At 39.4% G+C, this 72089-nt stretch overlaps 1 protein-coding gene and 2 non-coding genes across 3 annotated transcripts; 2 read left to right on the top strand and 1 right to left on the bottom strand.

Annotated features, from left to right (window-relative positions):
* Positions 1–15461: 15461 nt before the first annotated feature.
* On the bottom strand, positions 15462–62635 carry SLC6A15 (solute carrier family 6 member 15). The gene is made up of 12 exons (XM_075552743.1): positions 62386–62635; positions 50754–51224; positions 44639–44796; positions 43949–44075; positions 40742–40923; positions 36763–36873; positions 33100–33341; positions 32809–33001; positions 31558–31750; positions 25944–26103; positions 22771–22933; positions 15462–16771 (listed from the first exon to the last, which is right to left on the bottom strand). Exons 2-12 carry the CDS (start codon positions 51040–51042, stop codon positions 16400–16402), a joined length of 2190 nt encoding a protein of 729 aa, XP_075408858.1. The 5' UTR covers positions 51043–51224; positions 62386–62635; the 3' UTR covers positions 15462–16399.
* On the top strand, positions 17585–17687 carry LOC142452038 (U6 spliceosomal RNA). The gene has a single exon (XR_012785103.1). It is a non-coding gene; the product is annotated as a U6 spliceosomal RNA (small nuclear RNA).
* Positions 25771–25900, top strand: LOC142452176 (small nucleolar RNA SNORA20). The gene has a single exon (XR_012785209.1). It is a non-coding gene; the product is annotated as a small nucleolar RNA SNORA20 (small nucleolar RNA).
* Positions 62636–72089: the final 9454 nt, after the last annotated feature.

Here is a 72089-nt window from a genome sequence, read left to right as displayed (position 1 = left end):
GAGAGTTGCTTAGAGGGAAATTCAACACAACTTGAACGCAGAAGGGGCATCATAAAGATAAGTAGGTACAGACTCGGGGTTTTGAGGGGCTGGGGCTTTTGGCTTACCTCATTGGAAGCCGGCTGGGGCTTGACCTTGGTCCTGCCACTGTGTCTGCCAGTGCAAGGACCATTTGGAGCCTGTAGGGGGACTTGGTCTCAACACAGCCACAGTTTGCTCAAGCCTGCCTCAGGGCAGGGACAGGACCCTTGCAGCTCCACTGACAGGGATCAGGGTTCAGCTACATTGTTGCTTCTGTTTACATCTCAGCTCTCTGTCCCTTACCCCCCACCCCTAGTCTTTCAGGGCTGCACAGAGACTTTTTCTTGGCTCAGTCACTGTTTGCCTTGCCTCCGGCCAGGGACTAAACCCTTGTAGCTCCAGGGGTGGGGATCGAGATTCAGCTACATTGTTCATTTTGTTTTCCTCTCTTCTCTATATTCCAGCACACTCTAAGGGGTCTTACTTAAAAATATGTTTTCTCCTCTTGTCTCTTTCCTGTTCTCTCACACTCCACTGCTGACCTCCAGACCACTACCCTTAGCCTAAGGTATTTACTCCTGCACCACACCCAGCTGAGTGAGCTCCACTCTGTGTAGCTAGCCCCAGGTTAGGGAAAGCCCTGCTTTCCCTCCAGGGGATACTCTGCCCAACTTCTTACCGGGGAAATCCTGCCTGTATATCTGGGGGCATAAGGCAGCTCAGCCAACACTTGTCAACATTCCAAGCTGTTGCAGGAATCTCTGCCCAACATCCGCAACACTGAGAGGGAAGCCACAGGAGGATAAAGTGATAGGTTAATTCCATAGTGAAATTATCTGTAGGCAGTTCAAAGCATTCCTACAAGTCTTCCAGAGATAGCCAGTGCTCTTCAACTCCCTGGATAATGGTACTTGGTTCATCTAAAACAACACAACACCAACAGCCATCAGCCCCAATGACCTCAATGAAAAAAACAGGAGGAAAAAAAGGCAAAGGCAGAAGATGTCCCAAACATAGCAACATGCAGAGAAGAAGCAGACATTGAGCTGCCACAGAAAGGAATTTTCAGAGAGCTGCTTGGAGTCATACAGGATATGAGGGAAACAATACAGAAAAAGAATGAAATGATTGAGGAGATAAAGGCCATACACCAAAGGGAATACAGGACCTTAGGGAGGAGATAACAAAAGCCAGTAGCAGAAACACAGACCTCCAGAATCTTCTGGAGGAAGCAGAGAACCACATCAGTGACTTGGAGGACAGCCAAGCAGACTTTCACAAACGGGAACAAAAATCTAATAAAATCATCAGAGAAGCTGAAGAAAACCTATGAGTTATGGCTGATGTTATGAAGCAGAACGACATTAGAATTATTGGCTTACCGGAGGAAGACAAAACCAAGAAGTCATCTGCAACAATAGTGAGAGAATTCTTGGAGGAAAACCTTCCCAGCTTAATGAATTCAGGAGGCTGAAGAACACCAGCTAGACTGAATCCCAAGAAGTCACCAGGGCACATAATAGTTAAACTATCCAACTTTGAGGAAAACAAGAAAATCATGAGAACAGCTAGAGAAAAACAAGCAAGCACATATAAAAGTTCCCAAATAAGAATATGCTCAGACGTATCACCAGTAACTATGAAGAAAATGAGAGAGTGGAGAGTCAAATTCCAAAAATTGAAGGAAAACAATGCAAACCCAAGAATACTCTACACAGCCAAATAATAAATCAAGATAGATGGAGAAGTAAGAGTCTTCCAAGACAAGGAAAAACTCAAAGAATACATTAGAAGAAACCCAGCCTACAAAAGATCTTTGCCGACCCAGTATGGGCAGAAAAACAACACTCACCAAGCATATATAAGAGACTGCCACATAGAACAACCTCACCCAGAGGGTAACAAAGAGAGACCAGACCCAAAGATAGCATTGGCTTAAGAATGGAAAGACCTCAAGAATGATACACACCGCCGTGCGTCGGGACCGGGGTCCGGTGCAGAGTGCCCATCTTCCCGGGAAATGGGGCGTGGCCAGAAAGGCGGACGCCCCCTCACCCGTCATGCACCGTATATTCATGGGGAGCCTGGTGCTAACCATTCGTAGACGTCCTGCTTCTGGGTCGGGGTTTCAAACGTAGCAGAGCAGCTCCCTCGCTGCGATCTATTGAAAGTCAGCTCTCGACACAAGGGTTTGTAAAAGAAAAACAAAGAATGATACACATGCACAACAGGCTAACACATACACATGCACAACAGGCTAATGAGAAAGGAAAGTAGGAAAACACTCAACACAAAAAGTATAAAATGACATCACAGAGTCCACAGATGGAGATAATAACACTGAATATCAATGGCCTGAACTCAGGCATTAAAAAACTGAAACTAGCAGACTGGCTTAGAAAACATAGCCCATCAATCTTCTGCCTACAGGAGACACATCTCAAGGCTACACGCAAAAATAAGCTTAGAATCAAAGGCTGGAGAAAGTCATACCAAACAATTTTTTAAAAGCAGGAGTTGCAATACTAATCTCAGATAAAATCGACCTCAAAGTGCAAACTATTAAAAGAGATAAGGAGGGACACTATATAATGCTCAAGGGAGTGGTAGACAAAGAACCACTAAGCATTGTAAATATATTCCATGAATGAGAGACACACTGAACCAAACACTCCAAAAGGTTAAAAAAGAAATCACAGCCTCAACAATTATAGTGGATGACTTCAACACATCACTGCCTGAAAAAGATACATCACAGGGAAAGAAACTCAACAAGGAGGCTAGAAATCTAAACACTACAATTAGACAAATTGACCTGATAGATATTTGCAGAGCTTTTCATACAAATACAAAGAAAATTCACATTCTTCTCAAGTCCACATGGCACATATTCGAAGCGAGACCAAATGCTGGAGCATAAGGCAAATCTATATAAATTTAAGCACATTAATATCATCAGTCTTCTCTCTCTGACCAATGTAACATAAGGCTGGAAATCAACAAAAGGAAGACAAGGAAAACAAGAGTAAACAATTAGAGGATGAATAACTCTCTACTACAAAAGGAGTGCATACTGGCACAGATCAGAGATGAAATGAGGACATTTCTAGAAACCAATGAGAATTAGCACATGACGTACCAAAACCTGTGGGACACAGCAAAGGCTGTTATCAGAGGAAGTTTCATAGCAATATATCACACTTGAGAAAGGAAGAGAGACTCATGATTGATATGCTGGCACAAAATTTACAACAACTAGAGCAGAGTCAGCAGGACAATCCTATGAATAGCAAAATAAAAGAAATGATAAAAACCAGGGCTCAGATTTATGAGAGGGAAATTAAGAAAACTATGGGAAAAAATGAATGCTACTAAAAGTTCGTTCTTTGCAAGAATAAACAGAATGCATACCTAACCAAAGAAAGGAGGGAACAAATTTCAATAGCAAGAGTAAGGGATGAAAGAGGGGAGGGGACATTACAACAGACCCTAATGAAATGAAAAGGATAATTACACAGTACTATGAAGGATTTTACTCCAATGAATTCAACAATTTGGAAGACATGGACAATTTCTTGGAAAAACAATCCCTCGATGGATCTCGATGGATCTCAAGAATCTCAACAGACCCATAGCAATAGAAGAAATAAATAAGGTTATCAAGCAATTACCAACCAAAAAATTCCCTGGACGAGATGGCTTCACTGGAGAATTCTACCAAACATTTAGGGAAAAACTTACACCAATCCTACAAAAACTCTTCCAGAACATAGAAAAAGACAGAAAACTCCCGAACTCTTTCTATGAAACTAGTATAACTCTGATACCTGAACCTGGCAAGGATCCCACAAGAATCAAGATACAGACCAATATCCCTAATGAACATCGATGCAAAAATCCTTAGCAAAATAGTAGCCAACAGAATACAAAAGTACATAAAACAAATAATTCACCATGACCAAGTGGGATTCATACCAGGGATGCAGGAAAGACCTTTAGTATTATTTATTACATTACCATGTAAAACTATAAGAACCACATAATAATAATGATAGGTGCAGAAAAAGCATTGGACAAGATGCAACACCAATCTTGTTCAAGACATTTGAGAACATAGGAATGGAAGGAAAATTCCTCAAGACAATACAAGCTATATATGAAAAACCAACAGCCAACGTGGCAGTCAATGGAGAAAAGACTAACACAATCCCACTGAAAAAGGGGACCAGACAAGGATGCCCCTTGTCCCCACTCTTATTTAATATTGTGCTGGAGGTTTTAGTTAACAGCAAAAGGCAAAGAAAAGACATCAAAGGTACTCGTCTAGAGAAGGAAGAGGTGAAACTATTGTTATTTGAAGATGGTATGATTTTATATATTGAAAATCCCAAAAGTTCCACAGGGGCAGTATTGGGAGCAATAGAGGAGTTTGGCAGAGTGGCAGGATACAAGATCAACAAACAGAAGTCCATCGGACTGTTATATACATCAGATAAGATCACAGAAGAAGAGATCAAAAAGGTGGTACCCTTCACAATAGCCAAACACAAATTGAAATAAATAGATATACCTGACTAAAAGAACAAAAGATCCATATGGGGAAAACTACAGAACACTATTACAAGATACCAAGAGTGGCCTCAACAAATCAAAGGATATCCTATGCTCATGGATTGGAAGACTCAAGATAGCAAGATGTCAATTCTGCCAAAGCTGCTCTATAAGTGTGATGTGATCCTAATACAATTACCCTCATCTTTCTTCAAAGACATGAAAAAACTGGTTACCAACTTCATATGGAGAGGTAAGAAGCCCATAATTAGTAGAGAACTCCTCAAGAAGAAGGACAGAGTGGGGGGGCTTGCTTTATTTGCCTTTAGTACATACTATACAGCCACAGATGTCAAAACTGCCTGGTATTGATACAATGACAGATACTCAGACCAATGGAAAAGAACTGAAAACCCAGAAATAAAACCATCAATATACAGACAACTGATCTTTGATAAGGGCCCCAAAAATGACAAATGGGAACCAGGTGCCCCCTTTAACAAGTGGCGCTGGAAAAATGGATATTTACCTGCAGAAAAATGAAGCAAGAACCTTATCTCATTCCATGAACAAGAATAAACTCAAGGTGGATCACAGACCTTGAAGTTAAACCCCAAATATTACGGCCATCAATGAGGAAATTGGCACCAACTTGAGAACTTTGGCACAGGGAATACATAGACTATCAGAAATAGGGAAGGGCACAATCACAGAGGAGGCACAAATTAACAAATGGGATATACTGAAGATAAAGTAACTCTATACATCAAAAGAATTCACCAAGAGAGAAATAAGAGAGTCCATGGACTGGGAAAACATCTTTAGCAATGATACATCAGACAAAGGCCTTATTACTAAGACCTAAAATAGTCTGCTAGCTTCCAAAAAAACCACTAACTGCCCACTTGAGAGGTGGGCAAAGGACTTGAACAGAAGTTTCACAGGGGCAGAAACCTGAATGGAAAATGCATGAGAAAATGTTCCTGATCTTTAGCCATAAGAGAAATGCAAATTAAAACAACAATGAGGTACCACCTAACACCTTCAAAGATAGCCCAATTCAAAAAATCAGAAATCAACAGGTGTTGGAGGGGTTGTAGGGAGACAGGAACTGTCATCCACTGCTGGTGGACTTATAAGTATGTACGACCACTATGGAAATCGATTTGGCGATATCTAAAACAGATGGAAATCGAGTTACCATTCGACCCAGAAATCCCCCTACTACTTGGCATATACTCAGAAGAGGCAAGAAACAAACCAAGGCCAATCATCTGTGCTCCAATGTTCATTGTGTCACAGTTCACAATTGCAAGGAGTTGGAAGCAACCCAAATTTTCATCAACTGACGATTGGATTAAATAATTGTGGTTTATACATACAATGGAGTACTACATATCTCTAAAAAGCAGAGATGAACGTAGGAAACACATTTCTGCATGGGAAGAACTGGACGAAATCATGCTAAGTGAAGGAAGTCAATTACAAAAGGACAAGTACAACATGAGTCCGCTGAGGTAAGCTTTAAAAAAAATGCAAAAGGGGCATAGGGAAAAAGTTACTATATACAAACATTCCTGGGGTGAGGACCAGGTAATATGGGAGGAACCAGATCAAATACAGGGATACACATGGTAGACAACTAAAAAGGATGTGGGGAAAGGGGAAAAAATAAATAATAAAAAAGAAATGGGTAGCAAGGTACAGGGCACTAACCCACCCAAGGGGAGAGTATTTTTTATATCTCCACAGGAAAAGAGGGACCAGACTTCAACCCAGATTTCAACCCAGTGCTCCAAGATGTGAATGCAACATGCCGGCATGGAGTAGGGAACCAGTGGAGAAGTCTTGGGGGCCGGCCCCAATCCCAACTACTAAGTGGACACCTGCCACTCCCCCTAGAAGAATTTATTTCAAAAGACGGCATTGAATCTGCAGCTCAGGGAGAGGGACATATCTCAACAGAGCACATGGATGCAATGAAGGGGGAGGAAGGGAGAGTGGAGCACATCCTGGCCCACCAGGCCTTGGGGATGATGACCCCAATTAGTGAAGCCAGTCCAGAGAGGACCATATGGCCAGCCACACTATGAGACATGACCCCCCTCGCTGACTCATATCTCTACAGAGGACAACACCGGAGACACAGTAGGGGAATTGCACCCGATCTGATCCCTCCACACCGAGGCAAAACACCGAGGGGGGGGGTGCAACAGAACAGCAAGGGAATGGAGCAGTGAGGTTCCCAGGGAATGCTGAAGGTGGACTTTGGGTCCAGGGCATGGTGCCCCAACAGACTGGATGGGAAAACACTCCTAAAGGCCAACAAATGATCCTTGAACTAAATACAAGCTTTTCTTTCTTGTGTTTTGTTTTGTACTTCGTCAGTGGTTTGTTGTTGTTGTGTCTTGCTTTTGTGCATGTTATTATCTCTGCAGGTCTGTCTAAATAAGATAGGCTGGATGAACAATCTGGAGGAGAAAACAATGGGACAGACAGTTCTGGGGGTCATGGGAGAGAGGGAGGTGGGGAGAATGGAAGTGGTGTTAACAAACCAAGGGACAAGGGAACAACAAGTGATCCAAATTGGTGGTGAGGAAGGTGTGAGAGGCCTGGTAGGGCATGAGTAAGGGTGATGTAACAAAGAGGAATTGCTAAAACCCTGGCTGGGACTGAGCATGATAGTGGGACAGGAGGAAATTCAAGGGAAATAGAGCAAAGAGCTGGGATGCAACGAGCATTTATAGAGGTCTAGATAAAGACATGTGTATATACAAATATATTTATATTTGAGGATGGGTAAATAGATCTTTGTGCATATATTTATAGGTTTAGTATTAAGGTAGCAGAAGGACATTGGAACTCCAATCAATTACTCCTTCACTATAAGAATACTTTCTTCTATTAAATTGGCGTTCTATGATGTTCATCTTCCCAACATAACTGCTGAAGACAAAGCAGGTATATAAGCAAATGTGGTGAAGAAAGCTGATGGTGCCCGGCTATCAAAAGATATACATCTGGGGTCTTAAAGACTTGAAGGTGAACAAGCGACCATCTATCTCAGAAACAACAAAGCACACATGGAGAAAGCACACCAGCCTGTGCGATCACGAGGTGTCAAAGGAATTAGATATTAGGGAGGAGATGAGCCAGACAAGGTGCCATGTAGCAATAATGAAAAATCCAACTCTTCTCTAGTTCCTAAATACTTTTTCCCTTCCCCTCCCCCTACTCTCATGATCCCAATTTTACCTTGAAAGTCTGCTAGAGCAGAGGATGTACACTGGTACAGATAGGAATTGGAAACAGGGAATCCAAGGCAGATGATACCTTCAGGATCACTGGTGTGAGTGGCGATACTGGGAACGTAGAGGGAGGGTGATTGGAAAGGGGGAACAGATTACAAGGATCTACATGTGACCTCCTCCCTGGGGGAGGGACAACAGAAAAGTGGGTGAAGGGAGACGTTGGACAGGGCAGGATGTGACAAAATAATAATTTATAAATTATCAAGGGGCCATGAGGGAGGGTAGTGGGGAGGGAGGGGAAAAATGAGGACCTAATGCCTGCAGTTTAAGTGGAGAGCAAATATTTTGAGAATGATAAGGGCAATGAATGTACAAATGGTCTTACACAATTGATATATATATGGATTGTGATGAGTAGTATCACAATAATACTAATAAAACAATTAGAAAAAAAGAAATTGTATTCTTGGAACCCGAAGAATCTATAGACTTTACTAAGGCTCCCTATCCTGTCTTTTCATTGGCAAGACGCTACAACCACTTTTTGCAAAATCGCTTGGTTCAGACTTTCCTTCTTCCTGCTGTTAATATTACCCCAACTGAGGACTTTCTTGCCCCACATTAACATTGGGAATTCTGACTTTAGTTCCCTCTAAATTGAAATGTGAGTAGTGAAGTGAAAGAATGTTGACATAAATCTCAAAAATCCAAATCCACTGTTATAGAGTCATTTCTGCCTCCTGTGTTAACATCTCCTTGTCATCAACTAAGACTCATAATGAATGACCCTGTAGGACACTCTAGAACTGCCTCTGTGAATTTTCAAAATTGTAACCCCTTGCAGGAGTAGAAAACCCAGTCTTTCTCCCTAGAAGTGTCGGGTGGTTTTGAACTGCTGACCTTACACTTAACAGCCCAATGCATAAACATAATGGCACTATTTCTTATCTATGGGCATGGGACACAGAAAATATGTATCCCATTTTTACCACTCATGTTAATGAATCTTTTTTAGCCTTAGTTCTTTCATGTACAAATTAAGATTCGTGACGTAGCTCAGATTTTGTGAAAGATTAACATAATGCTTATATAATGGATGCCACAAGATAGGACTTAATATTAAATACTTTTCTCTTTGTGATCTACCCCAATATCACAATCAGACTTTGATCTTGCCTCACCTCTGTTCAAGAATGCTGAACAAATCCTCCCATATCTCCTAGCAGTTAACTTCGGCTTTTAAGCTTATCATAGCCTCATTCAAATATATATATCTTCACATATCTCTTTTCTTTTTTTAAAAATTTATTTTAACAATTTATTGGGGCTCATACAATTCTTTTCACAGTTCATACATATACATACATCAATTGTATAAAGCACATCTGTACAGTCTTTGCCCTAATCATTTTTTTCTCTTTTCTTCTTTTACATTTTATTAGGGACTCATACAACTCTTACCACAATCCATATATATACATACATCAATTGTATAAAGCACATCCATACATTCCCTGCCCCAATCATTCTCAAGGCATTTGCTCTCCACTTAAGCCCCTTGCATCAGGTCCTCTTTTTTTTCCCCCTCCCTCCCCATTCCCCCTTCCCTCATATGCCCTTGGTAATTTATACATCGTTATTTTGTCATATCTTGCCCTATCTGGAGTCTCCCTTCCCCCCCTTCTCTGCTGTCCCTCTCCCAGGGAAGAGGTCACATGTGGATCCTTGTAATCAGTTCCCCCTTTCCAACCCACTCACCCTCCACTCTCCCAGCATCGTCCCTCACACCCTTGGTCCTGAAGGTATCATCCACCCTGGATTCCCTGTACCTCCAACCCTCATATGCACCAGTGTACAGCCTCTGTCCTATCCAGCCCTGCAAGGTAGAATTCGGATCATGGTAGTTGGGGGGAGTTAGCATCCAGGATCTGGGGGAAAGCTGTGTTCTTCATCGATACTACCTCACACCCTAATTAACCCATCTCCTCTCCTAAACCCCTCTATGAGGGGATCTCCATTGGTCGACACTTGGGCCTTGGGTCTCCACTCTGCACTTCCCCCTTCATTTAATATGATATATATATACCTATATATACATACGTATATACATATACACATATATACACATACATACACACACTTATATCTTTTTTTTTTTGCATGTCTCTTTTCAAGCATGTTTTTATATACAATTGGGTTGAGGTTCAGTCATGTCTGCCGAAACACTTTCTCATTGTCTTTTCCATTCCACATAGAGAAGTCTTACTAATCCACCAAGAGTTTATTTCTGAAATGACAAAACAATGCTATCTCATGCACTACAACTCTTAATGACTTGGAATTAATCCGTAAAAATGCAATTGTTCCTTTTAAATCTCCATGGTCATTAGCTTTGTGCATCTTTGCTCCTGTTGCAGTGTGGTCAGTACTAACTCATTGTAACTGCATGCACCACGGAATGGAAGTCAGCCTGATCCAAGGTCATGGTTGTTGCTGCACATGAGTTCATTGTTGCAGCCACAAGTCCATTTGACGTCTAGGTCCTCCCCTTTTGCGCTGACCGTCTACTGTAGCAGGCATGTGGGAGCGGCTGTCTTAAGATGGACTCAAGGAAAGAATACGTGCCAGTCTCTGAACACAGAGATATTGGTGCTAAATTCTCTGAAAGCAGAGAACCTGGAGCAGAACGCTGTCCCAGACTTCAGAGTAACAGTGTGCATTTACAGGACAGTCAAAACCTCATTTCCTTCTCCCAGAGGGACAGAACCATCACTTCCCATGGTTTTGGAATGGCCATATGAGAAGCTGCTGAAGGCTCAACCTGGGGCGCTGATGCACCGGATGGTGTGACCTTCACCCAAGAGAAAGGGGACACTTTCCCTCGTGTTCCCTGGGAGGCTGCTGAATCATGGCATTCTGCAAAATATCAGCTACTCCCTGTTCCTGCCTTGTCTTCCTCTCTGGACCATAGACAAATAGATGGAAATGCTATTGCTTCCTGTTGTATCTTCAGCTAATTGTCCACAAGCCCTTTGTGTGAGAATTTGTCACAGGAGCAGTGTTCGTGACAAGTCCTATATACAAGACTACCTCAAAAAACGATCTGGACCTGGGCGTCTCTCATCTTTGAGACCTCTCCCCCTGACTTTCTCTCCAGTCTCTTATTGGCTTATTTCTCAATTGCGACCTGGGTTAGATTTGTGAGAGATGGCATCTCACACAAGCATGCTCTGTTTTTACAGGAGCACATCCCACCTGATCATATGTCCAAAGCATGTGTGATTAAGAAACAAGAATTTTTCTCTTTTAAGATGGATTTGCTCATGCTTATGGTGGCCCCTGGTATATTCACTATTCTTCACTACACCGTGAATCAAGTGAATGAAGTGTACCATATTCATTGTCCAGCTTTTGCATGAGTATGTGGGGTTGAAAATACCATGACTTGGGTCAGTTGCACCTCAGTCCTCAAAGGGATAGCTTTGTCTCTAACAGTTTATGATACGTCACATGATTTCTTGCCTACTGTTTCCATTGGGGTTTATTGTGAATCAAAGTGAAATGAAATATTTGATATTTTCATTACTTATGATGATGTCTTTGGTTCAGTTGTGAGCACTTTGGTTTTTACATTGCGATGTAATACATACTGAAAACTTTAATAATCTTCATCAGTAAGTGCTTCAAGTCTTCTTACCATTCAGCAAGCACAGTTGTGTTATCTTTCCATGTCTGAGATTATTCATGAGTCTTCCTCCAATCCTTATGCTGAATTCTTCTTCATAGAATGCAGTTTCTCAAATTAATTCTTCAACATACAGATGGAATGTGCATGGTGAGAGGATAGAAAAGATCAACGCATATATTTCTTGATTTTAAATTTTTATACAGCTGTCTCGAAATTCTGTGAGAAAATTTAAGCATTCTAGCATTTCAATTTTTAGCATATTATTAATAATTTATTATGATCCACAACATTGAATGCCATCGCACAGGTTAGAGAAAAACCACAAATCACTTATTCTTCTGTAATTTGCTGCTTTCAGGCTAGATCTGTTTTGCAATGATGCATCCCTGTTCTCACCTCCTCCCCTGAATCTGACTTGCCTTTATGGCATTCCCCTGTGCATGTAACTGCTGCAATCATTTTTATTCTCAATCTAATTTTACTTCAGTGTAATAATAGTATTGCTTGATAACTTTGATATTCTGTTGGATTCCTTTTATTTGGATGGGGCAAAAATACAGATCTGTCCCAGAGGGTTAGTCAAATTTCTTGGCATAGCCCGTCAACACTTCCAGAGTTGAATGCATTTGGTGACATCTCTCAATCGGTGTTCCATCTGTTCCCGGGATGCTGCTTTTTGCCAATGTCTTCAGCATAGTAGGAACCTCTTTGGACAGCATCAATACTTGATCATACACTACCTTCTGAAATGGTTCAATGTCAACTTATTCTTAAGCAACTCTGTATTCCTTCCAGTGCTGCTTATTAGTTGTTCAATTGTTTGCCCACAAAATCCTTAAATATTGCAAATCAAGGATTGTTTTTTTACCCAGTTCATTCAGTTTGAAAAATAATGAGCCTATTGTTCCCTTTTGATCTTCTAAATAGAGGTTTTTACATGTTTCATTATATTTTGTCTTCTGGAGTTGCTCTCTGAAACCTTGGGCTCAGTTTCCTAATGCAATCAGTTCTTCCATTTATTCCAGCTAACCTACATTCAAGTGTCAGGTGCAGAGACTCAGCTGGCGTTCATTTGGCTCGCTTCCTTTTATGTCTTTCTAATGGTCTTCTGCTTTCTTCAGGCACAGTCCCTTCTTGTAGTCTCACAACCCACCTGCTCTTCATTCATGTTCAGTGTCAAATCGATCCATGTGATGTTCTATAAATTCAAGTGGGATATATTCACGATTGTACTTTCACTCATATGAACTTTTAAATTTTCTTTAACTTCATCTTAATGCATGCCCTTCACTTATTCACAAATACTGTCAATCTTAGTGCATGATCTTGGTGTGGGCAATCATCAGTGGTACCAAAGACCTCACTGAACCAAGATAAGTAACTCTTTCATTATGATTCCAATGTTTAACAATGCATCAGTTTTCACTTTCGTCCTTTCTATCCTAAACATTCTATAGGCATTGCTGTGACATCTCTCATCCAGCCTCTCTGCCACTTGAAAATACACCTACAGATAGACAATACTTAGATATGTCACATCTATGTTCAAGTTTAGGGCAGAGATGACAGGATATGTGAAAAGTAATCAAATTTAAATCACCTCATACATTGAGGAATAAAGATTGACTATTATTTATTGACTAATACTACATTTTTTAAAGAAGAACAGGTAAGTGATCTTAGTTTCCTAGTTACTATAACTACCTAATGCGGTTATAACAGAAATATCACAAATGGATGGCCTTAACAAAAAACACATTTATTTTCTAACAGTTGAGGAGGCTAAAGATCATTGCTGTCACGTTTACGACAACACATAGCAACCTCATAGGCATGGGATAGAATTGTCCCATAGGGTCGTCAAGGCTGCAAACTTTATAGAAGCAGACTTCCACATTTTTCTACTTTTATTGAGTGCGGGTGGGGAAGTGGTTCAAGTCACCAACCTTTTGGTTGGCAGCAAAGCACTAGACTACGGCCCACCAGGGTCCCTAGGTTGGAATGCTCGGAATCCCTGCTCAGGATCCCCACTCTGGGAAAGGCTTTCTTTCTGTTGACGCGAAGGTGAGGTCTCTACCTCATTTTAGCATCTCTAACCTCAGCCTTCCTTGACTCCTTGGTGAACTTCATGTACCATCTACCTCCCCCAACTGTGTTTTTTAATACCTCAAGAGATTGGCTTAAGACTCCCTCAAACATTAATACTGTCTCATTAATATAGCAGCAATAACCTTTTCTCAAATGGGATTATAACCATAGCTATAGGAGTTAGGATTTACAATATTTTTGTAAGAATGACATAATCCATTCCATAAAATGATCTCACTACCAAAAGGGAAACCATGGAGAAAAGTTGAACAGCTATTATTATCTACAAGCGTGCTTTAGCTAGCTCAGTACTATGTATATGCTTAGGTGTAGTACTAAGAATGAAGAAATTCTGGAGGAAAAGGTGAATCAATGAATGAATGAAACTCTTGACACATTGAAAGAAGCAAAAAGGAGAAAATCTTCTTCCTTTTACTCCTACCCCTTAATTTCCTCAGCTACCAAATAAAGGTATTAGAAGGTGTTTAAATTTTCTTCCATCTCAAACATGTGATTCATGCTTTTTTTCCTATTACTCTGTAACTAGACAGGTAGAGACCTTTCCCCAAATGGAACACATATAGTACATCTTCAGGTAAGAGTGAGAGGAAGAAAAGAGGGTAGTGGTATTTGGAGATGCATTATCATGGTAAATTTAAGACCGACAAGGTTACAAACTTCATGATATTCAAATTGCTTTCCAAAATATATAACATCAATATTTTGGTTATATATCTAACTTTAATTGATTAGTCAGGCAATAGACACATATCTTAGTGTCTGTCATATGAAACACAGCCCAAGATGTCATTTATTGAAGCTACAAAAGAGAGGAGAGAATACAGAATGTTGTCATAAAAATTATACATAGAGCATCGCCATAAAGATATATAAGATACGTGTAACTGCTCCCCTTTAAAGATAGAAACTGATGATGTGATCATTTTTCAGTTTAGTATAATATTCATATATTTCAAAATAATAAAACACGTGAAAATATTAGTGGGCATAAAACTGAAAAACTTAAACTTTGTCAGCAGTAAAATTATATTTACAATACTGAGATGCAGTGTGTTCACATATATTTATATTAGAGCAAGACTATTTGGTCAGTGCTAACTAACATATAAGCTGAGTACATTTTATTGTCAGTTTCCCTGGAGTAGGCTTGGACTCAGGGCAACTTCATATACAATGATGAACAGAACAAAGCCCTGTCCTAAACCGTTTCACCATTACTGGTGCGTCCAAGTCCGTTATTGCCGCCACTGTTTAATGGAAGTGCTTCCCAACTCGGGGACTCGTTTTCAATGCATCTCAGACTCCATTCCATCGTGCACCACAGGGTTTTCATTCACTAATTTTCAGTCTCTACACCTTGCTCGTGCATCCATCATTATTTTAAAGTGTAACTGCTAACATAGGGTCACTAAAATAAAAGCTTTTAAACTAGGTACATGTCAATGAAATTCCTCTGTTTCTTTCTAATGCCACAAACACAAGAATTTCATTTAAAAACACTCATACTATTTTTAGACACAGCAAGTAAAACTGATCCAGCAAGCAGTTAACTGTGCGTGTGGTTTTCTTAGAGATTATGAGTATTTTTAAAAGAATCATGAAACTATATTAGAACACCATTTACCCAAACTACTACCATGTATTCCTGTTTTCTCTAAAGTGATGGTAAATCTATGACTCAATCTATGGACCATGCTTGTGATTTGATGGTTAATTACTAGGCAGTACCTAAGTGCTGATTAAAGCAAAAGATCATTTATTCAAAGGATAAAAGAAAGAACAGTGTAAAAAGAAACCATAATTTTAAATGTTGTTTATTCATAGATTAAAATGTAATGCCATACAATTTTAACAATCACTTTTTAAAAAGGATTTATATTTGCATAAAACAGAAAGAAAGAAAATGCCATCTTGCTTCAAGTTTTCAAATCAGTACTTAGCGTACTAGTATACATCTATGTACATCGCCAAGTACATTATATAAATATACTCTAAGTAATCTCAGAATCACAATAAATATCAAGTAGATTTTTAGGCACATGGCATAGAAAAATGCAAAATTTGCATAATTCTTGAGAGTGCTGAGTAACTTATTCTACGGTCATTTTCACACATATTTTACACAAAATCTACAGCCCCAGCCCCGATGGTCCCTAGCCATCTCTGGATCGAGCCTTTCATTCCAGCAAACGTGCCTTCTTACTCTTTGATACTATTGCTCTATACAGCTATTACATAAGAAAATATTTTGTAGATGCCTTCACTAATCACCTAAGAAGGTATCAATGCCTAAGAAGGTAACAAAATAAGTACAGCCTATCTACAGGATATATTCATGAAAATGTGCTGAGAGGCACAAACTTATAAAACTGCTCATTTTAATACTGGGAGTTAACCTGAAGGCAAACTTATAAATTTTTAAGGTATACCATGTTTGAAATTCCAATACGCTTAAATCCAGCAATTATTAGAAACGGAGGTAACACCTATTTTTGCAGATAGAAATACTTGAAAATACACCAGAAGTACTTTAAAAAAATCCTGGCAAACATAGACCTCAGTCATTGTAAGCTGTTTGTAATCCTTTCAGCAGAAATGTAAACCAAAGAATCCAAACCAAAGAATGCTCTAGTTGAATGTACCTACGCTGTTAGGATTCAAGATCACAGCCATGGACACCTGAGATTGTCCGCTGATAAGCGAAACCTAACACTTCTCTTAGGAGAGCCAATGCTCGGTGATAAAAATGAACTAAACAAAATGCCGATTTCCCCCCTAGCTACAAGTCGGATTCTGGCATATCTGGCATATCTGCCATCAAGTACCCTATTCCATATCGTCCATTGGGAGCAGTATCCAAAGTTGGTGATCCACTCTGTTTTCGATAAATATTTTTCCCAAAATTTGGAGATGACATTTCACTTGGTATCTTTCCGTGAATAAGGCTAGCATCATCTCCTTCAAAATTAACTGGTTCTTTCAGAACCCTTCCTCTCTTATAGGTCACAGATGCCAAATTACCAGAACTATCATCTATGAGATTACAGCGACGAATGATGAACACCACCGGAACAGGGAAGATCGCCAGAACAATCAACAAGATACACAAAGCCATTCCCCATACTGGATAGCTCAGAAATTCTTCGGAAGCCTGTTGGAGGAAAAAAACAAATTAATGTATCTTTCTCTGCGTATACACAAAAACATTTCTATTTATCTCAGGCTTCTAAGCAAAGAATTTTGGTCTGCCTTGTGGTTTGTTTTGTCCAATATGAATACAGTGGAAGTAATATTAAGAGACTTTCCAGGTTAGGCCAATTTCTGTTTCTGTTCTCTTAGGATGCTACCCTGAATCCAGGAGGTTATGATGCCACCAAGAATAAAAGACCACCTGTAGAGAGAGGTCAGCCTCTGCTAGCTCTCCCAGCTGAATACAAATTCATGAGTTTAGCCCAAGTGAGGCTGTAAATGATTGCCCGGCCCACTCATGGATCTGTGAGACTAATAAACCACTGCTATTTCAGTAGTTTCTCCCCATCCACCCGTGGCATAGTGGGCTTCACGCTGGCTGCTAAGCCACATAGTCGGAAATTTTAACACATTAGAGGCTCCTTGGGGAAAAGATGAGGCTGTCTACCTCTGTAGATTTAAAATCTCAAAAACCGGAAGAGAACGTTCTACCCAGCCCAAAGGGGTTGCTATGAGTCAGAATCAACTCAATGGCACTGAGTTTGAGTGAGTTTTCAAGCACTATGTTTGGGGATGCTTGGTTACTAAGCAAGAGAAAACTGCTACCCGTGTCAGATTATCTTTCTAAGTCTAAGAACTCTAAATTTAGAAGTATTCTTTTGTTCAAGCATTCTTGTAAAAGACAAATTTATTTATGCTTAAATTATTGTTACTGAATGACTGACCAAAGGATAGTAAAAGATTAGGGGTGTCTATGAAATATCATCACTGGTGCTTGCTTCAGCAGCAGATATACTAAAATTGGAACGATACAGAGAAGATTAGCATGGCCCCTGTGCAAGGTTGACATGCAAATTCATGAAGCGTTCCATATTTTTTAAAAAAGAAAAATCATCACTCTGATAATTTCTAGTAATTCTTGTGATCATATTTATTGTTTTATAGCTAATGTGGCTTAAATACAAAATTAAAATATTGATATTCTAAAGGAGTTATAATAGTGTTATATCAACATTTGCTCTAAATGACATCAGCATGACTAGTGCACATTTTCCTTGTGATATAGCATCTAGCACATAAGATATTAGCATAGGAAAACATTTCTGGAGATATAATTAATATGTTCTCTGGATTCAAAGGCCTACTAATTGTTAAATAGCCTATGGCAAGATGATTCCCAACTACTTGAATGTGGCTACGACCCTTGATCTGTCTGTTTATTATGCCTTGTGTATCGCTGGAAGCTACGACACCGCTATTTAAAGTACCAGAATGGTCACCCAGAGTGGACAAGCTTTAGCAGAACTCCAGACTAAGGAACATTAGGAAGGAGGAACAGGAGATCCAATTCTCGAATAAGTGGCCAGGGAAAACCTTATGATAACTGCAAAATCTTGCCTGATATTGTGCCTAAAGAGAAGTCCCTCAGATCCCACGACACTCAAAATGCCACGAGGGAGCGCTTCCTCCTCGAAGATCAAGCTAAATGATTGGATGGAGCAGACCATTCGAGGCTTTTATTTGCTGATGTGGCACAACTCAGAATGATAACAAACATTTTCGAACTTCTAATAACAAACTGAATGTGAAAATGTACAATGTACAAAACACGAAGCTAGGAAAATTGGAAGTAATCAATCGGAAGAAATGGAACAGCTATAGATCAGTCCAGGTAGCCACGAGCTAAAATGAACTGGTATTGTCCTTTTCAATCTGGAAACCATGTGGTATATTTTTATCTGAATGATAAAAAGAAGTCACATCACAATCATTACTAAAATGAACATTTCAAGATCCACCCTAAAGTACAATGATGTCAGTGACTGAATAATAGGCATACCCACAAAGAAGACCAGCTAAGATGACTATTATTCAAATTTACATGGCAACCTCTAATTCAAAAATGAATAAATTACAGATTTTAAACTATTTCCACATTCTGAAATGGACCAACCAGCTAATTGAGATGTACAGGTGATCGCTGATGCCTGGAATGTAAAGATGGAAACAAGAAAACAATCCGCAGGTGGAAAATATGGCCCTAGTGATACTTATTACACTAGGATCACAGGGTAGAAGTTTGAAAAACCAATGACCTATTAATAACTTTTTTCAGTAACATAAATGTTAACACATGGCCCGCAAAGTATGAAAAAAAAATCAAATTCACTACATCTGTGGAAAGAGAGAAGGGAGAAGATCAATATCACCAGTCTAAACAAAATCAGGAATTGACTGTGGACAGATCATCAATTGCTCATATCCAAGTTCAAGGTGAAGCTAAAGAAAGCTAAAACAGGTTCACGAGAGCCCAAATATGACCTTGATTATATTCCACCAAAATTTAGGAGCCATATGAAAGATAGATTTGACACACTGAACATAAAAGAACAAAGACCAGAATTATGGAATGACATCAAGGGCGTCATTACGCATGGAGAAACCAAAAGGTCATGTATAAGACAGGAAAGAAAGAGTAGACCAAAATACATCTCAGAAGAGGCTAAAACTTGCTGTTGGGTGTGAATAGCTAAAGCAAACAGAAGAAAAGGTGAAGTCCAAGAGCTGAACAGAAAGTTTCAAAGGGCCACTCAAAACAAAGCAAAACAGAACAAAAACAATCCCAAAATATACAATGAAATGTGTTAAACTGACAAAACTAGAAATAAAAATCAAAGAGAACTAGTTTTTGCACAATATTGAAGGATTCTGTGGGCAAATATAGTGGAGTCTAGTGACATGGTGGTTATGCGTTGGGCTGAGATCTGACAGGTAGGCAGCTGGAAATCACCAGCTACCCCTCGGAAAGACACTGAGCTTTCTACTCCTGTGATCAGGCACAGTCTCGGACACTGGGCTTTCTACTCCTGTGACCAAGCACAGTCTCAGACACTGGGCTTTCTACTCCTGTGACCAGGCACAGTCTCAGACACTGGGCTTTCTACTGTGACCAGGCACATTCTCAGACACTGGGCTTTCTACTCCTGTGATCAGGCACAGTCTCAGACACTGGGCTCTCTACTCCTGTGACCAAGCACTGTCTCAGACACTGGGCATTCTATTCCTGTGACCAGGCACAGTCTCAGACACTGGGCTTTCTACTCCTGTGACCAGGCACAGTCTTGGACACTGGGCTCTCTACTCCTGTGACCAGGCACAGTCTCAGACACTGGGCTTTCTACTCCTATGACCAAGCACAGTCTCAGACACTGGGCTTTCTGCTCCTGTGACCAAGCACAGTCTCAGACATTGGGCATTCTACTCCTGTGACCAGGCACAGTCTCACACACTGGGCTTTCTACTCCTGTGACCAGGCACAGTCTCGGATATTGGGATTACTACTCCTGTGACCACGCACAGTCTCGGACACTGGGCTCTCTACTCCTGTGACCAGGCACAGTCTCAGATATTGGGATTTCTACTCCTGTGACGAGTTACAGTCTCGGAAACACATCGAAGCAGTTCTACCCTGTTCTCTAGATTCACTATGAGTCGGCATTGATCTGATGGCATTGCATGGGAAAATATGGAACAATATAGGAAACATGAAATGAACATGGTAAGAATACATAAAATCATTATACCTAAAATAGTAAACATTCAACCCTTTAAAGAGGTATATTATCAAGAACCAAAGGTATTCAAAAGGTACAGAATCTGGGGTCCTATAGGCTGGAAGATAAACAAGGGGCCATCTAAGTGAGAAACAACAAAGCTCACATGGAAGAAGCACACTAGCCTGTGAGATGACAAGGCGTCGGAGGGATCAGGTATCAGGCATCAAAGACAAAAAAAAGAAAAATCATAGCATTGTGAATGAGGGGGAGTGCAGAGTGGGGACCCAGGGCCCATCTGTGGGAAACTGGACATCCCCTTGTAGAATGGCCTCAGGGAGCAGATGAGCCAGTCAGGGTACAGTGGAGCAATGATGAAACATACAATTTTCCTCTAGTTCTTGAATGCTTCCTCCCCACCACTATCATGATCCCAATTCTACCTTAAAAATCCAGCTGGTCTGGAGGATGGATGTACATTGACACAGGTAGGAAGTGGAAACACAGAGAATACAGGACAGATGAACCCCTCAGGACTAGTGGTGGGAGTGGTGATACCGGGAGGGTGGAGGGAAGGTGAGGGAGAAAGGGGGAACATATTACTAGGATCTACATATAACCTCCTCCATAGGGGACAGACAGTGAAGAAGTGGGTGAAGGGAGACATCGGATGGTTTAAGATATGATAAAATATTAATAATTTATAAATTATCAAAGGTTCATGGAGGAGAGGAGAACAGGGAGGGAGGGGAAAATGAGGAACTAAGACCAAGGATTCAAGTAGAAAGCAAATGTTTTGAGAATGATCATGACAACTTATGTACAAATGTGCTTGACATAATGGATGGATGGATTGTGATAAGAGTTGTATGAGCCCCCAATAAAATGATTAAAAAAACAAAAAAGAACCAAAGGTATTGAAGGAAGTCCATTTTGTAATTAAAATATTGGCTAAACAAAACAAAGCTCCAAGAATTAATGGAATGCCTGTTGATATGTCTGTTGATAGGTATCAAAAATGGATGCAGTGCTAGTAGGGCTCACTCATCTACACCAAGAAATATGTACAACAACCTGGGAAGCCAATTATATTTATGCTCATTACAAAGAAGCATGATCCAAAGAATGCAGAAATTAATGAGCAATATAATTAATGTTTCCCACAAGGAAAATTTTCTGATGGCAAATGAAAAATGGTTGCAACAAATCTACAGGGAACTGTCAGAGATTGAGACTAGATTCATATGTGGGTGTGGAAGAAGGCAACGTTTGCTTATGGCAGATGGACCTTGGCTGCAAGCAGAATTCTCTTTCATCCTGTAAGGAGTTGGCATGCCAGAAACCAACAGGGGTAGTTCTGCTGTGCCCTACGAGGTTCCCCTGGTGGAATCAATGCAGTGGGAGCAAGTTTGGGGTGTCTATGCAGAAGACAAAGACACAAATGTGTTTGCATAAAGCAAAGAAGACTTTAAAAACTTACTGATGAAAATCAAAGACTATAGCCTTCAGTATAGATTACACTTCAAGACTCATACACACAATCAACATCCTCACATCTGGACCAATAAGCAACATCACGATAAATAGAGAAAAGTTTGAAGTTGTCAGGAATGTCGTTTTTTTGTATACACAGTGAAAGCCTATAGAAGCAGCAATCAAGAAATCAAACAGCGAATAGCATTGGGAAAAGGTGATGCCAAACAGTTCTTTAAAGGCTCAGAAAGCCCAGTCGTCACTTTGAGGACTAGGGCATGCCGGATCCCAGTCACAGTACTTTCAACCCTTCATACGCGGGCAAAAACTGGACACTGAATAAGGAAGCCCAAAGACGAATGGACGCCTTTGATTAAGATGTTGGTAAAGAATGTTAAATATTCCAGGGAGTTTAAGAAGAATGAACAAATCCATGTAGGACAAAGTATGGCCAGACAGGTCTTCAGAAGTAAGGACGGTGAGATTTCATGCCAGGTACTTTGGACATGTGTCCGAGAGAGACCACTTCCTGTCAAAGAATGCCAGGCTTGATAAAGAAAATGGTCAATGTAAACAAGAATGCCCTCACTGAAATGGCTGGACACGGGACTCCAATAAGTGCCACAAACCAAGGAACCATTGTGAGGACAGCTAAAGAACAGGCCATGTTCATGATGTTGTACGTATTGTCACCATGAATTAGGAGCCAAATCTGTGGCACTTAAACAACGAGGTCATGGCCAATGAATTAAAGAAACCCACAATGCATACAGAAAATCCTCTGTTTGGGCACAACACGTAAGTTTCACAATCATTGACTAAGAACAATACTATTAATTAAACATAAAGAAAAAAGTTTATTGAAAAAAACAGACAATAGTCTCCAAAATAATATTTTATACTATTTATCTAACATCTTTATTTTGTATTTTACCTTATCTTCAATCCATGCATTATAGCCAGGAGGGCTTAGTACCATATTCACAATGCTAGCTATCAGCAATGAGAATAGCACTAGAGGAGAAATATATTTCCAAATATAATAGTAATATCTGCTGGGTGCAAAGCCCAACATATCCTTTAGGTCTTCCATAAACCTAAAGAAGAAGAAAATATTACATTATTTCTCTGGTTAATGTTATCAACATTTACAAATGTGCCTAATTTCAATGGTTTGACAAGGTTTTAGCCATGAAAACCCTTATATATATTTGCATTGAATCAAAGAGTCTAGTTAAAGACAAAATTATACACAAAGTCCTTTGATAAAATAAAAGGAAATAGGAAAAGACTGTCATTTTCACATGTGAAATCACTCATAAGCCAATTATTGAAAAACTTCTTTCTGCCGACCATCTAATTAGTCTATGAACTTACCATTTACAAAATACAAAAAATTTCTTGCCTCGTTTTTTTTTCTTAGCAACAATTCCTAGTAGCACCAAGTATTCAAGCAGTGTTTTTACTTCCAAACTCTCAGTCCTGTTTAGAGTTTGTGAACTGTAAAAAAGATCCGCACACTGCAACTGATTGAGAAGAAAACCTCAGCTATTTTTCCTCTTCATCTCGTTTTTAATTTTTTGATTAGGTTTTTGTCCCCTAACTGGGTTTTTGTCCCCTAACTTTTTACAGGATGTAGTTTGTTGACTTAATCCCCACAGTGTTGCATAACAGATATTTCTAATCCTCCTGTTTCTTGTAAATTATTAGTACCTAAAGGCTTGAGTAAATTTATATTTTATTTTCTAAGACATATGTTATTTATATAAAATAAAATACACCCTTTATCGTTGTGTAGTGCTAACATAAAGAGCTCTGGTGGCACAGTGGGTTAGCATTGGGCTGGTAATTGCCAGGATGACAAATCAAACCCACCAGCTCTCTCTGGCAGAAAGATGGAGCTATTTGCTCCCATGCAGATTTGCCGGGCTGGAAGCCCTAAGGAGCAGTTTCCCTCTACCCTCGAGGGTCTGACCATTCAGAAGTGACTTGCTGGCACTGTGTTTAATTTTATTTTGTCTTAACATTATCTATCTACCTTTATATTTATATTTGGGGCAATGCCTACCACCAGTTTTTGATAAAACAGTTTTATTAGTATATAATTTATATATCATACAGTTCATTAATCCAATCACATTAAATAAAGGTTGAATTATCACATCAATCAATTTTATAACATTTTCTTCTTTCTTATATATTTCTACCCAAGCTCCCCTGCCACAACTGTAAGAATAATCAATCTAGTGACTGAATCTATAGATTTACCTATCTTGAATGTCATATATAAAAAACATAACAAAACAACAACCGAGAAACTAACAACAATAACAAGATAAAACAGAGAAAACCCTCAATCAAAAAGAAAGCAGAAACTATTTAAACTAGAACAAATTTAAAAATAGGTCAAAGGAGAGAACAAATGATTAGGTGATACATTTTATCCTTACTCCATTTGCCTTAGTTGACTTTTTAATGCCCCTGTTTGAGAGCCTGGCTAATTACATCCCAAGACTGTGGAGGAGTCACCAGACATTTAAGCCACACGAGACCCTTATAAATGGATTGGGGCTTTCACTGTTATCCGTAGTCTTCTACAAACCAGGCGTACAGAATTTAGATTTCAGACTGTCCCTCCTTCGGATATGGGTTTATTATTCACAATCTTGGATCCCAGAGGCTGCTGTGCTTCTTCCATGTGGTCTTAGCCTCACTTAGCTGGCTGCTTGTTTGAAGACAGGCCTTTAACACAGTGGAGTCCATTCTTTCTGGTAGCTGGGTACCATCTGAGGTCTTCCCCACACTTTGCTATCGCACCCATATGTTCCGTGTGAGAGCCAGCATTGAGCAAGGCTACGTCATAGAACTATTTATTCGTATACTAGGTCTATGAGAAAGTGTGAGTCCAAAATCCATTCATAGACCTGCAGTTTATAAATCTCTCTGGTTCTCTTTAGGGACATCAATGTCATTTTATACTGCAGTACATTACAAATCACTGCCATGGGATATAAGGTAATTCTCTTGATAGTACATTACTTTAGCCAATGGTATACAATTTACAACTGTTGAGAAAAGGAAATGAGGTTGGCTTTTCAGACTATAAGTATGAATTTTGACATGTACAGATTAAAAGCTTAAGTGAGTGGATATTATTTACACAAACAATGGGGATTTGGTGATAGGGAAAACTTTCAGTAACAGTAATTCACAAAAGTAGAATCATGCCTATCAGACTAACACATGGAATAAAAAAACCACATAGAGATTTGGTCATCTGGGGCCACCATTCATGGTACTTCTTCTCACTCTAGAGCGTTTCAGTCCGTCCACGATTTTTATAGATTTTTAGTATACATATTAATTTATCTTTGCATAGTTTCTATTTATTTCTCCTAATTATTTGTTCTCTTCATATTCTATTTCTCTTTAAATAAATCCGTGAGCTTATATTCTTTGTGTTCTTTTTAGTAAATTTAACCTTCTTTTCTGAAAATTTTATGTAATATAAGATTTAAAGTAATGCAGAAATAGATATAACTCTCAGTATATATATATATATATATATCTGTCCAGCTGTGTGCTGAGGAATGTAGTTGGTCTCTCTAGATGACTGAGTTTCATCACTTGTGAAATATAGCTAATAATAGTACCTCAAAATAATTTAACAAGGTTTAGTCACACAGTCAACACTCACGAGGTGTTGGGGGTTATAATCAATAACCATTTACTAAAGTTAAAACTCCAGTAACCTAGACAATATTTTAGTGTACACAATGCTATAAAATCACTTAATAGATTACACTTTATGAAAAACATTAAATGAAGAAAACTCCATTGTATGCTCAAGAACTTTCCCTCTATTTTTTCTCCTTTCTAAATGAAATTTATACTAACAGTTTGTCTTTTCAACGTGGAAATGAAATATAAATGTATTCCCATTGATTTGCTGCTATTGTCTGTCAGTGATATGAGCAGTTACACGCCTGGGATAAAATACATGAGACCCTTGTAAATTGAGATGAAAATAATCATTTTCTTTCTTCTGCATGGTCTGGACATTGGGGAAAAAAAGAAGTATAAATATATAGGTTAAAATATACTTACTTATCTATGCCATACACATAGGACACAGCGATATTCTCCAAAATCACTACAATTAGCAGAGGCAGGGTAGCAGAATAGTCATCAAACATTGTAACAAAGTAATTTCCAGAATGTTGCACGAATATCAGGCCAATACAAAATGCCAGAAGACAGCAGATAACTGGGGAAAAGGAGAAATAAATGAGATATTGATAAACCTCTTTAGAAGGTGAAGTCTTTTTTTAAAATTCATTACAAATTATGTTAAAACAGTATTTTTGCTTTAATTTGGATACCTTTTGAATTGCATCAACAGATCAAAGTGTGTACTAGTATCTTTATTCTAAAGTTGTGAAAAATTATCCAGAGATATTTAAATATCATACCTAAAATCTCAGGCTAAAAATGGCTAAGCACAAGGACCAAAATCTGTCTGCCTCCATAGTCTGTGTCACTTTCATTCATGTTCTCCCCATTACATTTTCTCACCTAATATCATCAAGCACATCCGCACTCAGAGATCCTAAATCAGGAAGACAGGCCTTCTTCCTCCCATGGAACGGCAGGTGGGCTGGAACTCTTGAATTTCTAGTTAACAACCCAATACCTAACCACAGCACCACTAGGATCCTTTCAGGTTATTATTGGATGGGGTAAATATGGAGTCCTGGTGGTGTAGTGGTGATGTGTTCCTCAAGGTCAGCAGTTCTAAATCACCGGCAACTCCACGAGAGAAAGATGAGGCTTACTACACCTGTAAACAGTTCTGGTCTGGGAAAATCACAGGAGTCCTTCTACCCAGGCCTATAGGAGCTCTATAAGTTGCTATCAATTCAATAGCAGTGAGTTTGATTTTTTTAAATTGGAGGAAAATATTAAGAAAATCCATTCTAACTAAGTAACATAGTAGCAGGACAGCCATGAAATAAAATTATATTGAGTAACTGAATCAAGCGAGGAGCCTGGGGGCTCTGTCAGGTAAGCACTGTTCTCCAACACACATGGGCAATTGAAATTCACCACCTTCCCTGTTCTCTGCTGCCAGAAACGTTTATCGTCTGAGAAACACTCTGTCGAGTCAATGTGAGTTGGAATCAACTCAATAGCAGAAGTGGAGAAAAATATAACTGACAGAGGTAATGAAGAAATAGTTTAATAAAAGGAAAATTCTAGTGGAAAGAGAGATATAGGAAGGAAATGAGAAAAGAAATTGTATTCATTTTTGTTCTGGTAAGTCTCCCAGTCGGAGTCATCAAATATTACCTGGTAGTTTTTTGCCCCTCTCTACTACTGTTTTTCCTTTAATTATGCAAGCCATCCTTTTATAGAAGGAATGGTGCTTCGATAGTGTATGTAGAATGAAAAGAAGCAAAGTGCATGCATGTTACCCTGTGCATTAGGCGGGAGATTGGTATTATTAAATGAAATTTAAAATTCCGAAACAGAGACAGATTTCCAGTAGAACATAAAGAAGTGTCTCATTTTTCTCCACCTACCTTGAAGATAAGTAGATATAAATATTTAACAAACTTCTGAAATTTTAATACAATACACTGATAAGGGTAGTAAATGACAAGAATAAATGTAACTCTTGTTGTGGGTGCTGTTGAGTCAAATTCAACTCCTGGTGGCATTACGTAACAATGCAGAATTGCCCATATGATTTTCAAGGTTGTCATTTTTTTAAAAATTTAATCATTTTATTGGGGGCTCGTACAACTTTTATTACAATCCTTACATCCATCCATTATGTCAAGCACATTTGTACATTTGTTGCCATCATCATTTTCAGACATTTTCTTTCTACTTGAGCTCGATATCAGCTTCTCATTTTTCCCCTCTATCCCCCATACTTCCTCCCTCAAGAACCCTTGTTAATTTATACACCATTATTATTTTTTCACATCTTACACTGACAGATGTCTTCCTTCACCCACTTTTCTGTTGTCCGTCACCCAGCGAGAGGATTATAGGTAGATCATTGTGATCAGTTCCTCTTTTCTCCCCCCACCATACCCTTACCCTCCTGGTATGGCTACTCTCAGTCTTGGTCCTGAGGGGTTTATCTGTCCTGGATTCCCTGTGTTTCCAGCTCTTAACTGTACGTGTGTACATGCTCTGTCTAGCCAGATTTGTAAGGTAGAATTGAGATTGTGAGAGTGTGGGGGAGGAAGCATTAAAAAAACTAGAGGCAAGTTGTGTATTTTATTGGCGCTATACTGCAACCTAACTGGCTCATCTTTTCCCTGCGACCCTTCTGTAAAGGGAGGTCCAATTTCCTAGAGATGGGCTTTGGATCTCTACTCCGTACTCCCCCTCATTCACAATGATATATTTTGTTCTGGGTCTTTGATGCCTGATACCTGATCCTATCAACACCTCGTGAACACACAGACTGGTGTGCTTCTTCCATGTGGTCTTTGTTGCTTCTCAGCTAGATAGCTGCCTGTTTATTTTCAAGCCTATAAAACCCCAGACACTCTATCTTTTGATAGCTGGGCACCTTCAGCTTTCTTCGCCACATTTGCTTACGTACCCACTTTGTCTTCAGCAATTGTTTTGGGAAGGTGAACATCATTGTTTTGTTTTGTTTTGCTGCTTTATTTTGCTCTGTCCTGTTTTTTTGGTGTGTGCATATTATTATCTCTGTATGTCTACCTAGATAAGATACGTGGGATAAACAATCTGGAGGAGAAAACAACGGGCCCGATGGTTCTGGTGGGGGACATGGGAGAGGAGGGGATAGGGGAAAGGAAGTGGTTGTTACCAAATCCAGGTACAAGGGAACAACAATTGAGCTAAAATCAAAGGCGAGGAGGGTGTGGGAGGCCTGGTAGGGCTTGATCAAGGTCAATGTAACCAAGCGGAATTACTGTAACCCAAATGAAGGCTGAGCATGAGAGTGGGACAAGAGGAAAGTCAAAGGAAATAGAAGAAGGGACTAGGAGGCAAAGGGCATTTATAGAGGTCTAGAGACAGTCAGTATATATGTAAATATATTGATATATGAGGATGGGGAAACAGATCTATGTGCATATATGTATAGGGTTAGTATTAAAGTAGCAGATGGACATTGGGCCTCCACTCAAGCACTCCCCCAATGCAAGAATACTCTTCTAGGCTGTCATCCTTATGAGAGGATTCTGACAAGTCTTTCCCCCTGCAGAGCGGCTGGTTGCTCTGAACTGTTGGCCATAGGGTTAGCAGCTGAGTGCTTCACCATTTCACAAGCGTATAAAGTATATGCTTGAGAGTAATTTACACAAGAATTATTACTGAACCTCTAAGTACTCAACCTGTGGGTCTCGAACCCATTCACAGGGTCCGCCTGATTCATAACAGTAGCAAAATAACAGTTACAAAGTAGCAACGAAAATAATTTTCTGGTTGGGGGGTCACTACCACATGAGGAACTGTGTTAAAGGGTCGCAGCATTAGGAAGCTTGAGAACCACTGTTTTAAGGCCTAACACTAAGAAACTTGGGAAACATACATACCGCTGACCAGCATTTAAGATCTTGTAATATTTTTTTTTTATCCAACCTTATTTCCTATTCCATAGCAGCACTGTTGGGTAAGCATTGGCCTACTCACTGCAAGGGTGGTGGTTCAAAGTCGCCAGCCACTCCTTAGAAGAAAGACGAGATTATCTGCTCCACAGAAGATTGACAGCCTTAGAAGCCCAAAACGGGTCTCTATGCATCAGAGTCAGCTCAATAGGAACAGTACTAGTTTGTGTTGTAAGGTGCTGTAGAGTGGGTTCAGACTCACAGTGTGTCTTACAGAGAGGATGGAATGGTGAGACTTCATCTCATGTACTTTGGACAAGTTATCCGGAGGGACTCATCTTTGGTTTAGGACCTCTTTCTAGGTAAAGCTGAGGGTCATTCAAATGAGGACGATCCTCAAGGACACGATTGTCACAGTTGCTGTAACAATGGACTCAAACACACCAACAAACGTGAAGGCGTTCCTTTCCGACAGGGTCACTTATAAGCAAGAACCAATAATGTTCTTGTACTACTGCCTACAGAAAGGCTCACTTCCTTACTGATTCCCTTATTTCTCATTAGTTATATTTACCAAACTCATCCTCTCACTCTTTAAAAAGATCTACCCCTTCCCAGTTCCATCTCCATCTCTTTCTGTGAGTGTACCAACTTTTGCTTCTTTTCAATTGGTAGAACATGTCCACTTTCTACTATGCTCTCTTTCAGCATACATGTGATTGGGTAGTTCATATGTATAAGGGTCCATCAAAAAGTTCATAGGAAATGTATTTTATGAAAAAACTTCATGGATCCCAAAAAGCCTTTTCACCAGGATAAAATTTGTATTAACTTATATCTAAACAGAGCCTAGTTTGAGGTACTCAGAAAGATGCCAGTGTGAAAACAGCCCCTCTTGGAACAACGTGAATTCTAAAATTGAAATAAGAACACATATCAAATCTATTATGCAGCTATAGATTCCACAATTCTCCCCCAGAAGCTGCGCTACTCGCCACGAGGGGCAAGCAGGCCGGCCAGAGTAAAGCAGAGTCGGCAAGGGCAAAGATCATAACAGTTTTTTGTGATGGTCAAGACATTTTGCTTGTTGATTTTCTGGAAGGCCAAAGAATGATGACATCTGCTTATTAATAGTGTTCTTAGAAGGTTCTCCAAACTATTAGCAGAGAGAGGCCTTCACTACAATCGTACAGCTAATCCCTATTATAAAACGAGGCGACTTTGTGGCAATTTCAGAGGCAGATCCCGAAGCATCCATCTTGCAATTCTGAGTTGACATCTTCTGACTTCTTATTGTTTCCTAAAGTTAAAACATCTATAAAGGGCATCCACTGTTTTCTTCAGTTGGTAATTAAGAAAGGCTGCATGGCCGTGGTTCAATTCAGGACCCTCAGCTCTCAGGGACGATCCAAATGGCTGGGACTGCTGCTTCCAAATGGTTCTTGAACTGGATGACACTGACATTAAAATATTAAGTGTATATTTTTATTTCTAGCTCTTCACTCCATTTTTCCATTTAAAAATTTTAAAGTCCTCTTGTACTACTATTATCTAATCAGTTTGGTTATGAATACAATTATTTTTAGAGAAAAGGTTCTCTTAAATCTTTCTTCTGTATCTCTTCTATAAATTTCCTTTTACCCTTTACACCCTCAACTACAAGATGATACACTGCAAAACTGACACTTTACAAGCTGATGGTAGATTGGACTTAGTGGCTGCCATCATGATTGCTGGTTTTGTTTTCTTACCTACCCAAGAGATATTAACTACCAGTGTATTTTTATTGCTGTCACATATGTGACCTGAAAAAAAAAGACCTCATAAGCCGTCATTGCTATTGCATATGCCCATTGCTATTGTGTAATGAGACACTTAGGTGTATCAATCTCAGCTATGTGCATTTTCTGAAAAAGGAATCTGTGACCTGACCGCTTTACTTATAGCTACTTTGATTTGTATAAAAAATCACGCAAGAGCATTCTATGACTTTACTCCAGTGCCTGAAACTCGTAATAATGACATTTTCAGAAGAACCAGAATGCACACACTGCGCCCCCAATCTCTTACTATGGTTAAAATGTCCTACATTCGTCCAATAAAACGTCAAGCAAAGAAAAACTCACCAGTAAGGATTTCTTTCCTCACTTTGAATGTGTCCACAAGGGGCGTGATGATGCCTTCAATGGTCCCAAACATACTGCCAAGCCCTAGGTTTATCAGCATGAGAAAGAACATCACTGACCAGAACGGAGATGCGGGGAAATGTGTCATAGCTTCTGTAAAGGCAATGAATGCCAAGCCAGTCCCTTGAACAGCCTGCAAAACACACCAAGAGGGAAACATTACTAGAGACAAGCGCACACAGCCGTCACCGTGAGGAGGAACACCTGGCATCTAAGGGTCTCTGAGAAGAAGAACACACTGATCATGCTGGTATCAGCATTTTACCTGTGAGATCACCTTCTCTTTTCAGAAGCAAGATTTAATTTTACGAAATAACACAAACGATAGAATGGCTAAGCAGGATACACAATTATGCTGTATAATAAATATTTCATGTGAACACTGAAATATTGATGTTGAAATAGATATTGTAGAACTTTTTCTCCTAACAAAATATAAATTTTAATTTATATAGACATATACACAACTATTTCTGGCCTGCATATAAAGATAAAAAGCCATTAGTGTTCCATTAAAGATAGTTTAATCTATTAGTATGAAGAAAACCCAAAAGAAGAAAAAAAAAAGAGGACCTGATGCCCAGGGCTTAAGTGGAGAGCAAATGCTTTGAAAATGATGAGGGCAAAGAATGTACAGATGTGCTTTATACAATTGATGTATGCATGGATTGTGATAAGAGTTGCATGAGTTCCTAATAAAATGTTTTTAAAAAAAGTATAACATCAATGTAAAAAAAAAAAAGAGTTGTATGAGTCCCAATAAAATGATTTTTTTTAAAAAAAGAAAGAAAGAAAGGGAAACCTAGTTGCATGATAATCAATTTGCTTAATCTAAAATCAACGCAGCACTGGTAGTGTAGTGGGCAAAGTGCTTGGCTGATGAGCTGAAGGTCACGCTTCGAACCCAGCAGCCACTTTGCGGAGAAGGAAGAGGCATCTGTCCCCACACAGATTGACAGCCTGGAAAAGTCGGTTGTCTATTTCAAATTTTAATCATGATTCCATCAATAAAATTGTTTTGTAAGCAAAGCAAATCTTCATCATTTAAGAAAGATTATTCTCTGAAATGCGGAACGTGAGTGTAACGCGACATTTTCCACAGGCCTCTGTGAGGCCGTTTTCCCGGGCGAAGGGCCCTGCATAGTGCACGTCGGTGGTCCCGATCTCGTCGATGACCCATGGCCTACGCACTTTATTCAGCTCATCTTCGATGTGGCAGGCATTGAGATGAAGAGCAGGGAAGTCCTCCTCTGTGACTTTCTCGATGATGTCGTAAACTAAATGGTAGCCCTCCACGGTGACAGCTGAGAGGTTGATATGATGAGGAATCACGTCCTGACTGATGTTGCCCATTTTCAGTAATTTTGTGATCATCTCGGAGTTCCTGGAAAACAGAGCATGGGAATGAACACGCTGGGCTGCTTGGGGTTGTATGTTACGCGCCATGGCGTTGTCGAAGTTAAAGGACGTGAAGAGCCTTACTCTGCGACGCATTTCTCGTTGATGACATTGGCCTTGAAGCCCAGCACGGCAAACACCACCAGGGTCGCCAGGACAGACGTGAAGAAGTTGATGAAGGACACCAAGACCGCGTCAAAGTGGCAGTTGTTGTGGCTCTTGTTGTAGCTGGAGAACGCGATGACGCCGCCGAACCCCAGCCCCAGCGCGAAGAACACCTGCGTCGCCGCGTCCCGCCAGACCTTGGGCTGCAGCATGATTTCCAGCTGTTTAAAATGAACAGAATAAAGGTCAGCTGCGAAACCTTCAAACCAAGTGAGCGACGTGGAGCTAGTTCTTTAAACATATTACACTGATATTTATGCAACCAAAGGTCATTTTCATTAAGGGAGTTAATTGGTTCTTAAATAGTAATCACTCATTTTTCATTTAGAGAAAATAAGGACATGCAAATTATCGACTTCTATGGAAATTAAAAAATATGTCTCAAAGGATTACATGAAAGAGGTAAGCTATTGTCTTCAATTGCTCCTCCACCTAAATTTTTGGGTTTTTTTCTCCAAAGCAAAATCAAACAACACAGTAACTTAAGTAAAGCAATTAACATAGAAAGTCAAATAATCACTTAAGTTTTGTATTTTCTAGAGGAAGTCTAATAATAAAAGAGATAATGATATATTTGGCACTGAAGAGCTATTTGTATTTTGCATATTCACCTATGTATTATTCATTTATTCAAAGGTTTCCTGAAAGTCTTTATTTTGAAAATTGAAGAAATTCAGCTAGATCCTCTCTAAGACTTGCTTTCAGATCTGTAATTCTAATGTTTTGAACTGTGATTAACATGTATTTTCAATAACTTGGCCTTAATTTTAGATCGCTGTCACTCGATAACTCGATAGCAGTTAGAGTTGCCGCACCTGGCAGCAGCCCGCTGTTGGCGAGTTGATTTTGTCTCACAGTGACCCTTTAGGGGAGCTGATCTATGTCCAATAAATGTTTGTTTTCATGAATTCAAAAACAAATGCACTGCTATCAAGTCGATGCCAACTCACAGAGAACCCCTGTGAGTTCCCAGACTTTAACTGTTTGTGGGAGTAGAAAGTCTTTCTTCTGCAGAGTGGCTACAGGTTTCGAACTGCTGACCTTGAGGATTAAAGCCAAATACATGATCACTGCTGTGTAACTGCCTTTATTGGGATCAATAATAAAGCAGTCAGGAATAAGCTCCACAGTTTCAGAAGATCCTGATTCTACTATTTCATAATTTGATAGTAAAACCAAATGCAAGTGGTCTGTCCTCTCTTAAAGAGTTTCCCTTTCCTCAAATGAAATATGGGAAAACTATCCTATCATGGTGTCCACAGTAATGCTAACATATGGGACAATAGTGACAGATGCAGATAAAGCCTTTCCATGAGTTATTTTACTCAATCTTCATAACAACCTAGGAGGTTATTATAATTATTATCTGAATCTTAGAAATGAGTGACCGCCCTTAGGTCCTATAGCAAATCTGGGGTGGGATGAGATTTGAAGATAAATAGATTCCAAAATGCATACTTTACCAAAACTAGGGTTCAATGATTCCGTTTTGATAATTGTAACCCTGGCTCTCCTTCTTAATACATGACAATTAACTAAGAAATCCACATTGTTCATTGACCATTGCTACATTACTATTTTAAGTTAATACTGGCCTGCTAAAAATGAGGCTTTCCACTTCCATAAAAATTTACAGCCTTAGACTCCCACAGAGACAATTCCACTCAGTCCTACATTCACTGTGATGGCGTGATGGCAGCTGAGCGGAAAACATACTCGACTGCATACTTTTACTTTAGCCACTAGATGGCAGGAAGGGCCAGATTACTAAAGAGTTGTTCAGTCAAATTTCCAAACTCTGAACTTATGTTCCTTTCAGTTTTCCACTAGTACAGTGCTCTGGTGACAGAATGGGTTAAAATCGGACTGTTAACTGCAAGGTTTAAAGTTCAGATCCACTAACCACTCCACAGGAGAAAGATGAGGGTGTTGCTCTCGGGAAGATTTGGTGTCCAAAACCCTGAGGAGTAGATCCTATAGCATGAGCTCATGAGCAGTGGGTTTGTTTTCGTTTTATTTGGTTTCTCCTTGTATTTTGTGTTATGTTTTACTCCCTGTGTTTCATTAGTAAGATTTTACTAAAAATGTAAATTAAATAATATCATGTTTCCTCAAGTCAAAAAAACGCGAGCTGATGGAAAAATTAACATTATTTTAATAGTGATACCTAGTCCTGTTTTGAAGTGCTTTGTAATCTGTTGTAGTTTTAAAGACAGGACCCATGTAAATATCAAAGAGTTTAAATTTTGAGAAAATCTAATGAAATAAAATATTTGGAATTATTCTAGACATTCTCATAGAAATTAGGTATTTTTAATGTGGGAAACATTTTTTCAGTATTATAAATGTAAAGACATTTTGGTCCATATGTATGGCCCATTTGAAGCCAATTTTACTAATAAAGTAACTCAGATGTCTATTTCTTCTCTAGTCAGACACCGAGGAGAAGTTCACCGACTTTAAATGTGGAACAAGACAAAGCACCCAGCTTCCTTCCTTCAGTGTGAAGGCAGCCACTGAGGATGACTAAGAATTTCAAGGAAATGAATCCCTTTCCCCGCTCATCCTTCAGAATAATATCAGTTTGTAAACCGAGTCTGAACTTGTTTCTCTACAATGCAGTTGTGTCTGTGATACAATGACAAAATCAGAAGTGAGGTACAATATCCATCACATCACGACAGCAAGTCCACAAGGATTAATTAATCAGGGCCAAGGTGACAGAGCTGCATTCAATGGGAGCAAACTGAATGACACTTTGAAAGTCCTGGGTCCTTTCTGAAGCCTAATGAAAATTTTCCTAAAATGTGTAATCATTTATAAAGGGTAAAGGCCGCCATGGGCTTAGGTGGAGGGCAAATGTTTTGAGAATGATGAGGGCAATGAATGTACAAATGTGCTTTACACAATTGATGTATGCATGGATTGTGCTAAGAGTTGTATGAGCCCCTAATAAAATGATGGGGGGGAAAGGTAAAGGCCTTTTCAAAATGAAAACTATACATACCATTCTAGAAAATGTAAAACTCTCAAAGTAAATCAAAATAAGAAAGCATGAATTTTCTCTCAGATAGCATGATAGAAGAGAGAAGAGCTTTTAATCTGCAGTCTACAGGTTGGCTCAGAACCCACTTGATGGCAGTGGGTTACCGACCTGCTGACACTCTAAGCAACACATACGTCCTTTTAGTTGTAGCTTGATGATTTTTGCATGATATGATAACTATTATCTATTTCTCAAAGAGGTACGTGACAAAAATCGGTTAAGATTCGTGGATTTAGAGAAGAATAAATGAAGCTTTGAAAGTTCTAAAAGTCATCCCTCAGGTTAATTATAAAAAGGGGAGTCTTAAAGTCGCAGTACCCACAGCCTTACTCTCTAACAAAGGCAGGGCACTTACAGCTAAATTGAACGATGGATATACACCTCTCAGAGCTGATTTTTCTACAAGATAACATAACTACGATGGTCTAATTTATACGTGCTGTAGCAACTGTCTGCTAACTTTTACTGTGGAAACTCTCAGTGATAAGCGCCACGTTTTCACGACCATGACAGTAAAATAAAATCGGGCTACCTACCTTGGGGGTAAACATGTGGCGGATGCCATCAGTGGAGCCACTCAGAAGGAGCGCTCTGACTAGGAAGCATAGAAGTACCACGTATGGGAAGAGAGAACTAAAGTACATGATCTGAAAAGAAAAACATACACACATGCATGTTAGTCGCACTGACATTTACATTTCTGTCGTCAAATAAAATTATATGTATCTACACTTTTAAGGTTACTATTTTCTGTATCATGCTATGAATATATCTGACCATTGATGGCGTTGTCAGGTAAGCATTAGACTGCCATACGCATGTCAGCAGTTCAAGCCCATTAACCACCTGGCAGGAGAAAGACGAAACTGTCCGCTCTGGTAGGATCTACAGTCTGGGAAACCCTATTTAGAGAGAGACCCGAGTCAGCATCTACACTACGGCAGTGGGTCTGGGTTTTGTCCTTGCCTCAGAGGCAGAGCAAAGGGTGTCCTCCGTGATGCCCGCCATGGCCTTCAGCCCCGCATGGCGCACTCCTCCGGTGACTCGAGTCCCACGGACATCTTCTCCCCAGAGCTCCTCTTAACACTCTGGCCCGCAGCACGGCCTTTACGCGCCTGGCCGCCCTGGACTCCCCAGTAATCCTTCACAATGCACCCTGGCTTCTTTTTCTTTATGGTGCTTACACAATTGCTGACAAGAGGATTCGCGGTGACCGTAAATGTGCACCAGACTGTGTGCACCGTTCATTAGCTTTTCAGTGTGCACCGGGTGAAGGTTTACTAAACGGAGGGGTCGTATGGTCCACAACTCCATTTCCTTTTATTTCAAGTCACCCACCGCAATCCCCTCAATGCACCATCATGTACCCCACAACCTTCCTCTGCTTTCTCTTTCCATTCCTCCTTTGACCCCAACTCCCTAAAGTTTGTCCTTGGGGATGCGCTGCCGTGAAATGCGCATGCGGAAATATTCTAGCAGTATTTCCTGGTCTGTTTTCGTACTCTCTTCCGAAAGATAAGCTGTGTGAGGGCGAGAGCTTCCTTCGCTGGCTCACTGCTCGCTGGTGCGCAGTGGGTGTCAACGGGGAATTTGTGGCGGAACTACAAGGCAGAAGGAAGGAGGCAAGAACCGCTGCCATAAAAATGCTGGTTCCAGCAGGAAGGGATGAACGCCAATAAAAAGCACAGGCAAAGACAGTATAATACATACAGCAATACAGTAATTTTGATTTCCTCTATTCCTACTCGGATGATAGCCATATTTAAATATACGTGGGACATCCTAAGAAAAAAATCATTAGTATGGATAACCAATGTACTCAATATTCATTATTTAATAAAATATTTTGATTCAATTTTGATATTATAAGGCTGTATGTTTTATTTTGAACTATTTTAACTTTTCAATTACATTGATTACATCCCTTAACCCATATTTCTAAATTTCATTTTATCAGAACTCTTTTACATGGAACCCTATTTTAAAAAGTTCTTCTGGCCTACTTTAACATCCTTTAAATTTTTTAGTTTATAACATATCTATCCAAATGACCTGGATCTTTCTAGAGTTAACGCTGTACCGTACATGATTCCTGTCACAGTTTACTGAGGCTATCCAGGGTATGAATGAAGTTTTTCCAAAGAGTTAACCTTTTCTTTTTAATATAACTCAAGTTTGTCACTTCCTGAGTGATTTAAACGATGTTCAGTAATGCTACTTGTTTTAAAAATAAAAATGCAGGTTACACACAAATTAGTCTGAATAAGTTGATCATGACTTTTCCCTAATAAATATGGCATATGAACAATGTAAGTCATTATGTAATTTCAAACTAACGACTACAGAAAAAAAATCCCACATACAATCTTTTTTAAAGCTAGATAACTTTAACATCTCCTTAATAATCACCTTTGCACATGTCCCATAACCAAATGATCACTAAGTACAATTGACTTTACCACACAAATCCCACATCGCTCTTCATTGCGATGACATTCAATGACATTCCTTATTGGGACAGTCTCTGGATCGGATCGTCCTGCACTCAGATCCTCCCTGCCACCTTTCCTCTTCTCTTTGAAATCTAACATCTGCACGACCTCAAGTGTGATTTTTCTAAACTAACGATTTAATGGTATACCTGAGAGACTAAGCATTTGCAAATGGTCCCAGCCATTTATAAGACAGTTTTAGCAATGCCCATAAGGTCTTTTCAAAGCTGAGGTAAAGTTACAGGATACAACCTCCCCCATAAATTTCACAAATCATAAACGAGGAACCAGAAGTACTCAGGACACTGGGCTTTGCATCTGTATTTTACCTGCACATGATTTTCTCTCTCTGAACTATCTCCTGTTGACCACCAAACTTTAACTCAAATTCTAACTCTTTTGTGAAGCCTTCCAGGCAAAAGCGGGTTAATTTCAATCTGTTTTTATACTCTCAAGACCTTTCCATTTGCCTCTATAGTTAAACTTATTATGCTGTAATGTCTGTCTTATCTATGAAATTACAGGTTCCTTGAGGACAAAGACTGTCCTATCAAGTTTTTCATATCCATCACATTATATTCACTAAAATATTTTACATAAATAATTTGTATAAAACTAAATTTTCTTTCTGTATTGATATCCTTTAAAGTGTTTACCTTTATTCTGCAGTATATTTTAAATTGTAGACTAATTACATGATTGGCCTTATTTCAATTTTACTTATTACTTTAATAAGCTGGACTCAGGGATGACACTGCAGCACAGTTTTGCTAAGGAGAGGAAATGTTCAATCATACATGATGAACTGAATATCAAGGTTATGTGCTCAGCTGTTAACCAGAAGTCTAAGGATTCAAAGCCAACAGCTACTCCTTGGGAGAAAGAATCTGGTAGTCTGCTCCCAAGAAGATTAACACATAGGAAACACTATCAGGAAGATCTACTCTGACTTACATGGTTGCTGTACCTCAGAATCAGCTTGTGGGCACATAACAAATCATACTAAATATCCCCACTCCAATTTTCTACTTCTGCAGCCGTGTGACGATTCAGATGTTTACTTTATGTTTTTAAACATAAATTATTTACATTTAATGTTATGTCCCTCATATTTTATAAGAAAATAATACCTTGTTTCCTCTATTAAAATAAGTTTATTTCTTAACAGATTGTCACACAAAATATAAGAACATGCTCCTTCAAGAAATGTATCCACACAGACCAAACAACAATGACTTTAAAACAATGATGAGAAGGTAAAGGATCAGGGAAACTAGACTCAAGGAAATAGAGCAAGCAGAACAGCATTACTGAGAATGTTCACACATTGGTAAGACTATAGACAACGTCAATGAACAATCTATGTAGGAACTGTTTAATAGGGAACAAAACAGCTGCATGAAACTTCACCAAAACACACTCAATAATATTTTTTAAAAATTTAAACAAAGAGGCAAACCCCCCAAAAGGCTGAAGTCTATTTAACATGCTAGACCAAAATCGCTGCCCTCATCACTACCTCTTTACCATCCGTTATTTTACTGTGTCGTCACCTGAGACATTTTACAAAATGATGTCGTCAGAAACTTAAAATTTTATGCAACTATTAGGCAATGATTTATTTTGTACAGCATGTACTAAGAGATGGGATAAAACAAATCAAGTAAATTGTGCATTCTACACTTCCTCCAGTTATTATAAGTAGAACTAATCATAATCAGAAAAATAAACTGCAAGGAAATGAGTTTAAAGCATCAGCAAAAAATAATTCTAAGATAACTGGATGAAATAAGGAAAGATTATAAAAGATATATTCTACCCTAAGACACCTATCTTACTGAAGAGTTTACCTTGCTTTAAATATCTTTTTAAAACTATCACTTTTTCCCAAACTGTTTATCTCTTTTTAGTTAACTACTTGGAAGGAGTCCCTATTTGCAGTTTGCCCATGGAGATTTCTAGCAGAGGTATGAGACCCAGAAGTAGTGATGGGTAGGACCCGGAAGGGATCTCACATACTAACTTTTCCAGAAGACTGGATGCCTTTGATCATAGCCAAGCAAACCATGACCCAGGCCGCCAGTAAGCAGATGGTCATCTTCCAGTTTAAGCCCCCACTTTCAGAGATGGAGCTGGAAATAGTCAGTGCTTCTCGGTACCAATAGTACGTTGTGGCAGAACTTTTTTCACATTCAGGCTCTACAACTGTAGAAAGAGAAGCAACACTTTACCATTTTAGAATACAAATAACAAGGGTAAAATTAATTCTGAATGTTTTCTAGAAATGCACTATCATTTTAAAACAGTACTTAAACTCATGATGAGGAATAAAAAGCTATGCAAAACTATTTTAAATAATAAAAAGATATCTGAGGATCTTCAAACAAATTCGCAAGACATGTGTATTAAGAAAAAAAATACTAATGGATCTCAAAATAGGTTTTGCAGCAAAATAAACTTGTACTACTTTGTTTAACATAATTAAACAGGATCTAGTTTGAGATACTAAGAAGGATGAGGCATCAATTTGTGAGAAGTCCCTATCAGAGCAATATGAATTCTGCTAATATTGAAGAAAGAACAAACATCACATTGTACAGTGAAGTGTGAGTGGAAGAATTGTGAAATAAGTGATGTTTATCAACAATTTTAGGCACAATAACATCTGCTTCTTATGAGAAGGTTCCAAAGAAATCAGCAGTTTACAAATGGATAACATTCTAAGAAGGGATGTGGTGATGTTAAAAATAGGGTCCTCAGCAAAAGACAACCCACATCCATTTGTGAAGAAAAAAATTAAACTTGTGTGTGTTCCAATTAATTGAGGAATTCTAGTGATTAGCAGTAGAAACAATAGCCAACACCAGAGATTTCAATGGCTACGCTGACAGAAAAATTAATGTTGAGCAAACTTTGATGGCTGCCAAACTGCAGACAAGAGCAGACCTTTTCATGGAAATTTTTAAACAATTGAGATCAAGATCCTGAAGCAGTTCTTCAAAGAATTATAACAAGAGATGAAACATGACTTTACTGGTATACTGAAGACAAAGCTCAATCAAGGCAATGTCTACCAAAAGGTAGAAGTGACACATCAAGGCAAAATCAAATTGAACATGAATAAGGATTATGGCAACGGTTTTGGGGGATGCACCAGGCATTTACTCATTGACACCCTGGAAGGCCAAAGAATAATATTTGATTGTTAGGAGAAGGTTTTGAGAAAGCTTGGCAGAAAACCTTGTGGAAAACTTTATCAACTAGTCCTCCTCCACCCTGGCAGTCCTCTTGTTCATTCTCATCACACAAGGACAACTGTGTGAGAGTTTAAATGGGAAAACTTTTGGCATTCACCTTAGAGTTCTATTTGGCTTTCCGACTTCATTTCCTAAACTTGCCGTATATACTTGAGTATAAGCCAACCCGAATATCAGCCGAGACACCTAATTTTACTGCAAAAACTGCATTAAAAATGTGCTGGAAAACTTGGCGTATACACGAGTACATATGGTAAGACAACTTAAGGAATCCATTTGTCTCCAGTTAATCATGCAAGGAAGACTGCATTGACAAGGCTACATTCCCAGAATCCTCAGTTCTTTCAGTATAAACTGAATGGCTGGTAGCATCACTTACAATTGCTTTGACCTGGATGGAACTGAGGTTGGGAAATAAAGTTTATACATATATACATATATTTTTACTATGATCTTTAAATGTGTTTCTAAAAACTCTGTGAAGTCTTTTAATACATCCTCATGGATATTTCTTACCATTACATTTCTGAAGAATATGTGTTCTTTTCTCTAAATTATTATAACAAAACCAGATTACTTCTCCCACCTGTACAATTAGCAGTAGCTGTTTGCCAATAGTTGCTTTTGGAATGTGGCAAGTTTTGGTTTAATATAAAATGCACAGCAAATTTTGAAGACTGTATAAAATGTAATGCAACTAATTTATATTTTATTTAAATGACGATATTCTAGGTATAATAGGTACAGAGATATTTCATCTGCTTAATTTTCCTTTCATTAAATGTGGCCACTTGAAATATAAAATTACATGTGTGATTTGCATTTCCTTTCTATTAGACCAGCAGTTCTCAACCTGTGGGTCATGACCCCTTTGAGAGTCAAATGACCCTTTCACAGGGGTCGCCTAAGATCATCAGAAAACACGTATTTCTGATGGTTTTAGAAACTGAGACACTGATCCTCTATCCATCTCCAAAGTGAGTCCGCCCACATGCAGATATGCCCACATACAAGTATCCAGTGTGATGACATCAAAGCACCCACCCCATCATATACACCACATACAAATACAGATGTATGTGACAGGGCTGGTGCTATAATGTACTTATGCGAACCAGTCACACATGTGTAGAGATTGGCTACTGTGTAGAAAGAAGCTGCTCTGTTGAAAGCAGCAAATGTAAAATCATCAACTACAGCAAAAAAAAAAAATCTGTACCATGGGCACTTAATCTGGATGTTGATCAGTCTTTTTATATTCAGCTGTGGTTATGTTCAATTTATAACAATGAAAATACATCCTGCATATCAGATATTTATATTATGATTCATAACAGTAGCAAAACAGTTATGAAGTAGTAACAAAAATATTTTATGGTTGGGAGGTCACCACAACATGAGGAACTGTATTAAAAGGTCATGGCATTAGGAAGGTTGAGAACCACTGTATTAGACATTGCAAATAAAGGACATTGTTATTTCAAGAGACATTAAAATAAATGAGAAAATGATGAAACTGCCCCCCCAAAATAAGCCATTTTTAGTTCAATTAAAATTTTCTTTTTGTCCTTATGCTTTATTTTAATGATAATATGAGGTATTAAGAGGGCACACAAAATAATTATCCAAACTAACCCTTGATGGCTTGTGATCTCTTTCACTGATGGTGGGGGCTTAAATGAGGAGCTAATAAAGATGAGCACAAGCATGAAGAAACTGTTCTAAACAGTGATGACTGCACAACTCTCCTTGATGTGACTGAACGATGAAATGGGATGATAGGTGGATATGTGCCAATAACACTACTTGGATGAAGTAACTTGGGAAAAGATAATAAAATCATATTATGTCAAATGTCTATTTCTGAGTATGCTAATCCAAAATTTGAGGAGACTTTATTACAGTGGCTATTTGGGAAGTATTTTTTAAACATTATTGTAGAAAAGAGCTATTTTGAAAACTTGTGCTTTTACCAATCTGTGAAGCATTTTTCACCAAAGGACACTGATCCCAAGGCAGCGGTTGCTGAAAAGACTGAGAAAAATAAAACAAACTCCAGCCAATGATGACATTGTAGTAGAGCGCCACAAAACAACACACCTGCAAAATAAAATGTGTTACATGAAAACTCCCATGCTGTTTTTGAAACAATGAAACAAAAGGCTTAAAATACAATCTACCTCATTAGATTTGAAACATTTGATACAAATTGATCTCCCTTTAGAAAGCTAATTTATCTTACAGGCCTTCAGGCCCAAAGCTAAACTGACATGGTTGCTCTTCATTTTGAGTCATCGTGAACCGACAGGGCAGAGTAGAACTGACCTATCAGTCATAGTCTTGATTGAAAGAGGCTGCCACATCTTTCTCTCCCTCTTAGCAGGTGGTAGGTTCAAACTGCTCACCTTTGGGTTAGCAGCATGTGCTTTAACCATTGTTCTTAACAGGGCTCCTGAGGAACATCGATTAACGAGATGGAGCTATATAAGTATCTACAGCTGCTGTCATGTATTTCCACATTGTACATGTTGTCCAGCGCTGTTTTTAATAGATAATTGAGGACTAGCATAGAATACACACTCAAGAAGTTTCAATTTATATGAAAATTATAACTCCAAGCCTGCTGCTAAAAATTATTCCACATATTATAGCGGGAAACTTACTATACAACTTGCAAATCCAATGCCGCCTAATTTCGGGCTTATGTAATTCCACACACCAATGCTGCCTCTCCGAATTCTTTGACCCACAGAAAGTTCCAGGAAAAAAAGGGGAATTCCTATTACCAGAAGTAGGATTAAATATGGCAAAAGATATGCACCTACAGAGACAAGAATAAATAGATTATGTTTTCATTGTTCACAAAAGAGAAAACCCTAAATGTTAATTATCTCATGAAAGTTGATATCTGAGTTTTATGTACTGTATATACCGATAACATTTTAAATATGTAATTTTATGATTTTAAAAATTGAATAATGTGACATCAAAATTTGCTATAGAATAGTTCAGAGGAAAATGGATTTAGTTTCATTTTGTTAAACAGGTAAACAGCTTATTTTATATAAAATAATTCATTTCTTTAATTTATTATTTTCTTGACGAGAATTGACAAATTCCTTGAAATCTTATTCACATAATGTTTAGTAAGTCATTTATTAAATTATGTACCAGCCTAGCGAATTGGGTAAAAACTTACAAAGCTGATTAGCTTTTCATTCAACAACTTATATACATTTTCTGTTATCGAATTGATTGTAATTTCCTCACTGTAACATCATTTCTCTTACTTCACCTGTTTCCTGTTTCCATCTCTTCTCTCCAACCCTTTTGAATACTGTCCTTGGTTAACTGCTGCCATTTTTAAGGCAACAGTTGATTATTCTCAAGTGTGTGTGCCTCTTTATTGTGACTGTTCGCCTTCTAGCATTATTGTTTAACCTTTTCCCATGGCGGCGAGTTCCTTTTCAGACCTGAAGTGTGACTAAAGGTCTTAGCCTCAAGGGTTCCACCAGTCTCTTTCTCATACATAAGGATGGTCATTTCTCCTATTTTGAGTTCTACAATTTCCTCCCTCATTATGCAAAGACTTCTAATTTGGTCACATTTTGAGCATTTGATAGTTGCACACCATCTAGTTCTTATGGTCTCAAGGCCATAGAGATGTTTGTATGGTTCATCAGTCCATTGAAGTAGGCTTTCCCATATACCTTCAATTTTCTTCATTCTCCTTTCATCCAAACAAAGAGAAACCAACAGAACACAAACAAACAAAAACCCTCATGGCTACTGAGTCAATTTTGACTCATAGTATTGCTACGGAACAGATTAGAACTGTCCCTGTGGGCTTCTGAGGCAATACATCTATCGATAGGGTAGCAGAAAGTCTCATTGTTTGCCCAGCTGTCCACGGTGTAATCCACGCTGCCACCGGGGTTCTGAGGGTGATAGCTCCAATGGGTGCTCATTCACCAAAGGGAGCTTAGACGTTGGCTTTGTGGGCTATGTTATGACCATTGCCCTTGGTATCCCTACGGCTATGGTCTTCAGCCCTCTGGCCAGGGAAATGAATAGATGATTGAATTCAAATTTTCAATTCACAAATTTTTAAAAGTGACAAATGACATTTTCAAATGAATATGGTTTTGTGCTATAAAAATTGACTTTTTATCCCATAAGCATTTATCAAATAACATCATGTAAGAAGAAATAATTTCTGAATTGAAATAAGGAGAAAAAGCAAAACAAATGCCATTCTTCCTTATACACACATAGACTTCATATGAAAATTGGAGTTTAAAAATAGATCATTGTTTTTGTTTTCTGCTTCTGCAAGCTAGTGGAATGGTTAACAAAAATACTAAAGTGAGTTGTTTTATGACAAAATAATTCTTTATAATTTACATAAAACACTAATGCCTATTATACAAGCGCATGCACTATTCTCCTAAAGTTTACATACTTGAAGATATTATTCTTTCAGTAAATCACAAAATAAGACATTTGACCTGTGACTACAAAAAATTACCAAGTGATTTGACAATGCCATTCAAATAGCAGACATTACATATCACTTATTGGATTTTTAAAATTAAGTATGAGATTTCTTCTCATAAGTACATGAATACCCACATGTAAATTATTTAAGTAAACTCAAAGGATGTCTTATATTCAAATTTTTCTCTATAATTTTATGGAATCATATAATGTCAAGCAGGTAATTTAATCAGTAATACAAATTTGACTTTGGTGGGAAAATGGCTACCGGCTATGCGTGTTTGTGGTTTTATAAATATATGTCTAATTGTAATAAAAATATTTTAGAGGGCTCTCAAATTGTTCAAGTAATTATTCTCCAAGGGATGTTTAAAACCATTGTTTATCTCTGTATCCAAATATCTCCCCAATAAAAACTGCACAGTGTTCCCTTGAATTAGTGGCAGCTATATAATCTCCACCTCCTATGATGGATTTTCAGTCTCTTGGATTTAGTTGATTTTATAAAGGGGTACCTGTAGGAAAGCAAGGAGCCCTGGTGATCATGATTTCAAGTTGGGCTGGGACCTGCAAGGTCAGAAGTTTGAAACCACCAGCCTCTCTGCTGGAGAAAGATGGCTTTCTACTCCCATAGAGGGCAACAGCCTCAGAAACTCGTGAGGCCTGTTCCATAGGTCTCTATGAGGTGGCATCTACTCCATGGCAGGCAGTGAGTGTGGCTTTAAAGTATGGCTGAAGTAAAGCAAAACTATGAAGATCCTACTCCGAAAATGATTAGTAGGAAGAACATATTAACATGAAAAATATTTCCTAAAATCGAAATATATTCTAATAATTTTAGAGTCTGAATAAGTGTTTCTCCATGTGCACCGCTACAAAGCAAGAGAGAGGATAAGAATAAGACTAAATTCATTATGATGCTTTGCTCCGTCAATTGTGAACAACCTTCTCATTTCATTTTCTCTAACATTAGTCTAATATTAAAAACATTAAAAACTGAAACATAATTGAGTATTCACAATTCCAAGTAAGTCTCATGTAGTTGCTCGTTTTTTTATTTTCACAAAGAAAGTGCAATTTTACAAATGTGGGAACTATGTTCAAATAAAGGAGATGACTTGTTAAAAGCCTCAGGGCCAGTGTGGGAATGAGCCTGACAAAATAGTCGAACTGACTTCAAACTCTGACCTCTTCTTGTACATGCTTTACCACTTAATAAGTTTAACCATCGTACTTTAAGGATAATATGCTTAGACCAATCTATTTATATTTTCTCTATTTTGCCTTTTAGTTTATTAGTCATAAAGTAACTCAAAAGATGAAGTAATAAGTTTAGGTTCCCTGAGCTATTGGGTTTATCAGAAGTCACTACTCAGGTATCTCACAAGGCTTGAGGTTGTTCTGCATTTTGTGCTCGGAACAGTCATGTGGAAATAAAGTCCACTTATATAATATAATAGAGAAGATCTCTCTTTAGTGTTTGTTAATAAAAGAGAGGACATGATACTATAAAAGGTGTTTGAATTCTTTTACATATGGAAAGAGTCATTTTTACAAATGATTACTAAATACATAATTATTCAGAGTTCTCCACGACAGAAGTTTTCCTAAATGGAAAGCAAGCTGACAATTCTGTTATAATGACCTTCTTCCTTAAAAAGGTTGACAAGGTGATATGTAGCTAGAGCTAATCTTCTGCCAATCATGACAACCAGAAGGACGGTGGAGAGAAAAACAAAGCAAAAAAGGTACTGCATAATTGCTTATAGGTGATTTGATAAATAATTCATACGGGATGTAATTAACTTTCTAAGGCTCTAAATGATTTATCACCAGCCCCACAGATTGAATCTTAATTCTCAGGTAAATTTGTCATATACACATTTCCAAAAGTTTTGTTTTGTGCCTGGCTCAATTAGTGAAGAAAGACCTTAATATATGTTTAGTCGCTTTAACGGTAACTCTTTAACTTCTGTATCTCTCTCTCTCTTTTTTATTTTACAATTTCATTTATTTACTTATTTTTCCATTTTAGTAATAGTATGCAATGTATTTTTTAGATCATTTTATTGGGGGCTCTTACAACTCTTGTTCATATATTAGTACATATATTCCATCATTCTTTCCTATTTACTTTTCATTGAAACCTTGGGATCAGCTCCTCCCCACCCCCAACCCTCCCACCTACCCTACCCAACCCTCGAGGCCCCTTGACAGATAATAGATTGTTAATTATTTTCAAATCTCACACTGACTGGTGTCTTCCTTCCCCTTTGGTTTCTGTTATTTTTCCCCCTGGACAGGTGTGTGTGGTTATGTACCATTCATTGTGATCAGTAACCCCCTCTCTGCCCACCTCTCCCCTCTTTCCCCCTATCCTTTTGGTGTCTCTATCCCCTTTCCTGTATGTGTTGTGAGTTTTATCTCTTGCCTATACCTATGTACATGCTCCCGTCTAGTCTAGATTGGGAAGCAGCACTGGAGTCATGATAGCGGGGGAAGGGGAGGGGAGAAGAGTGAGGAGGCCTCAAGGGATCAGAGGTATGTAGCATGACCCATTAGTGCTCTACTGCACCCTGATTAACTCATTCCCTCCCTGTGACCCCTCTGTAGAGGATGTTCCATTGTCCACAGATGGGCTTTCGGTCTCCACTCCAACCCGCCTCCATTATCACCAATGCTTTTTGTTTGTTTATTTACTGTTTGTTGTTAAATCTTCTGATGCCCAATGCCCGGTCTCGATGACACCTCATGATTGCAATAGCCTGTGTGCTTCTTCCATGTGGGCTTGTTGATTCACTGTTGGATGGCCACTTGTGTAACTTCAAGCCTTTAAGACCCCAGACGCTATATCTTTTAATAGCCAGGGACCATCCTTTGTCTTCACCACATCTGCTTATGCACCCATTTTTTCTTCAGCTATCATGTTAGTGGGGGGTGGGGAGTGGGGTTGAGAATCACAGAACGCCAATTTGTTAGAACAAAGTGTTCTTGTATTGAGGGATGGTATGAGCCGAGTACCAAGGCCATTCTGTAGCCTCAGTGTATTGCCTTATAAATGCATAGGCCAATACCTCTATTTTAATGGATTAATGTATTTCATAAGTATATACCTCTGATAATCTCCCTATCTATGACTCTGTGTCCTAGAGCTTGCCTCTGTTTCCTTTTGCCTCCTCCTGCCCCACCATCACTTTCTCCCTTCTTCCACTTCTTAGTGCTTCTTCTCTGCTAGTTTGGTGTTGCCCTAGTATCTCTTTTCATGGCTAAGAAGAATTTTTACATTTTAATGGCTAAATTTTATGAAAGGCTTTTTAGATTAATTAAAGTTACTTTAAAAACTAAAACCATATTTTTATCCTGTCAAAATCACTTTACAAAATATTGATTTTTTTTCTATGTGGGCTGAAATGCCTGGCTTAATGAATATGCAAGTATGGTAGTTACCTCACTGACTTTAACAGATTTCATGGAAATGGATTATTTTCAACTCAACTGTTAGTTAATACAATGCTGAATTTGATTTTGATACCCTAAATGAAATGAACAACCAATTCTTTGCATAATTTTTTTCTTGCCAAATTTTCTTATTTAAGAATTATGTCCAATTAAATATAAAGGGTGATGCAGGCATTTTCTTTTTAAATTAAGGCTACTAATTTCTTTAAAGCTTTCTTTGAAGTTGAACACTGTTTTCAAGGTATTTTAATGTAGGGAATTGACTATAAAAGATATCTGAGAAAAAAAATACCTGCCATTGTATTCCTTCTTATGTTTCCATCCCTTCAATTGGGACTATTAATTTCTGGTGAGCACTTGAAGACCATGATCACTCTAAAGTATATGTCATCTTTGCCTTTGTAAAGCTTAAGCCAACTCAACTTTCAACGTTAGTAAGCCTCTGGAAGAAGTGCTTGTCTTTTTCCCCCTAACTTTGTTTTATATCAGAACCTTTAGACTATTCTTCAGAGACACACACTCCTAAAAAAAGTGAAGATCAATCATTCTGAAGTATTTATAACATCCACAGAAAGAATTTGTAGATCAGGACACTCAAATAATTACATATTTCTTACAAGCCAATCTACCTTAATAGAAACAGATCGGAAATGTATCTTAAAACAGATCTGGGTTACCTTTCCTCAGACGAATTTCCACTTGCTTAATACAATGGAATTCATAGTTTCTAAAATAATAAGACTGTAACAAGAACAGATGCTACTTGAGAAACACTATTTCAATTGACTATAATAAGGTATCAGTTAGACAATTAGAACTTACCACCCCCATTCTTCTGACATAGGTATGGGAATCTCCACACATTCCCTAAACCGACAGAAAATCCAACTTGGGCCAGGATGTATTGTAGCTTACTATTCCAAGCTGGCCTTTCATCTTCAACTTCAGATTCTTCTTCAACATCTGTATCTTTCTCTTCTTGAACATCAACAATTAGCTCACTCTTCTTAAAAGCATCATCAGCTGAATCTTCATTTGAAAGAAGGTCTTTGACAGATTCAATAACCTCATCGTCCAATTCTCTTTTAACGACCTTGCTGTTTTTAGGCATTGGAAAGTCTGTGTAGTGTTATTTATTTTTTTAAATCCACTTAGTGAAATTACGTTATTTCCTTAAAAAAATAACTAACTTGGTGTTAAGTAAAAGCCAAGAAATATATAAAATAAGTCCTTGATTCAAGGTGACAAAGTCTTGAGGATCCTGGATCTGTACATTCAATAGTTTGTAGACACCTATAAAGACAAATAAAAATATCACAAATATTTTTATGAAAATGTTAGAAGTATTAATTCACCCTCTTAATTCATTTTAATGATGCATATTTCTAGAAACATAAACTATAAAACATGATTATTCAAGGCATTCCAAAGTGTAATGTTTCCTAAAGCACACGAGCTCTAGTATGTCCTCTTTAAGCTACCCTCCTCCTGCGGGCAAAATTCACGTTGACTTCAGCTACACCCTAAAACATAATGGTATTCCCTGTCCATTAATAGACTTTAGAGACTATTCTTCTTTATGATTTCTTCTACATTTCTACATGCTTTCTTCTATTCTCTCTGACTGCATCGTTCGTTGCCTAACCTTGACTGGTTCCTTATAGAAATGCATACAGAATTTCACAGTGGCTCAGGAATATTATCATACAGAATTCCACAGTAGCTCAGGAATATTATCATACAGAATTCCACAGTAGCTCAGGAATATTATCATACAGAATTTCTTCTGGTTGCATGTTAATTTAGTCACTCAGTTGATGTGAATACATCCCAAATAATGATATCACAGGTATAGTTTAAATGACCCAGCCATTGTCATAGTAAAGGTTAGGAATGTTAGGCAAAAGTGACACATGGTTAAATGGAAATGGAGAACAGATACTCCTGTGCCTAAAAAATAACATAAAGAAAGAAAGCAGTAAACAGCCATAGTATGTATGCAAACAATCTCAAACAAGTCAAGAAAACACTTCTATCACTTTGATTTCCCTCACCCCCTTTTTATATTGGGAAGTGACTTCTTGTACCCTTTTCTCTATCCAGAAAGGGATCAAGTGCACAAAATGTGTTCACAAACCAATGAATAAAAATAATAGAACTTTTGAAAATATAAATAAGTAAACATAGGAGAGCTTCTCCTCAGAGCTTTAAAAAGACTGCCAAGGCTATAAAAAGCCTTTTAAAGAATGTCCCAAGTATTCTTCCATTTCAACAACAAAATAGAACTCGTTAAGGGATCTGTCATTAGATTTGCATACAGGGTAGACAAGGGAGCCCACTGTACTATAACTTACAATTGTAATGGATAAGTCAGTATGCGGAGTAAATCAATGTGAAAACAAAAACCTTAATGTGACCATGTAAACTATCCATCACCTCTATGTTTTACTTATGTTTGGTTGTTTCCAAAATTAAAATCCCAGAAGCAATCACTTTAGGATAGGATTTTCTGAAGATTAAGAGAGAGATGATAGACTTCCATTCAAGAGAGCATTGTAGAGAGATATACTATAACAACCCCTGAGAAAATTACCCAAGAAACTAAGTGAAATAGACAGAGTGCACAGGTGGCAAAAAAAACAAAAACAAAAAACCTTCCAAAACCTTCAGATCCCAGAGCATCAAACAGATTGAGCATCCATTAGAACAAGAAACAAAACAGTACCATGAGGGAAACAGAGATCCGCAGACTGACCGCAATCAGTGGGCCAGCTGGGAGCAGAACAGTTGTTTGGAAACCCTGTCAAACAACAACCTGGAGTGAAGAATGCAGGAAAGCAGCAACAAAGCTCGGAGCAAGGATGTTATATAAACAACCTGAAAGAAATGACAAGGACAAGACACGGCCAAGGAGGATGCATCCCATAAGGGGGGGAAGGAACAGAATGACCAGACGAACCTCTAGACTGAGTCAAACCGGGTGAGTCATCTGAGCCTCAAAGAATGAGGAAGTAGAGACACAAGTCCACTGGGGGAGAGAGAGCTAGAAAGCTATTGGCGCAGAGAATGCTAGTCTCTAGAGTCTAGAGGCACCCATTTTTCGAGGAGTCTCCCAGTGGAAAACCAACCCACAGAGTAACACCTTTCCCCCACCCCCAGACCCGTCCTGTTCAAATAGTCACCCAGGCTACCATTCAAATTAGCATGTTTCCTGGGCACAAGTTGACAGAGCTAAAGCCTGCAAATCTGGTAACGGCCACTACCATTGCCTGAAGAACAGGTGGTCCACGCTGAGGACCATAAAAATGACCGTGTCCACCACTCTCACCAGGAAGCACAGGATACACACCATCATCTGTGCAAGCCTGACCATGTTCACTACCCGCTCGGTGAGTTACAAGGTCCTAGTTGATGTGTGCAAGCCTGGCCACGTTAATCATTCCTTCCTTCCCGTAGCACGGAAGTCTCCTGCTGTAATGTACGCTCTTAGTCAAGCTCACCCACCCCTTCATTATGGTAACACCTAGGTTTACCCACCACCCACTGCCTAGGGTGAAATGACTCAACGTTACATGCACAAGGTCAGGCCATCCACCCAATATCAGTGATTTGCACACTTTCACTCTGGCCCCCAACTAAGAGCAGTGAGCACACCCAGAAAACAGCTTGGTGACTGGCAAGAGTGCTCAGTGCACCCGTTCTCTGTCAGACAGAACTTCCACCTCATGACCTCTCTTCCCTGTGCCAAATGACAAACGCAATACTAGTGCCCGCACCTGTCAACCCAGAAGCAACATCACACATCCCAAAGCCAATCAGCTCCTGCAGTTGACCTGCACACGCAGAGACCTCTTTGACAGGCCACCATCTCAAGAGATGCAAGCATCTGTCTGTATAATGGACTCACCGCATCCATTCTTCTAGGATTCTCTAACACCCTCTCTAACGCAGAGACAACTTGTCCTGAGCTCCAGAGAAGGAATTAACCGCTCATAACAACCTGAAAGGACAGGAGATCCCACAGGGCTGTGGAAGGGACCTTGACCATCCACACTAGTCCACCAATATCCTAGATAGAGCCTGTTTCCCATCTCCACTCAGTCTTATATGGAACATATTTTCTAATGTTTATCTCAGAGAATAAATTTTAATTGAAGATGTGAGGTGTTCCAGCTCACTCCATCAGTTCTCTGCCACATTTTCTTTACCAAATAGTATTCAAAGATAGAACTCCCCAAATTCTAAGACAAGTAAATTATTAAGATTTTTTTAGTAAAGAACTTCATTAAAACATGGAGCCTAGGAGTGTTGGTAAGAAATAAACGTAGGCAAAAGGCAGGTGCATGCTGTATATCAGAAAGCAAAGAACCGCACAGTTTCAAAGAAATGACTTCTCCAAAGAAGGATAAAGTTCACAAAAGAAATTTAAGAAATAAATAAATAAATAGTCATTTTCACAAAAAGGAATTATGTAGAAAACTCTAAGATAGAAAAGAGATATTATGATTATTATGACTTTTTTTGCCATAACTTACACCATCCAATGAATCCATTCACCTAAAACTCTGATGTTGGTTCCCCTTGAGGGAGGTTATACAGTCATCATTGCTATCAGTTCTCCTTTCCCCTGCTCCCCGCCCCCCCACACACACCGCTCCTCTTCCTGTACCCTCATGGAGTCATTCATTACTCCCATTACTATTTCTGATGAGTTTATCTATCTTGGATTTCAAGCATCGAAAGATCTTATTAGTACCAATAAATACACAGTTCTAGCAAGATCGGGGAGGTAAAACTAAGGTCATAATAGTGGGAGGAGGAAATTTTTAAAAACTAGAGGAACGTTATGGTACACCATTGCTCTAAAGCACCCTGGATATATGGTCCTTTACATGTGTCCCTTCTGTGAGGGACTGTCCAATTATCATACCAATGAACAATTGGTGGTCTAGTTTGTAGTTAACCACTGGCATTGTTCTGACTGAAGATACTGGTTCTCTATCATATTTTTCCACAGATGATTTCTTTCTATTCTATCATGTGAGTGTTTTGAAAAAAGGTCTTCATAATGGCAATGAACAAGTCATCTGTCTTGCAGAATTCCATCATGATATTACCAAAGTCAATTTTTTCCAACTAATCTTTTTCTTTGTTACAAGCTTTCACATTCCAATTACCAACAATTATCAGTGTACCTTGATTACATTTTAATCAATTTCTTCATCTTAGGCATTAGTGATTAGTGTGTAAATTTTAAAAATTATAACAGTAACTAGCCTTTCTTGTAGGTATAGGGATATTACCCTATCACTGACCATGTTGCACATCAATGTTCATTTCCGTGATGAATGTCCTTCTTCTTCAATTTGTCAGTTCCAACGTAGTAGACCATGTGTCTGTCTGCTTGAAATGGCTAGTTCCAACCCATTGAAGCTCATTAATACTTTGATCTTTACGTACTGTTTTATTTTTATAACTGCCAATGCTCCTAGGTTCATAATTTTTACACTTCATATTCCAACCATTAATATTTTCAAATGTTTCTTCTCATTTCAAGTCATGCAACATCAAAAGAAGGAAAGGCCCCAAAGCTTGATTACATTCACATCCTCACGGTTGAGTCTTCTTTTGAGAAGGCAGCACTCCCTCAGTTATATGTTGATTGCCTTCCACATGAGGGACTCTTCCCACTACATCTGCCAGCATTCTGCCGCCACTCAGAAGGTCTCAGTGGCTAATCTGCTGAAAGTAGACTGCCTACTCCTTCTTCAGTGTATGTTCTTTGTCCTGAAGTTCCACTGAAATATTATTCAACATGGATGACTCTGCTGGTATTTAAAACATTGGTGTCATACCTTTGAGCAACACAGCAAAATGAAAACCAACAATCTAGGACAAATGGACTTGTGTGATAAATATAAGTTGCTGTAGAGTCAATGCTGGCTCCAGGGAATCCTCAGGACCAGTACATTAGAACAGAACTGTAATCCACCACAGAGAAAATGACTGACTTTTCAGAATGAGATTCCCACAGCTTCTGCCAAAGTACCTCAGTGTAAACCTAAACCCTCAAGCTTTCAAATAGAATCTGTCATGGTAACTATTTGCAATAGTCAGGGACTCCAAGAAGTGAATGAGTCTATCTAATAAAAACCGACAGACTAAAGTATAATGAGCCTAACTTACTCATCTTTTCATAATCTTTCTTGTCATGGATTTCATTTTGTTTGAGTCCACAATCATTGCTCATGGAAACAGCAGTCAGGGGATCAGAGGACACATTCCATTGGGTAAAGCAGATGCACGAAACCTTTTGGAAAAACAAGGCTATTGCTTTGAGAACTAACGAGCGCTTAACCCACACCATGGAATTTTCAATTTCCCCATATGGATGTGAAAATTGTACACTGAAAAAGAAAACCTGAATCAGTTGATGTGTGTGAATTATGACGCCAGTGAAGAATATCAAAAATATCCTGACTGTCAAAGGGGCACACAGATCTGTCTCGGAAGAAGTACAGCCCCAACGCTCCTCAGACGCAAGGATGGCAAGAGTTAGCATGTCAGACGCGTAGTCGGGAGAGGCCAGTTCCTGGAAAAAGACACCATCCTTGCTAGAGTAGGGGACAGTGATAGAGAAGAAGGTCCTTGACCAAATGGATGGCACAGGGGCTGCAAGCTTGGGCTCAGACATGAAAGCTAGGAGGAAGTCTAAGTGGTTCATTCAGTTGTGCACGGGGTACTGTGAGTCAGAGCAGACTGGATGGTACCTACGAACACTCCGATCATATTGTACAATGCATTTGCTATGCACATTAGCCTACTAAGGAGAACATAAGTCTAAGATCAGTGTCACAGGTTTGAGTTTTTTACCACCACTTAAAGTCTATATTTTTCTCAATTATGTATTAATACATAAATTATTACTTCAAAATCTGTGGCTCATAAATGATTTGATTTACTCATAATTCTTAGCGTCAGCAGTTGAGCTGGACTTAAATGCTCAGTTGTTCTAAGGATCCTAATTCGGGTCACTACTGAAGGTGCAGTCACCTAGAGCTCAGATAGGTGGGGGTGGGCATGTCCTTTCTTCTAAAAGATCCTCACTCACATGTGTGACAGGAAGTAGGCATCTTAGTTCTCCCACATGTAACTTCTCCAAAGGGAAGCTCCCATTTCTTCATATTATAAACTCAGGATGATTTTCCAAAGAAAACAAATCTAATGAACTAGTCCCAGATCTCCCATTTTTATCACATTTGCAACTGTCTCACTGGTGAAAGCACAAATCACACCATTTGATTCCAGAATGAAGAGATAAATGCCCTTTCTTGATAGGATGAACTGCTAAATCAAAATATTGACGGTGTGAATAAAGATAAAAACTATTTAACTATCGTTGGAAATAATCTTCAGTAGCTGTTTGGTTAAAATCTCCCCTCCTACAGTTTACTGTTGAAGAGAGAGGACAAATTAACCAAAATGTTGGCACACCTCTCAATTCCTCCATTATGCCTTGCTGTGTAGCCGTGGATCCTGGTTTCTAGTTTTCAGAACTGTTTGCATTCTTGACCTTTACCCACTCGGTGCCCAGCACTCTCATTGTTTCTGTGGGCGCATTTGACCCAGCCAGGCTTTGTGCTTTCTATTTCTTCTTCTTTTTTTTTTTTTTAATGACTGTTAAGGAGATTCGGTTTTTGCAGTTTGCTAGCAAGGAACTCTAAATAATATTATGATTAAATATGAGAAACTATTATCTTTAACTATTAACTGTAATTATAAATGAAAAACTATTAACTGTATACCCATATATCTGGATGTATTACACAGACTCACATGTACAGAGATAGAAAATGACTAGGAAGGTTACATTACACTGCCCAACACACACTTTGGTGCCACCGTTCTTAGACGTGTTTCTGGGTATATTCGACCTGCTGTTCCAACAAGGGCACCAGGTTTCCCCTCTCAGCCTGAGTTTTCGAGATACAGAACTTGTATCATTTCTCACGCTTCATTCTACTTACCTGTAAAAAAAAAAATCAGGCTCTTTTAGCGTCATGTTAACTAGCCTGAGAGAGAGGAAGTGCATACTGCTTTATTGAAAATAGTTTATGCCGCACTAAATATTTAGGTCAAGTTACACTTCACATGGTGTTCTTTGATTCAAATATATATTTGAACATCACAAATTACATGACCTTGGAACTTTCCCCAAGTGTTACTTCACCTTTATTAGTCAAGTCTCAGGAGAAAGATAGGGCTTTAAACTATGACAAAGAGCTACCCTCCGAGCTTCACAACTATCCACTCCTCAATTCTTGAAGAAGAACTCCACTCTCAGAAACTCACAAGAGCAGGTCTACGCTGTCCTGTCGGTCACTGCAAGTCAGCATTTACTGAATGACAGGGAGTTTAGGTTCTGGTGTTAGAATTAGTTAAAATTGAATTTTTCTAAATGTTCAAGAAACCAGAAAGGAAAGAAAAATAATGAACAAGAAGCCCAGGAAACAACAATAAAATAGTGAAAATTGTATGATATGTAAATTAAATGCCATTAAAACTGATGGGAAAAAATAACCAATAACTTATCAATAATAATATCAACCTATAATAAAATTAATCTGTACAATATAAATAATAATGTTAAATGTAAATAATGTTGTTGCTGTTAGATGCCATGGAATTGTTGTCTACTTATATCAAGCCATGTGACAGAATATAACTTCACCCTAGGGCTTTCTTGGCTGTAATCTTCATAGAAACATACTTACCATATATACTCAAGTATAAGCCAAACCGAATGTCAGCCAAGGCACCGAATTTTACCACAAGAACGGCATAAAATATGTGCTGAAAAACTCGGTTTATATATGGTAATAATTATATAAATAGATCAATAACAAATAATAATTAAAAAATCAGATTTAAAACTACTCCCATAATATACGCGGTCAACAAGAAACTAGCTTGAAATACAGCAATATAAGTAGGTTGGTTTACAACCTAGTGGGGCAGTACAACTCTGTCACATGGGGTTATTATGAATCAAAAGTTCCTTAATGGCATCTAATAATAATATAACCATTAAGACATATAATTCATCATTTTTCAACTCCTGAAAAATAAACCTCTGAATTCATAGAGTTTTACTAGAAAAGTATGCCAAATACTTTAAAAATTAACACTAATTCAATGCAATCTCAGAAAATAGAAGATGGTGGCAGATTTAGGAATTATTTTATGAAGCCAGTATTATTTTAATACCAAAAGTAGACAAGCACAGTTCTAGCATGGCACAATAGATCAATATCCCTCACGGATATAGAAATGAAATTCCTTACTGCAATATTAAAAAAATGTAATTCAGCAATATACAGAAAACAATTACGTAACAAGACCATGTGTAGTTTATTTCAAGTCTGCAAGGCAAGATCAATATTTACTAGTGGCCTAAACAGGAAAAAGCACAATATAATATGAATAAATGCAGAAAAGGAATGAAAAATTTAAACATCTATTCATGACTAAAAACTCCTAAAAAATGGAATAGAAAGTAACTTTCTTAACTTAATAAAGAGCAACTACAGAAAAAGTACCAAACCAAAAAAACCCACTGCCATCTAGTTAATGCTGACGCTTAGCCACGCCTGTGAGTTTCCAAAACTTTAACTGCCTGCAAAGGAAGAAGGCTGCGTCTTTCTTCCATGGAGTTGCTGGGGCTGAAGGCAGCAGCCCCTGTGATTGCAGCCCAATGTGTAACCAGGGTGCCCAGTTTGCAACCCCCACTCCCCAGAAAAAGCACAGCTCCAGTAAACCTACTGGTACAGACTGGATAGAGTATTATGATGTTATAAGTGGCCACATTAATGGACTCTCCCAATTCTGACCGGCTATTTTAAGATAATTATTACTAGGAATGTTTGAACAAAATACCCAATGACATTTGTACTTTACTAATCTGACAACATGCAATACCTGAAAACTGTTTTCCCAGAGGTTTTTATTTTAGAATATATATTTTTTAATAAATATTATATCCTCTCCTCATTGGCTCAGGAGATCCAGTTGGTGTCTTCCTCCTTAAAAAGAACCAGTTCTCCACAGATATTTTCTGAATATTGAAGCTAATATGTCTTCCATTCCACCCCACTCATTTTTTAATATTGGGCCTTCTAAAAGTTGATGGAATGAAACAATTACATAGTTTCTCCACAAACATTTTGAAGACCCCGTACATAGTTCCTCATCTCAATTTTCACTTAATTAATCTTCAGAAAACTTGACCACAGTGCAACAGTTTCCTCACTATATACACACACACCATATATATAAGTGTCTGTGTCTGTCTGCCTTCTTAATAAAGGGAGTCATTCTTTGATCTTTGTCAGTTTGATAGGTGACAAGCCTCCTAGGATCTGCATTCTACTCAAAGATAACAGTTAATCTTTAAATTATTAGGCAAACTAGAAATAAATATAAAATTCCTGGCAATGTAAAATTAAATGTTTTTAATACATCAGACAGCTTATGAATAATAATGTTAATAATTCTATCTCCTCAAAAATAGTTAAATAGAAATGTTCAAAAATAAAAAATTAAGTCAATTTTTTTGGAACATTTGATAATATTGGATTTTCTAATCTACCATTCTAACTCAGTTATTTTTTTAATTGTCTAAATGATGACCCCAAAGTTTTCAAAAATACAAAATTTACCTATTCGTAAATGTGCTTTCTTTTTGCACAGGACAAGGAGCTGTTTCTTAGCACTGACACTCTCAATATGAACGGTAGCCAGTCGAAAAACTAGTAATAATAGATATGGAATTTGGCTTTAAATAATTATGCTGACTTATATTATTTAATCTTTGACTTAAATGTTTCAATAACTCATGTAAACATCTCAGTTGATTGATTATTGGCATGTAAAATATCTAAGTTATGGAATTTTCAATTTTCCTACGATTTCTTAATTACCTGATTAGCTGACTGATAGAACTTTTATTTTCTAGAACCATGCATACGTTTCATTAAAAACTACATCTTGAGTGACACATGGAAACACTAAGTAATTCTTGAATCATGAGTTACTTTCAAATTAGTGTCAATTCTCATCTTCCTGAAAAATTATGAGAAAGAAAATAAAAATATACTAATACATTCAATGATTCACATAAGAGGTAAGTGGTCAATTAATTACTGTCCTGGAAAAGTACCCACGCACCGAAAGGTATATCCTAGATCCTAGCTGTGAACAGTGGGTACTGAGGAGGTCCACTGCAGAGACTAAAGCGCACTGGTCACTTCTCTGGTACCTCTGGACAGTAAATCTCGCAAATGGTGCTTCCTAAAGCAGAGTCTACCTTTAAGACCCAGACTGGAAAGAGTCCCACCCCACCCGAGCTGGTGGCAGTCTCATTTGCATAAGCACCCAAACACTGCGGACGTCACCGCGCCCGCCAAGCCCCGCCCTGCCTTACTCCACCAGCCATTCCCAGCGTGGAAGGATGGAGAAGGAGGGAGAGACCAGAGAGCGCCGGCCCAGCGCTTCGCTTTCTTAAAATAAGGATGCCAGGGGGGAAGGGGGGGGGGTAGCAAAACAAAACAATCCTGCCCCTCAGCTACTGAGCCCGGGAGATCTCTCAGGCCGTGGGATCCACTCGTCTTCACTGGCCTGGTGCTCACTTAGACATGCAAGCGCTCCCCAAGCCCAGACCGACGTCCTGGGCCAGGCCAGACTACACCGGCCCTGGGAAAGAAACGCACACACGGTCCAGCTCCCAATTCTTTGCTACCCTGTCCTTAAAGTCCCCCACACCATCAGCCCCCTTGCCTCGCTCTCGAAATCCAGGGCGAGCAAAAACACATCAAAACCATGCGAGCTGTGTTTCTTCGTTAGCCACGTGCCTCGTCTGTGCTGCTGCGGCAAGACCCCAAATCGCGGGGTGCCGCCAGCCAACCGCACCTGCAGGCGGAAAAGCGCAGAGAAGCCCCGCCGCCCTCCCGTCCCCGAGGACCACTGGAAGCGCATCCCTCCGCACGGACCCTCCCGGCTGCCCAGTTGGACTTTCCCAAGTCGGACCCCACCCTTCCTCCAACCCTGGCGTGACAGGGAATTGAGAAGGTCTGCCGAGGATGCCATGGGAATTTCCAGCACCGGAAGGGATGGCGGCGCGTTTCCACTCGTGTGCCTCCCCAGAGACGCTGCTGCTGCCCTGGATCGTGGACAGGTGCGGGACCCGTCGGTGGGGCGCTGGGCAGACACCGTCTCGCCCCCTCCCCCCGTCCCCCGATGGCTTTGAGCTCCCTCCCGGCAGTCTCCCAGGACATAATCTGAGCCCTTCCCGGGATCTGGAAAGCAAGTCTGCTCTCTTCCCCAGCCCCCGGGCTCCCAGAGGAGACCCACCCCTCCCCCAACCGCGTGGTCCCCTTTGGAGCGGGTCATTCCTTACCTTTTCCTGGGTCCGCTCAGGGCGCCTGGCAGCTTCCAAGACCCGGCTGTAGCGGCCGCTGAGAAAGCTGCTGGTCCAGGTGGTGGGGGCTGCGAGAAGGGCCGCCCGGGAGGTATCTGGCGGGGAGCAGCTGCGTGCCGGGGGTGTGCGTTGTGGGTGCTGTGCAAGGGTCTTTGCCCTGGGGGTTAACAAGGGTAGACTCGTGGGCGCCTGTGTGTCTGTCAGCAGAGGAGCACGGGATCCGGGCGCACGGCTGCGCGCGCGCGAGGGTGAGGGTGAGGGTGTGAGTGAGGGGGTGACGGAGGCACCCACGTGCCCAGTGTGTCGGTGCGGCGGCCTCCGATTAGCTGGGGGTGGGGCGGGCGGGGTGGGGTGGGGTGGGATGGGCGCGGTGATGGAGGGATGAGGCGGGGAGCGCTAGGCGAAGCCAGTCCCAGTCCCGCCGCCCCTTGACGCAGAAGCTGCTGCGGCTGCCGGGTGGCATCCCCCCCATCCATAGGCTGGGCCCGAGGAGCCTCAGCATCATCCTAGAACGGACTGGGGAAGCCCAACTCCACAGCAAAACAAACATTCACTCCTCACTCACGTCTGCACCCAGCCCACGCAGTGAAGGGATGGGCACCAAATGCCACCCACTTCCCCGCGCCTTTGTCTCCGCTGGGATAACAACAGAAATGATCCTGGGGCATTCTTTTCAGTGTTCTCCAAGTCAGTAACTGGATTAGGTTCTAGGAAAAAAATATGGTCCCAAGAACCCCATTTTCTGGCTTTCTCCCCATGCCGGCCATTTACATCTCTTGCCAAAGAAAGGCGGTCTGGACATTTTCTTTTCCATCAAGCTGCCCCCTGTTAATGCCCTGTTGGCCCCTCAATTTCCCCCTCTTCTGCAAAAGGCTGCCTTATCTCTTAGAACAATAAAGATAAGCTCATGATTAAACAGCATAGAGAATGACTAAAACATACATCGCTGAGCGAAATGCTGCCCCTCCTTTGGAAAAAAATGGCTGAATTTAGCGAATACCTTAGGGATTAAAAATTTGAGCCCTTGAAGCTTTCAAAATGTGAGCGAAATGCAAAATGTACGTGATGTCCATTGGCCAACCAAAAGGTTCAGTGTTTTGGCAAAGAACAGCTGACTGATATTACCATTTAAAAGAATAAATGTGCGTCCTTTTAGGCCTTCTAAAAATCCCTCAGATTTTTAAGGTTTGAATCCAATTAAGATTGAATTAAATAATAAGTCTTTGGAGGCAGGTTTTCATGCACTGAAAAAATCTCCTAGAAAGAAATCACAAGACCTAAACTTCAGGTCAGAACATTGCCACTAATCCTTTCCGTCTAAAGCAGCGGAGAGAATTATTCCTCAACCCCTCCTCCAACACTGCCCTAAAAAGTAAATAGATAAAACTAGATTTTATCTGAATGTCTATTTGTGCCATGGGTAGACAAATACTCTTCTAGAAATGTGCCACAGAAAAATAAATATAGGAACCATAAAGCTCTTACAAGTCTTTCTCTTTCACTGCCATTGAATCCATGCTGATGCAGTGAAACCCTGCTGGGTATCTGAGACTGGAACTCTTTACAGGAGTAGAAAGCCCAGCCTTTCTCTCTCAAAGTTGCTGGAGGCTTTGAACTGCCAACCGTGCGGATCTCAGTCCAGCAAATAACCACTACACCACCAAAGTCTTTAGTCATTACTAAATGTGTAATGTGTCAAATTTATCTTCTCGGTGTCCTTTCAATTCAGGCATGTTACATTGATGTTTATAATGTGACTCTCTTGCACTTATTTTAATTTTCTTCAGCTTCTGCATGAATTTTATATGAAAAACTGATATTTTATATAGCAGCTAGAGTCTATTGCTGTTCTAAGATGTTATATTGAGCTTTTCCATTGTCTCTTTCCACCAAAATAGACCATTTTATTCCTATATATTTCATCTGGACATTTGTGAGGTATTGGCAATGAATACGTCATTGGCCTTGTAAAATTCTGTTGTGTGATCTCTGGTTTAATTTCTACCCTTAAGACTGTATTTTCTGACGGCTGATCATTATTTTTTCCAACTGTTGTATTCTAATCGCCAGTAATTGCTGATGTATCTTGCCTGCATGTTTGATGAATTTCAAACTGGAGAAGCTGGTAAATCTTCAGTCATCTCATTTTGCCCTTAGCATTCTGTGTACACAAATGTAATCATCCTGGAGCCCCGCTACTCCTTGGGCTGCTATCCAACAGATGAGCAATTCGAAAACACTGGCCTCTTTAAGTGAGAGGAAGAGGATTTCTACTCCCATAAAGCATTAAAGTCTCGGAAACCCACAGGGGCAGTTCTACCTTGTCCTCTGGCTTTACGGGGAGTTGGCATCCACTTGGTGGCAATGGGTTTGGTGTGAGAGGAAGCCTGGTGGTGTCTTGTTCAGCTTTTGGGCTGCTAAACACAAGGCCATCAGTTCTAAACCACCAACTGGTCCATGGAAGAAAGGCAGGCTTTCTACAGCTCTAAAGAGTGACAGTCCCAGACACTCACAGGGGCAGTTCTACCCTACCTCCAGCTGCTATGAGTCAGAATCCACTAAGTGGAGGTGAGTTTAGTTTTGGTTTATTAACTGATCTTTGCAGGTATGTGGATGTCATTTTTCACCAACGAAGTTGTGCTTAAGGATCAATCTTAAGTTGTGTCTTGTAGCAATGCATGTGATATCATTCCTCTGTGATATATCAAGAAAGAATGAACCAAAGATGAACAGATGATTTTGAATGGCTGCTTGAGAAGTGTGCAGAGATCTGGAGTTAGAAAACCATCCTCAGCATTTTCAAGGTGAAGTGACTGAAGAAAAAATTAAGATCTCTAGTTGAATAATGAAGGATTCTATTGTTCAGCAGAAAGAAAATGAAGAAAATCAAAGACACATGGGAATAGTTAAATGAATGGACTAATCGACCATGAGCATAACTCTCCATCACCTGAGAAAAGAAGAACTAGCTGATGGCCAGCTACCACTACCAACTGCTCTGAAAAAAGATCACAAAAGAAGGTCATGTGGATAAACAAGCCTGCAGAGAGCACAACGGATGACAGTTCCTGGGGTCATTGGAGAAGGGGAGGCAGAGGAAAGGAAGTGGGTATTAACAAACCCAGGGACAAGGGAGCAATAAGTGATCCAAGATCAGTGGCAAGGAGGGCGTAAGAGATCTGGCAGGGCTGGATCAAGGGCAATGTAACCGAGAGGAATTCCTAAAACCTAAATGAAGACTGAACATGATAGTGGTATAAGAGGAAAGTACAAAGAAATAGAGGAAAGAACTAGGAGGCAAAGAAAATACAGGCATATACGGATGTAAATGTATTTATAAACTACAAGGGGGGAATAGATCTATATACATATATGTATAGATTTAGTATTAAGAAAACAGATGGACAATAGGCCCCTGTTCAAGTAATCCCTCAACACAAGAACACTTTGTTCTAACAATTTGGCAGTCTGAGATGCTCACCTTCCTGGCATGATCCAAAGTGGGTGTGTAAGCAAAAGTGGTGAAGAAAGCTGATGGTGCCCAGCTGTCAAAAGATATAGAGTCTGGGGTCTTAAAGGCTTGAAGATAAACAGTGGCCATATAGCTAAGAAACAACAAAATAAACATGGAAGAAGCACACCAGCTTACCCCGACATGATTGCTGAAGACAAAGTGGGTGCATAAGCAAATGTGACGAAAGCTGATGGTGCCCAGCTGTCAAAAGATATAGAATCTGGGGTCCTATAGGCTGGAAGATAAACAAGGGGCCATCTAACTGAGAAACAACAAAGCCCACAGGGAAGAAGCACACCAGCCTTTGAGATCATGAGGTGTTGAAGGGGTCAGGTATCAGGCATCAAAGGCAACAACAACAAAAATCATAGCATTGTGAATGAGGGGGAGTGCAGAATGGGGACCCAGGGCCCATCTGTGGGAAATTGGACATCCCCTTGCCGAAGGGCTTTGGGGAGGAGACAAGCCAGTCAGGGTGCAATGTAGCAATGATGAAATATGCACTTTTCCTCTAGTTCTTGAATGCTTCCTCCCCCCACTATAATGATCCCAATTCTACGAATGATGATGGCAACATGTACAAATGTGCTTGACACAATTGATGTATGTATGTATTATGATAAGAGTTGTATGCACCCCTAATAAAATGATATTTTTAAAAAGAAGGTCGTGGAAAATATGGAATAGGACTCAAAAACATAAAAAGTATTTTTTAGAAATAAACAGGTGTACTGGTCTTACAAGGGCTGGTAAAACCCAAAGAAACTAGTGGAATCCCCTTAGTCACCTGTAAAGTAGGGACATAAACCCATTCCCATGACTTCAGTTTAGCTAAACAAAGGGGAACAACAATAAGCTGATGTGCATACCCTAGAACAATAACTTATTGAAATCAAAATGGCAGGATTTACCTAAGGACCTAAGTTCTGAAGGGTTAAAAAGGGGAAATAAATGGAAACAGGAAAAACATGGGGGGAATGGGAAAAGTAATAGTACATTGCAGGGATCGCAAGCAATGACAGAAAACAAAATGTGTATGAATTACTGAATGGAAATTCATCTAAGCTGTAAACCATCACTCAACTCATTAAAAAACATTAAGAATAATTGATAAATGCCCCACCATTTCAGGAGGTAGCATATAATCAAAACCTGAAGGCATTAGTCAAAAAGAGGACCCAGAGAGAGAAAGCCCAGGATCAATGGAAAAGCACATTCCAGGTCTCTGCCTGAAGTGGTGGAGAACAAGACAAGAGACGCCAGTGATTGTGTCTCAAAACTATAGGACAGAGCAAGAGGAGCGCGCTGAGACTGAGACAGCAATGGAGAAAGAGCAATGGAGGGGGCCAGGGGGTATTGGTTCATGAAGGCAAAGGTCAAGGGACAACAAGGCTGAGAGGCGGAGGACCAGAGAGAGACTTGATTTTGGCCTGAGAAGGGGTGGTCTTGTGGGCTGATGGCTGCATCCTTACTGTTTGCTGATCTTAACTGGTGGTAACTTATTATCTTCCCGAATATACCCCCATAATTGTGAGGATAAAGAGAGAGAGAAAGAGAATCTCCCAGAATTGATGGAATACCAACTGAAGTATTTGAACACATGGTTGCAGTGTTGAAAGAGCTCCCTTGTATATGCCGGGAAATTTGGACGACAGCTACATGACCAACAGAGTAGAAGAGATCCATATTCTTGCCCATTGAAAAGAAAAATGCTCCAAAAGAAAGCAGAAATAATTAAGCAACATCATTAATATCACATGAAAGTAAAATTTCCCTGAAGATAATTCTAAAAGCAATTATAGAAGCAGATAGAAAACTACTAACTATTGATGCTAGAGTCAGGAAAGGGCATGGAGTGAGGGATAGCATTCTTTTTCATGTTAGAGGGCTATTGACTGGAAGCAGGGAGTACCAATAATATGTTTTCCTTAGTTTTATTGACTATCTTAAGACATTCAACTATGTGGACCACAACAAATTATGGACAATACTGCAAAAGATGGGGATTCCAGAACAGTTAATTGTGCTCAAGCAGAATCTGTACTAAGAGCCAAAGGTATTTGTAAAAAAAGAGGACCTGATGCAAGGGGCTTAAGTGGAGAGCAAATGCCTTGAGAATGATTGGGGCAGGGAATGTATGGATGTGCTTTATACAATTGATGTATGTATATGTATGGATTGTGGTAAGAGTTGTTGGAGTCCCTAATAAAATGTAAAAGAAGAAAAGAGAAAAAAATGATTAGGGCAAAGACTGTACAGATGTGCTTTATACAGTTGATGTATGTATATGTATGAACTGTGAAAAGAATTGTATCAGCCCCAATAAATTGTTAAAAAAAAAAAAAAGAAAATAAATATTGGGATGCTAAAAAAAAAAAAGAACAGGATAAGGGGAGAGTGTGTGGTGGGAAATCAGGAAATGTGTTCATTGAGTCTCCATATTTATTCAATCTGCATACTGAGCAAGTAAACAGACAAGCTGGACTATTTGAAGAACATCAGGATTGGAGGAAGACTCCTTAACAACCTGCAACATGCAAATGACTGAAAGTGAAGGGAACTTGAAGCACTTACTGATGAAGATAAAAGATAGATACCTCAACATCACACACACAAAAAAAACTTGCTCACAATTGGGCCACTAGGCAGCATCACAGTGAACAAAGGGAAAAAAATGAAATTGTCAAAGATTTAATTTTACTGGGATCAACCATCAATGCCCATGGATGCAGCAATTGGGAAGTTAAATAGCATTGGTGGGAAATGCTGAAAAATCTCTCTTTGGGATGTTTACAAACAAAGATGTTATTTAAACACTAAAGTACACATGATCCAAGAATATTTTCAGTTGCCCCATATGAATGCAGAAACTGAGGAATGAATAAAAAGTACCCCCTTAAATAATGTGTTTGAATTATAGCGTTGGTGAAAATTATAATTACACCATGGACTACCAAATTAATGAGCAAATCTATATTGAGAAAAGTACATCTGGAGTGCTCCTTAGAAGTGAAGACGATGAGGATTAATTTTATATACTTGAGACATGTGAGCGATGGTGTCATTCCCTGGAGAAGGACCTCATGCTTGCAAAAGTAGCAGGTTATCAAAGGTGACCTTCCATCAGGTAATGGGTGGCTACAATGGCTTCACAATGGACTGAAACAAAGGTAGGCTTGTGGTAATGGTTCCTGGCTGGACAGTGGTTTCTTGTGTTTTGCAGAGGGTCACAATGACTCAGAGGTACTAAAAGAAACAACTGCTCAACTTCAGTCTCCAAATTCATACTTGGGTGTTACTTTTCACACTCAGGTTATCAATGATCTTAAGTCTCTTTTCTAATGTGGTATCTACTATCAGAATCTGTCTCTCTCTTTGTTTTTTAAAATCATTTTCTTGGGAGCTCTTACAACTCTTATCACAATCCATATATGCATCCATTGTGTCAAGCACATTTGTACTTTTGTTGCCCTCATCATTCTCAAAACATTTGCTTTCCATTTGAGTCCTTGGTATCAGCTCCTATTTTTGTTCCCCTAACTCCCCTCCCTAATGAGGTCTTGATAATTTATAACTTATTATTTTTTCATATATAACACTGTCCAACATCTCCCTTCACCCACTTCTCTGTTATCCATCCTTCAGGAGGAAGTTATATGTAGATCCTTGTAATCGGTTCCCCCTTTCTACCCCACCTTCCCTCCACCCTCTTGGTATGGCTACTCTCACCACTGGTCCTGAAGGGATAATCTGTCCTGGATCACCTGTGCTTCCAGTTCCTATCTGTACCCGTGTACATCCTCTGCTCTAGCCAGATTTGTAAGGTAAAATTGTTTCCTTTTGTCTCTTTGTTTTGCTTTATCTTGTATTTATGTGCATATTGTTATCTCGGCAGGTCTCTCTAGACACAATAGACTGAATACACAATCTAGAGGAAAAAACAATAGGACTGATGGTTCCTTGGGGTGGGTTGGAACATGGGAGAGGGGTCAGGGAGGAAGTGGTGTTAACAAACCCAGGGACAAGGGAACAACAATGATCCAAAATTAATGGCAAGGGGGATATGAGAGGCCTGGTAGGGATTGACCAAGGGCAATGTAACTGAGAGGAATTACCGAAACCCAAATGAAGGTTGAGCAGGATAGTGGGACAAGAGGAAAGTAAAAGGAAGAAGAGCAAAGAACTGGGAAGCATAGGGCATTTATAGAGGTCTAAATACAGGAATGCACGTATGTAAAAATATATATGATGAAATAGATCTATATGCTCATATTCATAGGTTTGGTATTAAGGTAGCAGATGGACATTGGGCCTCCACTCAAGTACTCCCTCAATGCAAGTACACTTTGCTCTATTAAACTTGCATTCCATGATGCTCACCTTCCCGGCACGATTGCTGAGACAAATGTGGTCATAAGCAAATAAGGTGAAGAAAGCTGATGGTGCCCAGCTATCAAGAGATGTAGCATCTGAGGTCTTAAAGGCTTGAAGGTAAAGAAGCGGCCATCTCGCTCAGAAGCAACAACGCCCACATGGAAGAAGCACACCAGCCTGTGTGACCATGAGGTGTCAAAGGGATCAGGAATCAGGCATCAAAAACAAAAACAAAAAATCATATCATTGTAAATGATGGGGAGTGGAGATTGGGGACCCAAAGCCCATCTGTAGGCAACTGGACATCCCCTTACAGAAGGGTCACGGCAAGGAGATGTGCCAGTCAGGGTGCAGTGTAGCAACGATGAAACATACAACTTTTCTCTAGTTCTTAAATGCTCCCCCACCCCACCCCACCACCACTATGATGAGCCCAATTCTACCTTACAAATTCTGGCTAGATCAGAATCTCTTTTAAGGTTCATAGGAATAAAACAATCCATTTGCATTATAGTGGTGGCAAAGAATATTGGAAGTACCGTGGACTGCCAAAAGGACCAACATCGGTGTTGGAAGAAGTAGGGCCAGAGTGTTCCTTTGAGACAAGAATGAGGAGACTTTATCTTTCATACTGTGGACAGTTTGTCAGGACAGTTCCTGGAGAAGAACATTGTACTTGGCAAAGTAGAAAGGTCTCCTTCTGAGTCTGTTGTACATAGGGTCACCGATGGTAGGAACTGACACAAAGGCACCTAATGAAACCAACAAGGAAGTCACTGGAGTCTTTAAACCTAATCACACTCAGTAGTCCATTCCAAATTCCCTGCCATGGGGTTCCATTCCCCCAGAAGTCTCCTGATGTGGGCATTTTTCACCCGTCTTTGTTGGACACCAAAGCAGAGCCACTGCAAATATTATGGATACATGTAATAGTTAATATAGGGATTAGAATTTACAAATTGCCAGATTGGAAATAGAGAGTGCTATAGCTACAGAATATTCATGAAGTACTTCAGCATCAAGCAAGATTTCAGGTGGAGTTTCCCAAACTCAGAGCTAAACCAAAGCAGCTACTACATCTGACTGCCATGACCTCCTGAGAAGGGTGAGTTATACCTCACTCCTCTCTTCAACATCACATTACTTTCACTGGCAAACTGTAACGAAAAAAAATCTAAAATGAAGGAGATTCTTGAAAGGTAGTGCCGGGATTAAGAGGAAACAATAGCGATGGCAAATTAACAAACTATCCAGCAGACACAGCCCCACTGTTCACACTGCCAGTGATTCAGGAGCCCTGGTGGCATGGTGTTTACACACTGGGCTGTTAATTTCACAGTCAGCAATTCAAAGCCAACAAAGCTTTCTATTTCATAAAGTTACATCTGGGAACCAAGAGGAGCAGGTCCACTCTGCCCTACAGAGGAACCATGAGTCAGAATCAACGTGCTGACAGTGAGTGAGGGTGTTTGTTACACGTATTCTGTACTACGAGCCCACTTGATGGGGTGGTGATGCAATGTGCTGTTTGCTGCAAGGTAAGCAGTTTGAAACCACCAGCCATTTCTTGGGAGAACATTGAGACTTCTACTCCCATAAAGAGTTAAAATCTCAGAAACCAACAGGGACAGTTCTACTCTGTTCTATGACGGTCACAATGCGTCATAATTGACCCAATGACAGTGAGTTTGTCTACAAGAATAGGTAAAAAATAATTACTAAAATATCATAGACCTGTTTATTAAACAAAATCATCAAATTTGTGACCCTTTGTTTCTCAACATATCCTCTAGCT

The sequence above is a fragment of the Tenrec ecaudatus genome, chromosome 6, assembly GCF_050624435.1.
Source record: "Tenrec ecaudatus isolate mTenEca1 chromosome 6, mTenEca1.hap1, whole genome shotgun sequence".
In the NCBI taxonomy this organism is placed as follows: domain Eukaryota; kingdom Metazoa; phylum Chordata; class Mammalia; order Afrosoricida; family Tenrecidae; genus Tenrec; species Tenrec ecaudatus.
Note: the sequence above shows the minus strand (reverse complement) of the source record. Positions and strands in the feature narration are given on the sequence as shown.

Bases quoted from the DNA above. Each gene is read 5' to 3' on its own strand.
- SLC6A15 (XM_075552743.1), bottom strand. From the start codon at position 51,042: ATGCCTAAAAACAGCAAGGTCGTTAAAAGAGAATTGGACGATGAGGTT. The intron at 26,104-31,557 runs GTGAGTTTTTCT...CCTTTTCCCCAG, and splicing joins GAGGAAAGAAATCCTTACTG to TTATCTGCTGTCTTCTGGCA. The intron at 22,934-25,943 runs GTAAGTATATTT...CTTCTTCTTTAG, and splicing joins TATGTGTATGGCATAGATAA to GTTTATGGAAGACCTAAAGG.